General features: G+C 41.0%; 2 protein-coding genes across 4 annotated transcripts; one reads left to right on the forward strand and one right to left on the reverse strand.

Annotated features, from left to right (window-relative positions):
• Positions 1-14,896: 14,896 nt before the first annotated feature.
• On the reverse strand, positions 14,897-39,612 carry KLHL15 (kelch like family member 15). 3 transcript variants are annotated; one of them, XM_086477304.1, is made up of 5 exons: positions 39,292-39,463; positions 38,338-38,419; positions 37,218-37,314; positions 25,219-25,930; positions 14,897-16,543 (listed from the first exon to the last, which is right to left on the reverse strand). In XM_086477304.1, the coding sequence occupies exons 4-5, from the start codon at positions 25,921-25,923 to the stop codon at positions 15,434-15,436; spliced, it is 1,815 nt and encodes a 604-aa protein (XP_086333430.1). In that variant the 5' UTR covers positions 25,924-25,930; positions 37,218-37,314; positions 38,338-38,419; positions 39,292-39,463; the 3' UTR covers positions 14,897-15,433. The 3 variants fall into 3 exon arrangements, with proteins under 3 accessions (XP_086333430.1, XP_086333437.1, XP_086333446.1); XM_086477311.1 differs by lacking the exons at positions 38,338-38,419; positions 39,292-39,463 and adding an exon at positions 39,592-39,612; XM_086477320.1 differs by lacking the exons at positions 37,218-37,314; positions 38,338-38,419; positions 39,292-39,463 and adding an exon at positions 35,196-35,215.
• Positions 39,613-39,964: 352 nt separating this feature from the next.
• EIF2S3 (eukaryotic translation initiation factor 2 subunit gamma) lies at positions 39,965-55,373 on the forward strand. Its single transcript, XM_086468247.1, has 12 exons — positions 39,965-40,033; positions 42,338-42,401; positions 42,903-43,030; positions 43,153-43,274; positions 45,929-46,023; positions 47,241-47,399; positions 48,694-48,828; positions 49,722-49,816; positions 50,754-50,898; positions 51,329-51,498; positions 52,488-52,660; positions 54,934-55,373. The coding sequence occupies exons 1-12, from the start codon at positions 39,965-39,967 to the stop codon at positions 54,995-54,997; spliced, it is 1,419 nt and encodes a 472-aa protein (XP_086324373.1). The 3' UTR covers positions 54,998-55,373.
• Positions 55,374-69,952: the final 14,579 nt, after the last annotated feature.

The raw sequence follows: 69,952 nt of genomic DNA on the forward strand, positions 1-69,952 counted from the left end.
TTGGAAAATGTTATAATAAAAGAATTTTGCCATAAAAGGTAAAGCACCTCAAGAACACGGTAGCAAATAGTTCATCAGGAAGGGTATTGTGGAAAGACAGACAAGGTACATACCCTCTTAGAATCTTAAATTGTCTTTGTGATGATAATTTTTGTTGTTTCCTCTTAAAAGAACATTCTTACATTTCTTTATTGCAGTCTCTTTATAGACCTGATAGAACCAGCTATAGCAGGAACAAGTATTTTCCAGAATAATGGGGATGTTTAACCATCGCATTGCAGAATTGGGCGATGCTTCTCAACCAGCTGTTTGTAAAATTAGCAGACAGTCCTTCATTTGTCAGCACATTGGATTACTGTCAGGAGCAATTTGAGGTGAAATAAGAAGACTCCATGTTTGTGCCTTTTTAAAGCTTTATTGTACTTTTCTGCTGTATTTCACAGGCAGCAGCTGATGCTTGCAAGTTGATAGGATATCAGAAGTACCATGAACAAATGGTACAAGATAAGCTTCAGTACCCAAACCATAGGATAACAGTTGATTATGGTGTTTTATTATGGATTTGGTTATGGCGATTCCCTCTTAAGCAAGGAAGAGTTGTATCTAAAATGTACATAAGCGACCGATGGGTGAACAGCGCTAACAGGCCTTCTTCTCCGTTGCATTATGCTTTGCACAGTCAGTTGTATCTGTGGAAAAGAAGCAGCCAGGGTGTGGTAATTGTTTGTGGAAAACCAACTTCCCAGTATTTTATGGCAGTTTTGTGAGAGCGTGGAGTGACCAGGTAGTTTGTGAAGGAGTCGCATTTCTTGATGCATTTTATTCCTCCTCAAGGAGTCAGAAAATTTTCAGAGCTCAAACTGAGAGGAGAGATCACAAGAAGAGTGACGGCATTGAGGTGAATAATGGTGCCTGCTCTGGTTAGCTCTCAACTAAAGCTAAGTCCAAGGATGCAGGTGGGACTGACGGTTTCCCAGTTTTACAGAGGACAGACATAAGAATATTTCAAGTGCATTCTCCTTTTAAGTTTGGTACATGAACAGTAAAGAAGATTCCAATTGTTTCTGGACATACAATGGTGTCTATGTTACAAATACATATTTTTGTGATCAATTTATATTCAGTGACTACACAACAATTATTGATACAATTGTGCAACACAGATATAAAAATCTGAAGAACTGATCGTTGTTCTATACATTTTTTTTAAACCAAACAATTTTAGCAGCTCCAGCATCTTCAGTGCATTTTTTTTTCTTTAATGTGGAAGTTACGCTTTAAAGTGATTGATATGACTGATTAAAAAGAATGGGAAAACCTTGATAGAGAAGAACAATACAGATATATTAGCTTTCATGTAGGTGTACTGTTCTCTTACAGTAACCTGGATGAAAGCCCCGCGTACTTTGGTGGCAGGAATAACTGCTGGAGAAGCTCGTCTCTGCAAAATTTCCCTGGGACAAGGATAATATATGCCATAATGGATTATGCACAGTCCGAAACACTGTCAGGCTTAAAAAGGAACTGAAGTTTCTGCTGCAGAGGCCGCAGAATAAAGAGCTTTGGCATGATCAACTCCTGGCTATTTCTAATGTAAGAACCTATACTGAGTTTCAGTTTTATTTTGCATGCCAGTATTTTTCCCTTTCCTTGGTAACTGGCTTTTCCAAATATTCATGAAAGAAATATTTCCTTTAGAAAGCTGCACCTCAGAGAAGCTTGAAAATGTTGCCACGGCTCATAAACTATGTCAGCCCAGGCAGAAATACAATTTAAGAAACTTGATCTCTAATCTTTTGCCTTAGCCATTACAGTCTGAGCTTCGTAACGTTGTATTTGATTGGTTATTTACAGTTAATTTTTTTGTCAGGAAAATAAGAACAGCCCTTTATTAGCAATACAGTGACAGTTATTTGCCACACATTTATAGGTACAGTAGAAAAAAAAAAATTGATTTGTTGCACATTCCTGTTAAAATATGAGTTTGTAACATCTGCCCATTAAATACCAGTGCAGTTACCTGCTCACACTGGCTGTTTGAAAACATCCTAATTCTGAAAGGCTGGCTTATTTTGGTGTTCTCCTTCATGATAAATCTTATATATTCTTTTTTTAAAAAAACACATTTTTCCATGCACCTTTTATTCACTAAAATGAATGAGTGTTTTCATACCATGACTTGCCACCACAGTTTTTCCAGCCCATTTAGGATTTATTTTTGAGGTCTTTATAAAATAAACCGCTTTTCTGCCTCTTACAGATTTTTTTGTGTTGTGATTTAAGTTAAAAGAATGCTGTTTGGCAGACTTCTCTTCAAGTTCTTTTGAAAATATGTAGTTAATAAGTAATACACAGCCACAAGGGCTCCAATAAACTCAACTTCCAGTTGTTAAGCAGCTTCACCTAATGCCGCGAGCCTGGCTTGCTAAATGCCCCGCACAAAGCACAGCCGGAGGTGACGTGTCAGGTACACAGCTTTTCTAGGTTGGTCTCCAAAGCACACGATCCATTTCGCACGTTCCCGTCACTTTTAGCACATTTGTTAAACGGCTAATGAAACTGGCTTTTACAGGGGTGCGTGGTGATGGACCTTTCCCAGGGTCTTTATGAAGGGACTGTAGTTCGCATATTCATGAGAATACTCTTTCATACTTCCCGCTTTATTTACTGCCTAACTTGAAAAAAAAAGGGGGGGTTGAACAGATTTTTGTATTTAAGGATACTGTTTTATTCGGAGTGAAACTTACCTCGTGCTTTTGCTTTGCATACTTACAGTGGGTTGTTTTTCAACATTTGTCAGAGAAGCTATTTTGGCAGCTATGAGGACTGAAGCCATACATTCAGAAAGTAAATTCACTCTTAAGGAGAGATGCCACAGCAGAGCTCTTTGTGCTTTCCTGCTCACCTACCTTTAATTGCAGCAAAGGCATTGCTGCATTCACATCTGGGGTAAACCAGTACTTGAATTTCAGCGCATGCTGTCTCATCAGCTTTGTCACGTTCTGACAGCATCCAAAATATACTCAGTGCTTTCCAAATAAAGATCCTATATACTAAGACAGAGGACAGGTAGAAACGAGAAACAAATCATTTAAAAAACCCTGTGTAATCCAACTGCATATAGTTTCACTTTTGATACCGTCATGTTTAAACACCCAACTGTCCCTTCCCTAATTCAAATCCTTGACTTCTCACTGCATCCGTCAGTAGCTCTAGTTCTGTATATTTCAATTGCTCCTTTCCAGCATCAACAAATAGTTCTTCTGTTAACAAGCTGTTGATACTACCAACAGAGATGTCAGCTAACGTCTGGTGTGGCAATCGTCTTCTAAAGCGCAGATGTATGATCCAGATAAAGCATAGTATTGCACCTCGAATACTGTGTGCGGTTTTGGGCCCCTCACTACAAGAACGACATTGAGGTGCTGGAGCGTGTCCAGAGAAGGGCAACGAAGCTGGTGAAGGGCCTGGAGAACAGGTCTGATGAGGAGCGGCTGAGGGAACTGGGGTTGTTCAGCCTGGAGAAGAGGAGGCTGAGGGGAGACCTTATCGCTCTCTACAGTTACCTGAAAGGAGGTTGTAGTGAGGTGGGGGTTGGTCTCTTCTCCCAAGTAACAAGGGATTGGACAAGAGGAAATGGCCTCAAGTTGCGCCAGGGGAGGTTTAGATTAGACATTAGGAAAAATTTCATTACCAAAAGAGTGGTCAAGCACTGGAACAGGCTGCCCAGGGAAGTGGTGGAGTCACCATCCCTGGAGGTGTTCAAAAAACAGGTAGATGTGGCACTTCGGGACATGGTTTAGTGGGCACGGTAGTGTTGGGTTGATGGTTGGACTTGCTGATCTTAGAGGTCTTTTCCAACCTTAATGATTCTACGCTACAAGTAGCAGTGAGAACACAAACACCTTTCTGATGCTTTTAAGCACACATCACAACAAAGTCTAACTCCTTTCAAAATTTCAAAATTCAAATGCATCCAGTTGAGCTGGATAAATTTTAGAAATTAACTGGGGCTAAAAGGTAAAAGGTCTTGCATCTGTTGCCCATCTAGGTATTTAGCACATCAAATCTTTTTACCTTAAAAATTATTTTCACAGTAATCCTTCATTTCTTAGCAAGATGATGTATCTTTACCTCCTTTGCCTATAAATGTATTGACATTGTTATCTTCACAAATACATAAATATAGTACCTGAATGACAGTTTCTAGGTCTACTAGACAATTTCCAACTAAAGGCACACATTCCTTCTTTTTCTGTGCTGCCTCTTTAATAATTAACAGGGACACGCTGAGCTTGCTTACTTACTTACAACTGACTTTTAGGATGATCATTCTTGAAGGGTTGTAATTTCTATGTTACTTTCTACCAGGGCACACGATGTAGCTTTCCCATGAATGAGAAGTAGAATGTATTATATGCTTACTATATATCCATTATAATACAGTGTATTACTGAAAGTGTTCCAGTGCCTTCATTATTGCTGTTAGGAAATTGCATTTTAATGCTTCTAGCGGTATCCACACACACTTGTAAGAGTGAGAAGAGTTACAGTGAGGTCCATGGGACTTACCACTCACACACACATGCAGAGACCAGCTGGAGAATGCAGCACGTATGACCACCTGCTCTGCAACATCTTGCATGATACAAGTTACTGAGAAATAGGCAAAGATTTGTGTACTTGAGTAGCGAAGCCTATACTTACGTTGTTAGTTAACTCTTGGCTTAAGCTCTGACTTGCTTCTCCATCAAGCCCCTGGGCCGGGGCTTGAAGCCTTAAAGGATCCGAGGGACCAGAAGAGCAGCGGACCATTCTGCAGGGGTTTGTTGTGCAGCTTGAACAAGAAGGGAGATAGAGCTGAGCAGCGTCTGAAATGTCATCCGGATTTCTTCACTGATGGTGCCACCATCATTTGATGTAACAGGAGAAGAGCATAAGGGAACACCTTCATTATTCTATTCCTAGAAGGCAGAATTTGGTTTCATGGCTTTATTTATTCAGTTTAGAGTAACAATCTTTTTGAGAGGAAAAGCCTGTATTTGGCTTTTAACTATTTTGCTTTTCTAGATCTTCATTTCCTTACAATTCATCAGTCAGCTCTTTATTTTACTCTTACTGGCCCACTACAGTGTCCATGCAGCCGACATGTTGCTCTTCTCAAGCTCAACAGAAGCTAGCGAAAATGAAGAGGGCATATTTGATTGAGAGAGAATGAGAGGTATGAGGCAAAACTGGAAGCAAGATGTCCTTTTCAAGACATAATCCCATGTATCTGTGAAGAGGACTCATTAGCCAGGAAATCCTACTGCAGTTCCTTGTTTTTTGGTACCGTGGCATTTGTTCAGGCTGGTTTTGCACCTTTCCATTCTTTTGCCTCACATTCTTCAAAACCCATCACGTCTGGTACCTTCAACTATTGCTTCTGTTCTGGGAGCATTTTCTACAAAGGAGTAACATGTGACCTTACACACACTAAATCCTGAAGTGCCTTTAGGAGACCCTAGGACTTTTCAGGGGTCTTTCACAATCACTAATGAAAACTGTCATTAAGATAGTTTCCCCCAGTGATCCCTTACATGTTTAATATGCATTATCACCTACTACTTCTTGTAAGTAGTGAAGTCATTTATGCTTCTGCCCCCACACCCTATGGAGGAGGGCTATGGCTGGCATAGTTGCAGCTTACGGTGTAGGAACTGAAGAGGAACAGGGTAGTGGAGCACAGACTGACATTGTCTTTACTTTTAACTGTTTCTCTCTAGCACAGCATTTGAAACTACCTCTTCAGTCTCGTATATTAGTACAATATGGTGCTGGCAGAGGTAAAAAACAAGGCTTTAGCTTGCTTTGGCAGTTTTATAGATGAGAAAAATGTCACATTTCTCAAGTGTGATTGAAAAGGTTCTTACTCCTGTATGTGTGTAACAACGCACGGTATTATACAGGTACAGAAAATGGATGTTACAAATAGGAGCAACTTCACTGAACATCAAGGGATGGCAACTTCACAAATTGAAAGGCCTGAGGGATCAATCTATTGCTACAGAAGAACGGGAGTACGAAGCAGGTAAATTGTATGCGTGGTCCCAGGCATCACCTCTGGAGGATACTGGACGATTTCCATCCACAGCAACTTCAAAAGTTAAGGCACTGGAAAATTACTAACCCTTCTAGTCACTTTAATGCATTCTGCCCTGCTTTGAACAAGGCTGCAAATCTGAAAGCATGGCTTCCTACACTGGTTTAACAAGTTTAGCGAAACACACATTCTTGTAATTAATTTTTACCATGGGAAAAATAAAAATCTCTGCACTGCAAAGCTAGGACAAAACTAAAACTGAGCAACTGTGATCATTCTGTAAGGTTCGTAACTTCTGCAAAGTGCAGCTGGTTGATTATTTGGGTGTTAACAATTTTGTACTGAGATTTCTTTGGCTGGAGTATTTTGTTTATTTAACTTATGTAGCGGTCAGCCTCACTCCCCTTGTTTTCAGAGAACAGTACTGAGCCAAAATCCGGCTCTTTCAGAAATCAGCTAAAACACTTCTAATAAGGTTGTTAATTGGATCAGCTCCCAACTTTAAGACCATGAAAAGTCATTAAATTAAATGCTATAGTTCAGTTCATTATCATCACTTGTTTTTTTCCTGACTACATAATCCCTTTCAGTGTTTTGGATAATCTGTCAGGAGAAAGAGTGAAGGAAAAACTATTACTTGACAGTGACTCTTCCTGATTGCAGTAAATGAACTGAGAAGCGGGAAGAGAAGAAACACATATATCTATATGTGTGTGTGTGTGTGTGTAAATAAAAGGTTTTGTACTCTGAAATGTTTTCTTCTGAAACTTTATTTTTTTATTTTGGGGTTTCATTATAATAAGTAAAAATAAGTTCTTGGTATCAAATTGCCACCTGTGTTAGATAAAAATCCTTGCAGAACTACCTGTAAGAGCCAGAGGAAGAAGTGAGAGCACATGTGACATGAGGCAAATCCCATGGAACATCCTCAGCTGACCAAGGACACCCAAGTGACTAGGACTCCATCCTGGGAATAAATTACCCAAGAGGGCTTCCTGAGAGGTGCAAGATGACAGCAAAGCAATTTCTTCCTTTCCAGGAGTGAAAATGAAGGCTATCATTACACCAGCACAGATATGGTAAAGCGCTTAGGCCATGCCTTGCATTGACACCAGTGTCACTACCACAAGCACAATCCCGTGCATTCTGTATGACTTCAGCAATCTGGGAAGTAACACAAGAGGAATACACTGACCGCCTTGGAATTTCTCCCTTGAGACTATGGAAGTTCAACAGCCAGAAAGTCTCATCAGTAGTACTCGAATACATATAAACAGACCTAGAATATGCACAATTTACTGCAGGAGATAAAGATTCTCACATAAAAGAAGATTATGTGGTTGGTGTAACTTGAACTTGTGAGATGAGCCACATGATAAAAAAAAAAAAAAGGCGGCAAACAAACCAATGCTTAGAACGTACCTGAGGACTTACTGAAATGGGTGTGGGAAAGGAGGCCGCCAGTTTAGGCCAAAGACATATCTGTCTAGTAAAATTAAATGGTGCAATAAAAGCATTAACAATTAAAGTCATCTACCTCATTAGAAAACAAGTATTTTTTTCAGCACCACTTGTCGAGCAACATTTATCCATAATACAGAACTGCTACCAATGTCTCCTGATGTCACCAGGAGACACATTTGACAGACATCAGATGCATGGCAAAAAGAATATTTTTTAGTTCCTCAAGTACTACATAGCATCAATCTAGAAAGCTTGGTGCTCAGCATGTGATGCTTAATGCTGGCATTTATTCCAACGGATAGATGACTGATGAGGCACTAAGTACTTAAACAGAGACTGTGATGAGGTTTATTTTTACCTGTAAACATCGCCTAAAGCACCTGTCAGTGCAACTAAAGCACTGAATGTAAAAGTGGAAAGTGTTAATGAAAACAAGAAATTAAAGCTGTCTTTACACATACTCCCTACTGTCTCCCTTGAAAGAATGGAAATTTTGCACATACCGAGAACGTTACCTCATACAAGAAGGCACTCTGATTAAAAGGTGACATTGAAACTTCAGTAAGACTTGATAGGCTAAAGGCTGGGTGGGAGATCACATGTCCACAAGTATGTTATGAACTCAAAAGGTACAGAACTAATACAGGATCTGTGCAACACCCAAAGCAACAGTTTTCCTTTCCATATTATGAAGCTGATGGAATCAGAAAAGAAAAGAAAAAAAACACAAAACCAAAACCCCCAAAATGCAATCTGTAACAAGGGGGGAACATCTGTTGAAATTAAGAATTTCAAGCCAACAAGGGTGGATAACTTATACCAAAGAATCTGGAAGGAATTAACTGAAAAAAACCCTTTGCCAAGCTACCATTAATTTCATATCACACAAGTGAACACAGATGACTGAACACCTGCCAAAAAATAAGGCTGCATATTTCAAAAAAGTGAAGAATTTGGTATGAGCAGCCATGAACCAGTTAAAATGCAATGGCTCTCCTCAGTGAAATAATGTAACCATTACTGGAGATTCCTAATCAACTACAGAGGCGCTAACAAGTCAAGTTGGCCAGGGTAGCATTGGAAGAAACGTATTGCCAAAAATACAACCTGGCTCACAGAGAAGGGAAATTAAAAAGCTGAAAAATAACCGTAAGTAACATTTACAATGTGAAAAGATTGCTTGTTGTCTTCTCTTCCACTGTATCAGTCTAATACATTTGGTCTCCTTTTGAACCAAAACATGGAGACACATCACAATTAAAAGAGGCCCTTCTTCCCATGACACATCCCACTGGGATCAGCACAAATTCATCCACAGCATTCTCCCATTAAACAGCACTACTTAGTGTTGGATGAAGTTACCAAAGAGGGAAGGGGGGAAAAAATGTTACTTCACGCAAATAAACTTTTAGTAAACTGAAGGATTAAAATAAAATTAAAATGCTATTTTAGATTTCAACATTAAGGAAAAAAAAACCCAAATGACCACAGTTATTTTCAAACATTCTTGACAGTAGATTTTTAAACCAGGGCTTTGATCTGACAGCAAGAGATGCCAAAAAATAGTGGCAGAGAAATGAAGAGTGCCAAGGGACTGACAAGGCAGGCTTTCATCAGACTGCTTGAGAAAATAAGGCCATAACCTCCTGTTTTACCTGTTCCCCCCTCCTTCCTTGGTATTGAATGTTGTTCTAATCTTACACTTTAATCCTGAAACAAAAGTTTCCCCTTCCTGTTATGGGAAACGTTAGGCAGCACGACCTCGACTTCTGGCACTTTGAGGTCCGAGTGTGTGGTGCACGCACGTTGTCTCAGAGCCCCCAATTCCGTGTAGGTGATAGCGGGGAAGGGTCTCTTCTCCTGGCTGCTGACTAACACCGAAGGCTGGCTGCGGGTTTCAGTCTTAGAGTTTAATTTTGTGCCTCAATGCCGCGTTACAAATGTAATGGTGAAGTCAACTCCAAACACTATGTCAAGCTTGAAGTGCAGAGTAGACACGTGAATGCATTACTGCAGCTAAAACTGGGAAGACTGCAAAATACAGCTAAAGATATCAGCTTGATGCTATATAAGGACATCCAGCTCTTCTTGCGGGGATAACTTTAACACAACGTTATGAATTATACCAACATTTTTGAAAAGTTGCTTAACCAAGTACGCTCTGAAGCCCTCTGAAGTAATCCAGCTCCTCTACACTTCCAGTATTACAAAGTTGACACGAGAGTGTTTAAAGATTAAAAATATTTTATTTACACTTTTCTTTATACACATTTTATACATTTTTTCAGTTTAAAACCCGAACAGAGCGCATATGCAAGTCTGAGCATACTGTATCCATAGCTAGGGAAAATTACTTTCTGCCAAAAAAAAAAAGAAGACAGACAAGAAAAAAGGCTTTAAAACAGTTAAAAAGAGGCAATTCTTAAATTATTCAGAGAATTTTATAGCAGCTCTGCGGTAATTAAAAAGACAGTTAATCCAATGTACATATGAGGTCATATATATATATAATTTTAATTTTCTATAGGAAAAGTATTTCCAATTGCTAGACACAAACACAGTTTGAAAATAACTTTTCCTGTTAACTTATCAAATACATTCTTTCAATACAAACAATCTGATATTGTACACTGGATTCAAGTGGGATACTATAGTGGAATTGCAATCTCCAGCATATAATAATTTATTTTAAAAAGATCTACAAAAATAACAATGTATAGGGAAAAATATTTAAAATAAAAACATAGCTCACTCTTCCCTTCACCTGTTCCCAGAACTGACACAAAAGTTAGGCAGGTCCCAATGAGGTAATAAAAGCCCCCTAAGCATAGCTAACTTTACAGTCCTACGTAACACTGTATTTTCTAGACTTACAATAAGGTTTTCTACCAGAGCCATAAATAAAAACTACCATCTGCAAATAGAAGTGGTTTTCCCCTAGCTACCACCTTGATATTAATCCAAGGGTATTTGAAATTGATCTTTGAAAGTTATTTTTAAAAGACTATATAAACATTAATTGAAACCGAGGAAATGAAAATAAAAATTAATAGAGGGAAATCCAGGAAAGCTGTGCTCAAAACAAGTCCGTTTTTCTGCCACCTGCCACATACAACTATGTTTCATGAACTTTACCCACATGAATGGAAATCTTAAAAGTTACTCACCAACTTTCAAAAATAAAATACAGATGCAAAAGTAGTCTTTAGTATTCGTTTTAAGCAGGTCCAGATTGCTTTACAAATATTAAAAGCTCAAAATGTTAGCTACAGGACACCGGCAAGCTTTGTTTTAAATCGATTACACGTGCTTTCCAGTTATGTTCTTTCCCACTCTCCTTCAGTGAGCCCTGCCACATGGGATGGACCATACCCACTCAAGTAACTTCACCAGCTGTATTTTTTTGCTAATGGAAGGAGAACAGGACAGAGGTTTTCCTTGATGCCCCCAACCCTATAAGCACTTACATTTGCACTTTTATGTTGTAAATACCTTACGGTTTTCTGTTTTCTTTACATTGGGCTATTCACGTATGTGAAAGGGCCCAATTCACTACTTTTTTATTTTGTAAGGAAAAATATATTAAAAAGGCAAAATGCCTCTACAAATGCAACTATTTCTAAAAACACTTTGTCATATAAATGCTGAGACAAGCTTGAAGTTTATTTTTAAAGAGCCGTTAGCATCTCCCCATAATGCTTACCCTCCTTTTGCAAAAGAATGGACATAATGAGTTAAGCAGTGTTTTTCTTTTTAAACCGATTTCAATTTGTACCTGTTGAATTTTATCCTTTGCTTCCTGAGTGTCAAGTGAAGCTTCATCTCTGATGCAAGTAGTTATTGTATTATCAGCATGAAAAAAGGCAGCACTTGGGTTTGTAAGGCAGGAGGTCCTCAAGAAAAAATGTCTGCAAATCTCAGAAACCAGAGATATATTAAAGTCACAAACCCTCAGAGCTAGTAATAACAGGACTGCTATCATACTGCAGAAAGTAGGGCATCCACACTTCTCAAAAGCAAGCAACATAAAAGCAGGTTGCCAGGTAGCTCCTATGCTGCCACTAGTCCCTCCTGCTAGCAGTGCTGCCTGAAATACCAGGGCCTTTGTAAAGTACTGCCTTGCTCCAGCTGAATCGATGGGGAAAAAATTTCAAAAGGCTTTTTGCCACCTAATACCTCCCACATCAAAACTACGACTAACACTTTGTGGGGAAATTGAGCTATTTTTTCATTAAGCGGTACGCTGAAAAAAAGTATCTGTCCCCTCAAAACAGGTATAGCAGCATGCGGAACGGGACCGAGAGCGTCCAACCCCTGTAGAGGAGCACTAGGCTTTTTGTCCACGCTGGCTCATTTGAAATAAAAATTTCCTCCTGGAGCTAGTTGCTAAATTAAAGATATGAAGCTGATACATTTTTGCTATAAACGTGAAATAAACCCCTAGACTGTAACTCACTATGTCCACCTTTTTAAGAAAAGGCAAGTACACTTGCTGTTTAAACAGGTCATTGTTAAATTTTAAATACGTGGGCGAGATTAGATTTGCTGGTATTCCATTACGGTTGGGGCGGGAACAGAAGAAGAACACACCCCCCCCCCCAACTTACTAATTAAAGACTGTAACTTAACCTTTTCCTTGACAAATGAAAGGCATTTAAACGTTTTTAAAACCCATCTTAATCTGATCATAATAATGCTCAAAATTCGACAGTAATAGGCAATACTTACTAGCCAGCTTAGTTTTATTTTTATTTAAACACTAAATTATCTGAGGCTAAATACTGTAAGCAAACACAAACAGAAACTTTCAATTAAAAAAAAAAAAAATATCTCTGATATAAAGTAACAAAAATAACTGCCTCAAAAGTTCCACTGCAATGGAAAAGAGAATGTAAGCTGAATTTATATTTCATGTTTGAAACAATAAAATCACAGCAGAAATGTAAAGTAACAAAACATTCTCACATACCCCCAGCTTTGTAAACACAAGCAAATTCCAATCATTCCTAATGCTCAAAGGTCACAGCCAGCTTCTCAACTGACACACAACTTGAGAGAAGCTGAAACCAACAGTTCAAGTTAGAATTTCACAGAATAATCACTATTACAATCCTGAACAACATCTTCCAGAACTGGGCACCTGAACAGAAGTATGAACTTAAAAACAGAGCACCTAAAAATCATCTGGTTCTTCATGTTTCAAGTGTCAATACTCACCCATCACTTTAGTGGCAGTTGCTTAGCGCACAGAACTTGAGAAGGTGCTTAAATCCAGACTCAAAAACGTAACTTCAGACACCCGCATCCTTAGCATCGTTTTTAATAAAGTCTTGGCCATGTCTCTTTACTACACCTGAATCATTGAAGACCAGATATCCAGAACCACGTCCATTCCCGACCGGCCCTAGCTGAAACTGAAGTACTCCATATGACACGTAACATGCCCTTGAAAGCCCACTCAAGCAGGATTAGTTTTTGCTGCCCCATAAACTTACTGGGAAGTGAGCTGGTGACAAAAAGAATGGAAACAATAAAAAAAACCCTTGTTTTTTTTCTCATGTCCCGATATTCCATGAACTATGTACAGCAGAACCTTTTTACTTGCACACAGCCAGCACCTACCGGAGTCAGTTTATTTCTGCACCCGTGCAGGGTAATGTACACCCAAGTCTCACAGTGAAACTGAGGTAAGCCATGCCGGCTTTAAGTTAAGCTATCAAGAAAGTAAATTAGATTTCTAATTCAGTAAACTGAATTTTGATTTAAAAAAACAAACAAAAAAAGACTTAAATTTAACCACAAACTAGTCTGCATCAGAAGGCTGGATATCACTATTTGGTCCAGTCACTACTGGTGTAAGTAACTTATCACTACAGCTATGATGGCATACATTCTCTCTTTCTGTTAAAACATATGGAAAGAAAATACTCCATCAATAAATCTTTTTTAATTACAAAAAAAAAAAACCCAACCTGTCAACTTGCCATGTAGCTCCAAACCCAAGTATGAGGAGTTTTACTTGTCATTTTAAATTCTATCAATTGTTTCAAACTTAGTTTAGGCAAGTAGGTGTTATTTTTAACATAGGAAATTTAGGGTGATTTTGGTCCTTTTGTAAGTGCATTCTTTTGAACTCCCTGAGTACTGTACATTCCTTTTCTACAGTGATTTCTGACTGAAGTACGCTAAATGAAGTGGGTTTGCATTGCTGCATATAAAGTCAAGTCTATTGCTTGAAGTGAAACGCAGCAGCGCAAGATTTTACAAAATATGCAGGCGCACGTTTCAGCATTTTGTCCTTATGCATCCGAACCAAGCGTGAGCCTTCAACTTCTCCAAATCTCTCCTTTAGATTCAAGAAGTGGCTAATTTCACAGCATTAAAGAGTATCAGAATGTAATTACTGTTATTATTTATGTCTTGGCAGAGAATTCTTACCAATCGACTGCCAGTAATACCTGCAAGTTAGCACAATGGAGTTATTCAAAGCCCTCTTGGACCACACATCTTGATTCAGGCACTCCGAGGTCCGTAGCTAGAGTTGTGTAGGTTTTTTTGTAAAAGAAACAAATGGTACTAAGCATCCAACCACCTAACTCCACATTCTCAAAACACAGTAGTTCATAGCAGTTGATAATTAAAATAATAATAATAAAACCCCACAAAGTACTTGTATCGAAGTATGAGTACAAGCGAAGTACTGTAGTATATCCAGTTCTGAAAATAACTGTCGAAGCAGTGCTAAGCATTTGCTTATTGACATTTTCCATTTTCATAAACAAAGAAAACTGGGCAGCACATTCAAACATAAAAGAAACTCAGGTAAGATGTGTTTACTTTTTTAAAAATAATTTATAAAATAACAAATTGCCAACAGTTCATTATGTAGCATTGATATAAAGAGTTTAAAGTTACTGAATCAATCAGTACACAACTAAAGATAAGATACTTCGATACCAAATGAGGCCTCCAGTTACTTAAGAACTTTGAATTATTTAGCTCATTAAAGGATAGTACTATACCTTAAACTCAGATATGGCTGAATCTGTGCACTAGTTAAAATATAATATCATAACTGCACATAAAAAGATGTATTTATAGATAGTTTTTACAGTGTATGCATGTGTGTGTATATATTTTTTACTCACCAACAAACACAATGCAGACAATAGAAGGCAGCATAGAAATAGTGTTCTGAATATAAAAATGTTTTGTTTTCAATTTAGTAGAAAATGTGTAATTTGCATTTTGGCAGACTTACTGGTACTACTATACAAAACCAGGAAACAGGTCATGCAAAGGGGTAAAGAATATTCTTCAACATATATAAGGGAAAACAAAACTACCCAGTAGATTTGAGAATACTTTGCAATTAATGGGAAAAGCATACAAAAGACAACATAAAATACAGAAATTGTTTAGTTTTCTTATTTTATACCTGGTTGTACCCTAGTACAGATGATGAGTTTTATTTTGATGCTCAACAAAAAATGAAAATAAAGTCTTTCTTCTCTTCCTTCCACAAATATTTTGTTAAACTCAACTGATTTCACAAGCACAGTGGTATAATGGCCACCAAAAGAAAAAAAAAAAAAGGTATTATGGACATACAATGTTATCAAAAAAATAAGCACACTCAAAAATATATTTTTCTTTCCCCTACTTACAATTATGTTTGTTAAAAAAACCAAAACTTTTACAGTATCAGTCCAACTGTTGGCTTTTCTAATAAACTTAGTAAGTACACTCCCTGTACATCCCGTTTCTCCTCAGCATTTAGCAGTCATTCTTATACACAAGGTAACGTCTCTGAAGGAATTCAACTAGTTTGTATTTTTAACAGATTAGGTATAGCTCTTTGTATTTCATCGGGTTGCTCATTCGGTTTTAGCTGCAACGCCTAACATGCTCCAAAACGTATTCAGGAAAGTGCAAGCTGCAGACCTGTAAGCCATCCAGCTTGCACGGCATCCTCGGATATTCATCTTCTTTCCATTTGTTTTCCTCTGGATCAAAGGTGAGAATTGAATCACTGTAATGACCATTGTAACAAAGGCCTCCAAGAACCATTATCTGTTTGTCCAGAACAGCTACACCGTGACCACTCCTACCAATTGGCATAGAAGCCAATATAGTCCATTGATCAGTATCTGGGTCATAAACCTCTGTAGAAGGACATCCTTGAGATTCAAAGGAGGCCCTCAGGATCACACAGACACCACCAAAGACATAAAGCTTACCATTGTAAGAAATCATTTTGTGAAAGCATCTTGCGTAATTCATTTTGCATTTGTTCTCCCAACAGTTAGTGACCACTTGAGTTCTCCTTGTTCGCTGCTCTACTGTCCCTTCTTTACTGGGATCAAACACACACACTTGCTTAGAAGTTGAAGATGATGTAATTCCACCAGTGATATACAACTTGTTACCAAGCACGGTCCCTTCGTGTCCGTATTTATTGACTGGATAGGGATCCACAAATTCCCATTTATCTTCAGTAATATCATACCGTTCGGTTGAGTAAAAGGTTTCGTCCCTGGTTCTCCCAGCCACTGCGTAAACATACCTCCCAATAACTCCAACAGCAAACTCAGAACGTGGAACAGACATGTCTGCCATTCGTAACCAAGTGTTCTGTCTTGGGTCATATCTAAACACTTTGGATGAAGCATGAAACTCACCATCAGGCCCCAGTTCTTCCCCACCTAACAGGAACACAAAGTTATTCACAATGGCAAGGCAGTCTGGTCGCAAAGGTACTTGAGGACCCTCTAGTTCCCACCAGACCCTTGGTTTGTGCAAGAGAAGAATTTTACTGTTTACCATACTGTGTCCTATCATTCCTCTAAATACTGCAGTCTGGGGTTTGGCAGAACGAATTTTGTTCGATTTCATTTCCATCAAAGGCTGTTGGTGAACGCTATGAAAGTAATTCATGGCTTGGTCAACCTCATGTCGCAGCTGCCGGGAGTATCGATAAAACTCTGATGTTTTTACCTATGAATACATTTAAAAGATATTAAAATTCTGACCAAGAGAAACAAACCAGAAAACCTAAATGACTACATGTCATTAGAAGATTATCTTACTTAGTGTCATTCAGGCAATCTTGAGAGCATTGGCATTTGTGCATGGAGGCTTAAGCTAATGTGCTTTTATCCAAAATTCAGAAGGCAATTTAGTGATTAACAGCAGCGATGAACATTTTCAGCAGAATACTCACATGCAGATTTTAAGCCAGAATTGGCACAACTGAAATCCCCAAGTCTAAAAATCATTATTCCTTCTCCCCAAAAAAGCCTTTATTCATCTCTGCTTAATCCATGAAGCGACCACATTAAAGATGCACTATCTTCCTGGTTTTGAAAAACATTCTACATACCCATTCTGTATTTACCAAGCACTACCCTGGTCTAATTCTCACAACCAAACCCAAGCAGGTATTCCCAAACGCTAGGCTCTGCTCACAGAGCCATTTAACTGGGGTGGGGTGGGAAGGGAGGGTACCCAAACCCCCTCCTTCAGAACATGTCATTGCACTAACCACTCGTCATGATGGTTACCTTATGGTTTCCCCTCTGTGAGTCTCCACCTGGCAACAAACGCCACAAGAGGAAAACATCTCAACCTATAATTCTTTTGGTTGTGCATTTATTGGGTAAATTGCAGAGGTAGGGTTGAACTTCCACTTCCCAAGTGAGACTTAGAACCTCTGAATTATCACAGAGTAGTGAAGTGCTCCTTCTTGGTGCTACCTCCATTTGAAAAGAGCTATCCCTGCTCAGTTTTACTGGACGAGAGGGCGGGGAGATTGTAAGAATTTACCTTTTCAGGACGCTCCCTACTATCTAAGCCAATTTAAGTTCCTGACACTGGTCCTGAGACAATACCAAAACACATTCCCGTCTTGAACATTTTAGTAAATCTAACTCCAGGCAGCTCTTGGGTCACCATGGGATTTTCTTCAAAAAGGCTTCTCTCTTCCTGTACAGTCTGGTCTAACACAGTATTCTGAATTACACTTCTGAAACAAATAAAAACCTGCTAGATATTGCCAAATCCACAAATCTTCTATCAGATTTGATCCTAAGTCCCAGTTTCTTTCACATAAAACTGGATTGCTTTCAAACACTCTGAATGCCTTTAGTTCCTACCAGCTCTATAAAAGAGAAGCAATGCTCTGAAAAAACGTCTGGTCACTCTGAAATTTCAAAGTGACCACAAGATAACATCAGAAGCGACTATTCCTCAATGAACAAAAGCCTGTACCACCACTTACCTAAGGGGTGGTGATGTGAGTTTTCATGTGTATGAAAAGGAATTTGGAAATGAATGTTCTTTATACCTTGTGAATATGTAGTTGCTTGTTCCATAAACATGTACCATTCAAAATTTTTTAGCTTTCTATTAATAATTTCTCTTCCTTGTATAGCAATGAAGACATTCTGCTGTCAGATAAGTATTTTTAAAAATCTTTTGAACTGTTATTACTGGATATGATTCACACAGACTTTGAGGTTGTTTTACACACCAGATTTTCAAAAAACCCTGAATAATAACCTACCACTGTAAACCACTGTATAGCTCAAGAGTTACAGTGATTTGACGTTTCATTTACACTTCTTCTTTCCTCCACTTTATTTTGACAAGTCCAACTTATCTTTGCTTGGAAAAAGAGGATAAGCCAAACTCTTCTGGGGAATAACGATGTATTTTGTTATTGCAAATAAAGAATATATCATACAAACACAGGAGATCTGCTCATATGGCATTTGTTAGAATAAACCATATAGCTTGACTGACTGAAAAGACTGAACATAAATTCCAGAAAACATGCTGGTGGAGGGGTGGCAGGGAGAACAGCAGCACAGAAAAATGGTAAAATATAGAAAGCCTTAAAGGTTACAAAAAATGAAACAGCAAGTTAAAGTAACAAATAATCAAGAATGGGTTACTTCATCCTTAAAAGTAACTTTCAAATTCTAAACAGCATGACTATTTCACCCATCCCTAAACGGGAGCTATCATTTTTGGAATTAAACAAAAAGATAAACGGTTTTTGTTTCACCTATATGCATTTCAAGTTTTCTTGGATGACTATGGAAGACAACAGGATCAACATGCCTACAACGTGAAGCGTGTCAGCAAAGCCTGGCACAGATGGAAAATGTTTTCTTTCCCCCTCAACATTTACAACTCTGTCTTTATATCTAGAAACTGAAATGCCAGCCAGAAACTGGAATTAAAATAAGTCTCATCTATCCTCACCACTCTACTCCTTCACATACCCTAAATCTCACCCCATGAGAGCTTGCAAAAGGAAACAAGGAATACCTAATTCCAGAGACAGAATCTCAAGACCAGGGAATCAATCTATCAGTAGTTCACTACTACTTATCTTGACAAAGGCACTAACATCAAAGCAAAGCCTCAATCTCGTACCTTAAACCACAAAGGCATCAAGAAGCAAATGCAACTACCAGTTATGAACAACTCTTTCAGACTGAAGTTCATGAGGAAGCTACCTACAAGCACAATCTTGAAGAGATGAATATGAAAATGTAAGTGCTAGGAATTCTTACAATATTCACAAAAAAAAAAACCCACCAAAGACCACCAAAACAAACACAAAAGAAAACAGCGTGTTAGACTACAAATTCTGGTAAGAAAAGGTAGTTGGAGGCTTCCTAGACTTTCCTGTTGAGGAAACAGCAGCGTCTCTAGCCTTCCACCTTTCAGCAGCACAACCTCTGCCATACAGGAACAGTACCTCCCCTGAGGCTCAAATGACGGTGGAAGATGAATGTTAGGATACGCCTATATGAAAGTACAGACCACTCGTGCGTGCTTGATGCAAATGAAGACAAAGCAAATGTAGGTCAGTATGCCCACCTTCACATTCACACACCGTCTGCGTGAAATCTTCCAGAATTATTTTAATGTCCTACTCTGCCCACAGTCTCCAAACACCTACACTTCTGAATAATTTTACAATACTCTTAATTACTTGTGTGTATAATCAAAAAAGAGAAGCATTAAAATTCAGATGTTCAGATATTAAAACACAACTGTAAGTTGTGCATATGTTTCAGTTTTAGGAGATTAAAGAACATGGCCCTCAGCAAGCGTTTTCTGGGAACTGCTGACACCCAAAATACGCTGAAGGAAATCCCTCAGCATTCAAAAGTAGGCTTTTGCCATTACCCATAAGTAGCAACAAGTAGTTAACCAACAAATATCTAGGTGCTTACCAACAGACCGATTTTCCTGTTAAGTTCAAATGAAGAAGCTCTAGAAGGAACATGCACCTATTTACCACATACTCAATGAGAGAGAATGCTCACAAGTTTCTGCAGAACATGCAAAACAGATGGAAATGTACACTAACTGTGAGGAACCCTGAAGAAAAACAAATGTGCATTCTTAAGAATACATCATCAACTCTGAATTGATAAAAAATACAAATGCTTCACAGCATTTTCAGTTTAAAGAAAAGATTGTTCTGTTATCTTAAGTTTAACTTCCTTACCAACTTATTTTAAAAAAGGAATTTAATCCAAGTGCTAAAGCTTTGCTCATGTGATTTCTTTTTACAATCTTTCCAATACTGCTCTTCAGTTTTCTGGACAAAACCTTCTTACAGAGGATCTGCTGGGACATAGTGCTAATGTAAGAGCTCCCCAAATAGCTCTCTCATGAGAACGGTCTCATTGTATCACCTACCAGTTACAGCAGTTCACAATTGGACTTTTAACTACACAGACAGGGAACAGCATAAACAAAACCAAATGTGTCATTCCATAAAAAAAGATTAAGAAAATAATTTAAAATATCCACCTCTCTACTCACTCCCTGGGTAGTCAACACCAAAACCACCAAGGCTTCACCAAAATCACCACCATCCCTCCAGCCATAGTAAACTCGAGCTTGAACACATTTTCTCTTCTTCATTTTGAATCAGTGAAACACTCAGTAAAAACTGCTGGCTTCCCAAATTAACGCAGCTATTAATCATTGCTTATTTTTCTGCTGTATTGCAATGCATGCCTTTCTGGTTGCAGCAGCTATGCAACTTTCAGAATTTTCCATCTATATTCTATGAAAAAGTAAAGTCATTAGTTTCTAATTTGAAAAGTCATTCCCACAAAAGACCAGGTGTATCCCACGCTATATTCATCATCCCCCCCCGCCCCCTTAAAACAATTAAGCAAATTAATAAGCTGCAGGAAGAGCAGTGAAATGCAAGGCCAATGTTCTCTATCACAAGTTTGCCTTCAGTAAATAGCTTGCTTTTTTTTTTTTTTTTTCATACAATCATTTCCAGATAGCACTCTGTTTTTATTTTTGTTACTTCAGCTTCTAGGAAAAAGCTTTCAAAACCAGAAAGAAAGGCTACTTTTGAAGTGCCCAAGCCAAACATGTATTATTTGTACACCTGGTAACTAAATCTTAACATGTTATTATATGGGGTAGATCCCAGCTTCGTTCCTTCTGCAGAACTGGTAAAAAACCCAGAAAAATCTGGATGGCTCATAATGTGACTCTATCATCTCTAGCCACATAAACACAGAACTATTCCAAAGGTTATATAATTGTGCTTACTTAAGTTTTCTAAAACTGCCAATTCTGAATGGGTAAGTCAACTAGTAGGAATACAGAATCTACACTATACCTTTTCAATGCATGATGGCACCTGTATTTGACTTCTAGAGAGCAAATTCTTCCTTTGACCTCCAAAAAATGGTATTTTACTAGAGATTAAGCTGAATCAAAACTAAAGATCTGTCAATCCTACTAACTAGGATCCTTATTATTTTCATATCTACTTATCTCTGGCCATATTCTAAGCACAACTACAAGCCTGTCAATAAACATTACCAAACACTTATTCCAAATCAAAATTTAGTCAAATAGAAAAAGTCACATATATATCTCTAAAACAGCAGCAACCAAATTCACTTTGCAACCAAACATCAGTATACATAGCATCGGACAAGCTGCTGTACTTCCTTTCCCTTTTTCTAGCATGGGTCATTACTTAGTTACACCCCATGGCCAGTACGAAACCTGGTCAGTACCAGTAAGGGCTTCAAAGGGCTATTCTGCAAGCACTACAAATCACTTGCTGTTTTTCAGCCTAACCATAGAAAGAGAAGTCAACATAGCCTCTGTGCAGCAAGCACAATGCCCTCAAATTGAGTATTTTGCCGTTCCTGTTTAGAAACTAGCAAGAGAAATTATCACAATCAAGCTGGAATCTAACTCAAATCTAGTATCTCAAATCAGAGTGGAGCCAACAACCCATGTGCTAAAATTGAGATGCTCAGCATGTAACAAATACTGCTAGCAAATATGTTCAAGTCAGTAATAACCTTTAGACATAACAACATCATGTGCAGCAGCTATTTAAGGTAAGAGGGGCCACTAACCACATCCACTAACCTCATACACTAGACACTTAATTCTAAACTTCACCACATGAAGCTGTAGAAGTAGACACACATGAATTACCAGACACGGAGGGAAAATAGGGGGAAAAAAAATTAAACACATTTATCAAAGGTAAAGTCATAATGACAGAAAATTACAATGACATCTTCTCAAAAGCTACTACTTTCTAGACACAGGAAAGCACATACTCAGTGTGATATTCATCCCACCTCTAAAGCAGAAGCTGATGCACCTAGTGATTATGAAGCTCCTGATTTAAGCTGGGAATTCATAAATCAGTATGGGCTAGTCATAACAAACCCTACAGACTGGACATCCAAAAAAACCTTTCGATTTTAGGGACAGAAACAACATTTCAATCAGAGTAGTACACCAAAACTAAAGGGAGCTTAAACATGTATATGAAGTATATGAAGTGAAAATCACGACAAGATGGGGTCACTTCCAATAACAGAGATGAACTTAACGATCTAGAAGAAATGCCCCCTAACTTTTACCTCCAACCTTTCTCAGAGTCATGGATATGTTTCAAGCAAAGGAAAGTGCAATATGGATAGAACTCATCCTTCTCCCCATACACTTTGCCTGTATTTTCTAACTATTCCCCAAATCCTTACTTCGTTTATCTTTCCATTTTCCCTCATACATCTACACGTATTTTAAGGGCTGAGGAACAGAAGGAGTATCTATTCATACTTCAGGAGCAGTTTTTCCAGGACAGTATAGAGTAAGCAAACAGGCTGCACCTCCACTTTTGCGCACTCCAAATGCACGTCAGCCTCAAAGTGTAAATCTTGAGTCGCTCATCATTTCATTTTTTAAAGGACAAGCCATCCCACTCAGATTGTAAATCTCTTCCAAAAAATGATGTAAGAAATAGAGTGGCTTAAGAGGTCAAAAGTATCCTTACTGTGAGTTGCAAAGTTAAGTTATGTAAGTTATTTATATACTACAATGACAGGCATCTCAGAAACGTGCATTGCATTTCTACACACAAAGATTACATAAGAGTACACAGGACAAGCCAGCCAGCGTATAGCGAATACAGAGTTCGCTGAACCGTAAGAGTCAACCTCAGATTGTATTTGGTACATTCACGCAGACATGGAGTATGTGCTGCCTTCACTAAAAGGATGAATTCTGTTTGTGGATCTCCAAAAAAAAAAAAAACAACCCAAACCAAACAGTTTTACCAGTAGATTCCCCCTTGTACACACGGAAGACAAATCTCTGGTTACTTCCAGAACAGTTAACAAACATGTCTTTTTATTAAAAAAAAAAAAAAGCAAGCGTAGCCTATATTTTGTTTAGCTCCAACTGCAGTTGTCCTTTGTCACTTGCCATGCTGGATCACTCAATGCTCTCTAGCCAAGGCAAAACACAAACACATTCCTAGCTGCAGCAATAAATGACATACTTATTTAGCTGTGCTTCCCTCTGCTGAGCCGTTCCACTCCAGAACCTGCACTGGCAAAAGGTATTCACAGATAAAGCTTTTACATGTGGGCATATAAAATGGGGCGCTGAAAATTACTTCTCTCCTTAAGTTGTACCTATCTGGCCATTTGGTAGCTGCCAAGACAAAACATGAGAAGCACTGTATGCAGGATTTATACCATTGATACCAACACCAGCTCCAGAAGCTATACCTAAATATAATGCTGAAGACCAACATATACTTTTCACTTGTGCTTTCAGAAATTTAACTGCAGACAGCAGTTATCCCAAAAACTCAAAGAGCTGAAGCAGACTCTTTCAGACAGACAAATTCTACCCTATTAGATTGACCTTAAGAATAGTCTGTGAATCCTATCAGGTTTCCTACTGAAAGGTTTAAACGATGGAATAATAAGGTAAAAGCATTATTAAAAACAAGACACTACATAATATCTTGCAGAGTTCAGCTCTTACTAGTTGGAAATGTTTTAACCCAATATAAACATTGCATTACTGTTCTAAAATACGTTTATGTATTTATTTTGTTTGTGTCTATAGGCTAACATAGGACCATAAATATACTTGATGTATTATTACTTCCTCTACTCAATTCACACACACACAAAATCCAAAATATAAAAACTCACTAGTCTCTGAAGTAATTAATAGCTTTTATAATTTAAAATACAAATAAGCATAAGCATTACTGCTTAAATGATCCAGTAGCCCTTAAAACCACCAAGAACAATACAACCTTATCTGTATATTCCCTAGATACCAAAGTAAAAACTATATGGAAAATTCATTTGTAAACAGCCCAACAAAGGTCTTAACTCCTGTTAATTCACTGAAAAGTGAAAACCAAGTTAAAGTTGTATCTCATCACACAGGACTAACATTGTTAATAAAAAAAAAAGCACAGTTTAAGTGATTTCTAACCTGAACACCCTTACTGTTACTAGCCTGCGAGATGGCTGCTTACAAAGTTTTGTAATTCGCTACCATTGACAAACACTCGAGAGGTTCTCAGGAACTAGAAAACATTTTTTTTTTGTCTATTCCTCAACAAAACAGTAGGAAAAATGCAAGTTCTCTTTTAACCTCTTAATACATACAATAATCAGTTGAATTTTAGATCACCTGTTACAAAGATTCCTCTGATATTTAAAGTAAATCATTACATTTCACACCGTCAATAACTTTCGATTGCATTATGTGCCTTGTGTAGAATCAAATGGACATGTAACTTTGCAGGATCAGGGCTTACTTCCAACTGCTGTGTAACAGCACAAGCACTGAAGATTCAACACCACCACCATCCTGCAGATTTAACAGCAGATGCCAGTTTTCATTTGTAAATAAAAAAATCTGTACTTAAACCACGTAAAATCTACAGTCAGTATGTTTTGATAATATTGATAACAATTACCATGACATACTGTATGCAGCTCTAAAACCTCTGCAAAGCAAGAAGCAACCTGTGGAAAACAGGAAGAATGACTGAAATAAAATACGGTCACTGGTATCGAGTTTTAAAATGTCCTTTCCATACAAAGTCACTTAAAAACACGTATTGCAAACCTACCTGTTCTCCAGCCACTGTACATGCTATTAACTAATAATCAGATGACAATACTTTTAGATGTTTTCCTTCTAGGAGTTTATTGGAAAAATAAATACTATCTTTTTGTTCCTCCTAACAGGTTTGGGAATCTTACCTATTCAATGGCATGCTGCCCTAGCTAAATGATGAATCCTGTCTATTGCTTTTCAAATGCACCAACCTTCTCAAAAACACTGGATGGTGTCATCAAACAAAACCTGATGTTCTGAATGATGGTGTCCGTATGCCTCCAGCGTCTTCTATCATGGCGCAGCCAGGCCTGAACAGCTTCATACAGCTCTATCTCTGGAAACCTGCTCAGATGATCATTATCCAAGTACGACATGAGCTTCTCAAAGCTCAGATATGAAAGGAAGTCAGGTCTGGACATGAGTGGCACAAAATTCTCTAGCAGAAAGGAGTCCAATTTTTCCCTGACTCCTTCGATGTTTACACCAAAATCATCCAGAAGTCTCATTATTTCTGCACAGTTTTCTAAGCAGATTTTAGCCAAGAGAAAAGAGCAGCAAAATTTTACCACCTCTATAAGCTGGACATACATGGCAGCCTGAAGGATTTCATGAACAGTGTTCATACTCAGTTCAATAGTTCCATAGTACATGAATTGGAGGACATGACTGAAGCCTGTAGCTGTCAGACCTTTCAAATGTATTTTGTCCTGATCTCGTTCTCGCATATCAGCTGTGAACATAATCCTGAAGTAATCACTCTGGGTGGCAAGCAGTGCTTTATGGGCCTGAAATTGGTGGTCTTCAATGACAAGTGTGACATCAAGAAGCAATCCCTCCTCATACAGTGCTCTGAATCCAGCAGAGACACTGGTGTCATGGATGGAGGAGCTAAACCCTTCCACGTCCCCTGCCATGAATCACCTGGGGGGAAGAAAAAATAAATAAATAAAAATAAAAATAAATTGTTATTTCTAATAACATATCACAAGCCCTTCCTGACCAGATAAATCCTAACTGAGATTGCTTTTATTAAGACTTAAAAGTCTCCACCATCCTTTTCGTTCTCTCTTCAGCTGAAAAAACAACTTAAGAAACAACTTAAACCACAAACTTTAAATACTTCTCCCCCCGGAATAGTCTCACTTTAAAGAAAGGGTAATGAACAAGAATAACTATTCAAAACTGCCGAAGTGATTCCTCACTCCAGGCTGCTCAGTGGTCAGATAGTGAATGCACAATGCTAAAAAGGTTGTCATAGTTTTCTGCCTCTCCCCCCTAATCTTTCTAAAGAATTTATCTCAGAGGAGCAATGAAACACCCACTCTTGAATATCAAAGGCTGCAGAAAAGAAGCCAGACTTCCTTGACTTCAGAAACAAGCTCTAGTAGATCTGTACAAGGTACAACCTAAATAAAATTTAGTCTTTTTAAAAAGATATGTCAATTTACTCAAAAGTTATTTCTAGGAAACCAAACATTTTCAGAGATACTATTTAAGTTAGTGTGTTTCTGTAACAACATAATCTCTTTCTGGCCTTTTCTGCTTCTTACTACAGGGATTAATTAGGTGATGAGACTTACAAAGTACAAAATACTAAGGCAATAGCAAGCACTGACAAGATTAGGTCCCAATATTATTAATATTCTGTACACAGGGTTTAGCAAAGCTTAATTGCTTATTAAGCACTTGAACATTTGCAGATGCAGTGTTACTTACGTGCAAGCTATAGTCAAGCTTTGAATAAATCAAAAAGAAATTAAAGACTAGCAGGACCCTACCATGTTCAAGTAAGGAAGATAAATATTGAATAAAAATCTGTATCAAAAACCTATTCAAAACCCAGGAATTTCTCAAAAGCTTGCTCAGCTACCTTGGGTTCAGTTAGGGTGAAGTTGCACAAGGCAGCTCGAACCAGTCTAACAATTTATCACTAGTCAAAGGGCAACAGTGCACTCTATTCTCCCTCTGTGTCCTGACTGTGGGCCCTCAGCTCCTGCTGCCTACTTTGATACATTTCTGGGGCTCATCGGGCTACTCTAGAAAGCAAATTCAACTCATAAACCTGACAGAAAACTAAATCAAGGGCAGGGGGGGGAACACGACAGGGGATGGACAACTGACAACAATGACGCAAACACAACCACCCTCCAGCACACACAAAACCTCAAAACCAGAGAACTTTCTGCTTCTAGTGAGCTGACTTCCGACTTGACACTGCAGGGCTTATGGCACGAGAACCAGCCTGATGCAGAGGGCAGGACATCACACGTGAGCAGGAACAGGGAAAAAAAGAGCGACTTCTCCCTCTTTTGGCATTAATCAGCTACCAGAATTGGTTCAGCTATTTTTGTTTCACTTTATTCCACCTTAAATTACAATGCAACGTTCACTCGGTTATTTGTGTATTTAACCCTGAAATTCCTCTAACAATTAAAGTTGTTAATGTTTTGGTACTGGTAACCTACACGAAAAGCTAAGCTACACCACCACATTAAAAAAACTGATTTTCAACGTTTTAGAGCTTTTACAGCTGTATATGGACCCAGAAGTGACTCTAGGTTGGCCCAGGTTTCACAACTTCAGAGAGCAGTTATCACATTACTCCCACTTCTCAAGCACCACATCCTGACTGCTGCCATTGTAACTGGAATGTATTTTATTAGACTCCATCAACGGATAATCATCTCCCCTCCTTAATTCATCAGCACATATCCTAGAAAACAAAACTGGAAATACTCTTTTGTCTATGCAAAACTAAAATGGTGAGTGGGTGTTTGTAGCCACACCTCGTGGAATTAGCACCGCTCCCACACTGTTGAAGCCTGCTGACAGGTTCTGTGCACAATAGAGTCAATGCCAGGAGTGTTCATGACAATTAAGGCCTTATGACAAAATTCAAATTCCTGTAAGTAAGAGTGGCAGCAAGAGAACAAAGCTGGCAATCCAGTTGCTTTCTCACCAGTATCCATGATAGCACACTCCCCTCAATGTCACTGAAGACAGAAAGAAAATGCAAACTGCTCTGGAGCTTCATATTGTGAGTCCCTTATTCCTGAACACAGCACATATCTACCAAAAAGAAAAACTACCATCAAACCTTCTTAGTTGTTGCCAATTCTTACACAAGAGCAGACAAGGAGAGAATTACTTTACTCTTACCATCTCAAAAAGAAGATACAAACTGAAGTGGAAGCATAAAGCCTGACTTTATAGGATTTTGCTTTCTAATTGGATTTCTGATATAAAATAAAAAGCTAACCACTAATAGTAGCTTTTTTTCTTCTCTCACTAGAGCACTTGTACCTCCTCCCCTCCCACCCCCAGTTCTTTGATGTTTAATAATAGCTGAGCTCATACTTAAGTCTTTCCTATTTAAGAGATTTAATGGTCACTTGCCTTTAAATGGGCCACCCATTTTCATAAAATATACAGCAACTTGAAACAATTATTTCTCAGTTTTGTTTTAAATTGTCCAAGAGGTCCAAAGGTACTAGGATTCTCAGGCACTACAACTGTGTAAGTTACATTTCTTTCAGAGACCAACTAAGACACATGGCTCAGTTTCAATTCCAAGATCAATGGAAAAACCGGGACAGGACAGTTGGAATTGGCAAATGTGAGATGAGAACAGAATAACACACAATACATGGGGAAAAAAAAAAAGTCAGAAATGAAGCAATGTTCCCCAGGTGATTGAAGTAACACATATTAATCTGAAAATAATGAGATCTCCCATCACACAGGTTCATGCAGGCGGCAATCTCACAGGAGGAATTTCTTCAAAGCAGTACATACATTACTGTGTATGTGAACACAGAAAAACCATACCAGTGAGCTCTAAACACATACTAGGGTCTTTCCACTTAACTTGAGAAAGACTGGAGTGCTGTGTCCAGCCCTGGGGTCCCTGGCATAAGACAGGCATGGACCTGCTCAAGCGGGTCCAGAGGAGGGCCACAGAGATGTCCAGGGGGCTGGAGCACCTCCCCTATGAGGACAGGCTGAGAGAGTTGGGGTTGTTCAGCCTGGAGAAGAGAAGGCTCCGGGGAGACCTTAGAGCGGCCTTCCAGTGCTTAAAGGGGGCCTGCAGGAAAGGTGGGGAGGGACTCTTGATCAGGGAGGGTAGTGATGGGATGAGGGGTAATGGCTTTAAACTGAAAGAGGGGAGATTTAGGTTAGGTGTAAGGAAGAAGTTCTTCACCGTGAGGGTGATGAGGCACTGGCACAGGCTGCCCAGAGAAGCTGTGGCTGCCCCCTCCCTGGCAGTGTTCAAGGCCAGGCTGGATGGGGCTTGGAACAGCCTGGTCTGGTGGAAGCTGTCCCTGCCCATGGCAGGGGATTTGGAACTAGAGGATCTTTAAGGTCCCTTCCAACCCAAACCATTCTGTGATTCTATAATTACATTATAGGTACTCTTCAAATAAAAGGAGAGAAATTAACTTTTGCATAGGACAGCTTTAAAAGGCCTCTTCCACCACCCTCAAAGAAGTAAAAAGGAAAAGCTGGCAAGTGAAGGTAAGCAGAGACAAATGGTAGAGAGTAAATGCACTAAATCCAGAGGAACACTTCCAGTGTTCCTTTTAAGGATCAAAACAAATTAAAAAAATACACAGAACCCCAAAACCAGCATCAGTGAGAGTCCTGGACAACTGGTTCTAGGTGGCTCTGCTGAGTGGGGGGACCACATGACCTCCAGAGGTCCCTTCCAGCCTCAACTAGCCTGTGATTCTGTGATCAAGTCACTTTTACATAGAGACTGCACTGATTTTTTTGTGACAATACTTTTAATTCTGATTAAACAGAAACAAGACACATGCCAAAAAAAAAAAAAAGAAAAAAAAAATCACATATAGGCTACTGCCCTTCAAATTTTAAACCTCTTAAAAAAATCAGGTGGAAGTAATCACCAAAATACATTAAAAAAAACCCCCTGCATTTAGAAAACACGTTTTAGGGTTTCAATTTTCACATCTCCCTAAAAGTGGCTATTCCGTAAAAATATATTAAAATGAGAAGTCAGCCACAAAACTCTAGAATGGTAACAAAGTGGTCAACAGTAATATTATTATTTCAGAATATTTTTAAAATGTGGGGGTTTAAGTCACTTAATCCTTCTTTTCACATCCCTGCTTATATTATTTTTAGAAAATCTATAGTTTTCAATCTCAAAATATTTTTCCTCCCAAACATCAGACAGCATTAATAGATTATTTAAGACAAAACCAGTAAGACTTCTCCATAACACCGTCTAAAGAAGCTTCAAAATTCTATGAGTGAAAAGCAAAAGACTACTTGTCTTCCTGCATTAAATAAAAGGAGTAAATACCCTTTATTTTGGCATAAAGCCATACACACTATCAGCAGATATATTTCTGTTTACAACACAAAAATGTATCGGCCAGTGCAACCACACAAGGGAGTTAAAACAGCACAGAAACTGAGAAGCTAGACAGTTAAATGCGCATTATGATCAACTGCTAAAAATCTTCGTTTCTCTAGCTGATACCCTCAGTCAAAAGCAAATAGCAACGTGGTAGTTCAAATATTAAAAAAGCAACACAAAATACTCTCAAATGAAGTCATTTTTCTGAAGCATAGCTATGCCATTCCTCCCACACATACACTTGCAATCTTAGATGTAATTCTACGCACTATTCAAATGCTGCAGCTTATTTCCCAGAGGAGAAAAACATAATGATTTTTTCTCCATCTTTTCAATAAAAATGCAAAATTCAGAGTTAGATTTTCTGCACACATGCAAATCACAATAGCATGCTTAATCCTAAACCAGACATGTAGCCTACAGTGGTCTATAAGAAAACTGGAACAAAAAATTGCAACATATAAACAATAAAGGGAAAAAAAAATAATCTAAGTTGACGTTCTGCATTGTTCTGCACATACTAGAGCTGATCAGTATAATGCAGCACAGGAAGCAAGACTCTCTGCTGAAAAGCCAAAAGAGAAATATGCTTAACCTTATTAGCTTTTCCTGACATTTCTTCCTCTTTTAGCACATAATGCATTAGAGAGACTACTCTGCTGTGACTGTAAGAGCACTTACTTGGAACACTGATTTCTCATCTTTATTCTGCAGCTGTAATAAAAGTCTGAAAACCCTGTTCCAGACTGCTTTTTCTTGCTCTACAAGAACCTTCTTTCCTCAGGGTGTCTGAGGCTCTTAGTCACAAGCGGAAGAAATGCGGAGTCTAAATGCACAGACTACTGAGAAGGAAGTTATGGAATACCTGCTTTTGGCTCGTGCCCTGCCTGATTTAAAAATCTATCCAAAAGCAGCACTTCCCGAAAAAGTGCCCTTTAAATAAGTGTGTTTATGTAACATGTAAGCTTATGTGCACTCTCTAGGGATAGAGATCTATTGTTCTAGGAAAGTATTGGCAACACCAACTCTAGCACACCAATTGAAAGGCAGATTTCTGCTCTCCTTTACTGCTGCTGTTCCTTAATAACTCATTTGAGATGCTGAGACAGAACCAGCAAGTTCCTTTGTTTATAGTTTATGAAGTACTTGCTCATTCTACTCACCTCAGAAATTCTCAGAAAGCACTTATGTGAACACAACTGAACAACAAATTTTCACGTAATAAACCACTGTATCCATGAGTTACACGAAAAGATATTTCACCAGACAAACAGAAAAATACTTTTGTTACACAATGAACTAAAACAGAGCTTAAAATCCAATAATCTGTTCAATTTATCCCATTCCTTTCATCCAAACACATGTGTTTAAACACGAATTTTAAAGCCATTACATATGCTTTATTTAGTGAGGTGCATAGCAAAGACCGCTTTGAGCGGAATTCTTTGACACTAGTTTTGTCAAAACACTTTCCTGCACAAATAGGACGTTTCTCCATAGCCAAATGTTGTACACACGTATGAAAATACAACACACACAGGCATTTGCACATGCAAGCAAAACACTTAAGAATTGAGCCTCTGAATGCAGTGTACGGCAATGAGTGAGAATGCAATGAGTGTATAAATATACACTTGCACAGTATAAATACTTTATCCGTCAAATTAACATGGTTTAACACTAAAACCATTTAACCTTGTCTCAACCACCATTTTTCATGATAATTCCCTACTAACAGCAACAGGACTGACAAAAAAGTGAGATAGATCAATAACCAGTGGATATTGAAACTTGCCATTGCTACAACAACTGCAAATGTAGGAAACAAAAACACACACCAAGTTTTCATGTGTTTTATCTAAAATCCTTTATAATTAACATGCTAAGTTTGGGAAACAATTAATCTTAAACACATTGATAGGTTCACATTAAAGGTTTCACCGAATCCGTGCTGAGAATTACAAAAGCACTGGGTCACTTTAGAAGCAAGGAGTTAGGAGCTTACCAATCACTGCCAGTCAAGGGAACCAGACTGCCAGAACTCTAGAAATCAAAACTTGGGTACTCCTCAAAACTGTCCACACTGCATGAAGAATTTTAGGAGCACGCATCTGACCATGACAGCTCCTCTTACAAGCTCTTACCCATGTTGCTATCTCTGAGCGATCTGCATCAGTTCATTACAACAGCGGCACTTTTGTAACAACACATCAGTTGTCTCTGAGGTCATTATGGTTATGCTAGAAGCATTATCAGAACTGGTTATAACCAAACATACTAAAACTCAGCATGGATCGTGTCAGCTCAGCATGGTCACGCATCGCTCTGTAAGTATGCTAGAACCCTGCTGAGTAGTCTCTAGCTACCTCCATAGAGTACAGTACTAGGAGAGAGTGTTTTGTTCCGCTTTCTTTTTGAGAAACCTCTAACTGAAGCAGATGCGTTGGTGCTCTCAGATGCACATATCTATAACGGATCGGTTTCTCAGCTCATATTACTCTCTGTTCCTAAAAACTTATACTATAAGCCAATTTATGTCTTCCTGCACAGAAGGATCCAACCGTTACAAGTATACACACACACACACACACAAAAGACCGGAACCATTTTGTCTTAAAATACTGTTGAAGAGTACAGTTTTCACATATGTTCAATTCAGATGAATACTAATCAAACACGTCAGAAACTTCCCATTTTACACCACTAGCCATCAGAGAACAAAAATATGCTCCCCAGCTCAGCCCTTAAATCAAACTTTACAATGACTATCTAAAGGATTCTGATGAAAGTACCTGCTTGACATGCCTTTTAAGACCACCAGACATAAGCATCAGCTGTAGTGACTTGACCAGTTTAACTTCATCGAACTGAATCTAAACTCAACTTCTGTCTCATGAATTAACATCAACGAGATACATGTTTCTTACTGTATCAGTCCATTATGTGGATGGTGAAACTGCAGTTCACCAACATTAAGATCGTTTAAACCATTTGGCTAAAAGACCATTGCACCACTGCACCTGTACAGAAAAACATGCTCCCGAAAGCAGAGCAAGCTCAGCTCAATGCTCTTCCAATTACACTTACTGATATCACAAGAGATGCCCTGCATAAAATACTTTTAATGTATCAGTAAGACTGAGAATTGTCTTTAAGCAGAAAAATTTGTATCACTAATACCTAAGAGTTAAATGACGGTCGTGTTGAAAACTACAGATTTGCAACTGCTCTCAAAGTGGACAGGACTTCTCTATTCCAAGTGCCAACACTCCTTATACATATATATATATTTGTGGCTTCTGTAGTGATTAATTTTTCCAAATGTAAGAAAAAAAAATATGAATAAAGATTTTCTCATTGTGAAGATATTTATTGAGAAAACCATGATGTATTTTATACAGAAAAGTAGCAAGTTAAGTATTTCTTAGTAGCAAAAATCTAATCCTACTTTTCTGGACTCGTCACATACATTTTTAGCATAATAAAAAGGTAATAACCTACAAGCAGTATTTAAATCATATTAGTAAAAATAATTTTAATCTAAATTAAGGTAGTTGAAACACCCTTTATAATTGCCTTCTTGTTATTATCTGTATATTTATTGCCAATGCTTTTAGCATCTTCTGAGAAAATTAATGACTTTTGTTCAAGACACAGAGCTTTTGACCTCATTGCCAAATATCAACTTCATTTGTCAGAAAGACAGAAATCTCAAATATATTAAATTTCTACAAATTTCTCCCAAATTGGCAACTAGATAAATGAAAAAGGTCCGGTGTCTCCAGCACGAGCTCAACAGTTACCTGTTCTGCTTCACTTGCTGAAAGGCAAATCAACACATGTGTAGATCCCAACCAGCCATAGGGTATAATTAGGGAAAGTGAAAGGAGATGAGTGACAGTGGGAAAGTTTATAGGACATGTGGTAGAAATTAAACACGTTGGCTAGGTGTTGGAAGCAAAAAGACAGAAAGGATGTTGGCACATAGCGGTATGCTGAGGGGATCAGTGTGAACTGGGGGAATAGTGGTGAAGGAGCTGGGTTATTATCTTAGGGACGAGCATACACGACAAAGAAGTCAAGAGGAAGCCAGACTTCAGCAGTTTTGCCCTGTTATCCAGTAACAGCTTTATGGTTCCCCTATTCTTCTTCTAAAGGAAGAGGGGAAGAAAAAAAAAAAAAAACCACCAAAACCCAACAAACAAAACCTAAACCCAAGCAAAGAACAAAAAAAGCAAGAACTTTAAATTTTCAAACGGCATCTACATATCTACCAGACAGGTCAAAGCTTCAGTACCAACCCTGGGAGGTAATCTACTCGTTCAGTCCCACAGACACTTTTTTCTCTCCCAGTGTCGCTGATGGTGAAATAGCCATTTTCAGGACAGGAACCCAGATGACCTACTTCAGCTCGTCCGCCCGACGCGTTCAGCACTACTCCGCCCCGAGCAAAAGCTCACAGGCCGAGCTCCCTGACGAACGGAGTTACGGACCTGCTGCCGCAGGCGCCCAGCTCGAGGCTGCGGCCGCCCCGCAACCCCCCGCAAGGCTTTCACGGCGTCCTCCCGCCCGCCCGCCCAGCACGGCCCGGCCCGGCCCGGCCATGCCATGTCCGCCGCCCCGCTACAGCCCGCCTCCCCCCGCCGCCACCCCCGGCGCCCCTGGGCCACCGCCACCGCCTGCCTGGGCCGGCGCAGCCAGAGGAGGAGAGTCCCTGAAAGCCAAGAGGGGGCCCGGACCGCCCTCGGTAGTGACGGGCAGCGGCGGAAGGGCCCGGGGGACGCCGGCGGCGGCCTCACCTACCTCTCGGCAGCGGCGGCACTGAAGACGCGGCTCCTCCCGCTGGACCGGCGGAGAGGGGAGCTTCTGTGTAACATAAAGCCGGGGGCGGCGGAGGGAGGCGCCGGGGGGCTGAAGAGAGGGGCAATGGCTGAGGCAAAGCCGGGAAGAGGAGGAGGCGGAGGAGAAGAAGGAGGAGGAGGAGGAGGAAGGGGGGATCCTGGGCTCCCTCCTCCCCGCGGTTCGTGCTCAGGGGGAGGTGGGGAGCCGCCCCGCGCCGCCCGAGCACCGGCGCTCCCGGCCCTGCCTGGCCTGGCCTGACCCCCGGGGTCCCTGCCGCTCCCGCCCGCCCCCCGCCGCTCACACTTGTTTACCTTCTGCGCTGCCTACCGCGGCCGCAGGCGCCATCTTCCCCCGCGACAGGCACCCCGCGCCGGCCGTCACTTCCGTCGCCACCTGCGGTCCCGGCGGAGGGCGGGTGGGCGCCTACCCGGGGCGGCAAACCCTCACCGCCGCGCTCCCGCCTCGGCGCGGCCCCGCACCCGGCGGCGCGCCCTGTCCCACCGGCACCTCCCGGCCCCTCGCAGTGTCAGCCAGAGGCCGGGCCGGCCCTGCCACCGCCGGGAGACCGGGCACGCCCCCGGGAGAGGAGTCCCTTACCGGAGCCTAGCGGAGGCCTGCGGGCTGGGAAAGCGGCACCAACAATCAGCATCTGCCTCTGGCTCGGGAGGACGCTCACCCACAGGCGTCCGCGTTTGGGGGCTCGAGGTTGTGTCGTTCTCTTCCACCCCTCTGCCCCCAGGCCGGGTCCCGCCGCGAACCACGGCCCCTCTCCTCAAGGCTCCCGCCGCTCCCGGTTTGCTCGGGCAGCAGCCCTGCGGGGATGCCGTGCCTCAACCCACCCCGGGCCACGGCAACCCCTGCTAGGAGCCCGCCCCACTCCTGCCCTGACACCCGGCCAGCTGCAGGGGCTGCGGCCGATCCCAGCTCCCTTCTCACCCCAGGCAGCCCCCCCAGCCGGCCTGAGAACCAGGACACTGGGGCCCGCCGGTGGGTCGGGGACACCGGCGCTCGGCGGAGCTGCCCTTGAGCAACCACCCACACGCAGCTCGTCGGGAACAGCAGCCCAGCGTGGGGCAAATGGGGCTTCGCCTTAGCACAAACGTCACCCCCTTGCTTTCTCTATCTTGCCTTTGCCCGGCAAACTCCAGCCCTGTTGTACGAGGTGAACTACAAGGACCTTTGGTTTGCCGCCACCGCCACCCCCAAACCATTCCCTAGCTGCTACGTACCATCCTGTCACCTTCTATGTCACTCACTGCTTTAAATAGCAGGCCACACGCTGCCATCCTCTCCGTTTATTGCTGTTCCCATCCCCTTCACTGCCTATTTTCAGTCTCTCGTTACCACCCCCACACCCCAATTTATAAAACCAGAGCGCACCCCCTCTATAGCTGCCACCCTCGAGCCGCACGTCTTTCCCACCTTTCACAGCCTCACACAATGAACCAGCCCTGCCATGCGCTGCTTCACAAAAGACTTCCCACTGCTATCCCTGCTCTGCTCCGCCGCCCCCCTACTGCTCCCTCACGGCCCACCCGTTCCACGCTACCATCAACCTGCTCCCATTCACGCCGCCATCCCAACGGCCCGACCCTCTCTCTGCTCAGCAAACTCACACTATTCCACCGCTTACTCGTGCGGTAAATTTGCCCCATCTCCCCAGTCACTGTTTAAAAACCTGTTACTTGTGCGCTTACGGTGAAACCACCGATCTTTCCGTACCAACTCTGCCAAGGCAGCGACTGTTCCTGCCGCCTACGTCTCAAAGGAAAGACATTCTCTCCCTTATTCACAGGATAGGTCTCCTGCTGCACGTACCCACTCACGTCTCATGCTTCAGCAAAGAAAAACTGGAGTAGAAAGCTCCTCGTACACAGAAATGATACAAACAAAACCTCGTGCATCCTTCTGCCCTCCTCACACTTCCGACCTTCACGGGTCAGCGAGGGCAGAAAAACCTGAGCAGGATGGTTTGGGTTTTACCTGACTGTCATTTTGCTGTTGGCAGTTTGTGGCAAGCTGAGGCGTAAGATGATCTTCAGGTGTCTCCTACGCACTGCCACAGAACAGGACCTCAAACCTAGCCGAAGAAAAAACAACAAACCAACAGCTTTGACATACTTATTCTCAGCATTTAAAAGCACAACCCCCCCATCCCCTTTTCCTTTACAATTTGCCTCCACCGAAAAATCAAAATCATGTTAGTAATGCCCCAATTCTAATCTCCTAAATAAAAATGAGAGACTGTTAAATTTGGGCCCTCGACAACGACCAGCAGTATCAACGTTACCTCAGCCAATATTAATTTACACAGAGATTTGGGCTGACCCCTCTGATTCAGGCATCTGTACAAAGGCAGTTACTAAGTAGCTCCCACTGGCTTACATGAGACAATTGTAATGAATAAAATTCTGGGCATGTGTTTTTGAGTTACATTAATACACTATTTAGCATTTAATTTGAATAATTTTCAACTTTATTTAATTTGTACATGTATGTATAATATACTTGACAACTCCTAGAAATGTTTTTACTTTAATTAGACATTTGCAGTCTTTCGATTTCTCTGCTTTTTCTTCGTACTACAAATATTTCCCAATACAGCGACTCGAAGTAACAAAACCATCTCAGAACACGTAAAATGTAGAATTGCATTGTTACAACAGGAGCAACAATTTGTGTATTTTTTTTCCAGATTCCTGACAGGGTTCATAGCAAAGATTACACCCTTTCCAAAGGCTGCTGCAAATGTGACAAAAACTGTTTCCATACTGTTACACTGTATTGCATTATTGCATAATTTAAATGTCTGAGTAACTACAGAGTCTAGTATTTTCACTTTGTTTTCACAAAAGAGCGATTACACACGCCTGGACATCGAGGCAACTACAACCAAGTGTTGCATCGTGTTCCCACTGTACTTTGTGTCTCGGTCATAAGCATCTATTGTTTTTCCCAGAAGTGAGATATCTTATATCAAATTGAAAACAGCATGTGACCTGACAAAAATTAATTTTCCAGACTAACGTGCAGAATTACTGGGTCGCAAGACAAAACATTTTGTCATTGGCAACGCCACTACGCAATCTGACGTGTTCCTTACCATGTTCAGATTCATTTCTTCACAACAAGAATGACGGCAATGTACTTGCTCTAGGTACAGCCAGCAGGACGCACTCCTAACTCTTGTATGGGGAAAGAATGGAAATAGCAGTATCTGCAGCAGCGGGAGGTTACCAGCACTGTTTCACCAGGCATACCAGTTTCACACACATTTCCATCATCGCATTGCAATCACATGGCTGTCTGCACCAAACCTGTTTTTCTGACCCAAGCAGTCAGCCAGGCAAAATCTGAGAACTGCCACGTTTTCCAGCAGGCAAAGCCACTGTTGATGAATGTGCACGTATTTGACATCACCAGTTACTGACACTGAAATCTGTTTCTCTGATCATAGAAGAAATCCTATCAGTAGCAACATCCACTATGCCTTTAATAAGTCTCCATGAAGGAGAAGTCAACTTGATTTCCCATGGGGAAGGGCTGTGAATTTGGCCTTTAGTCTCTGCTGAACCTCTAAATTGGCTCTCCTCACTGATCAGGGATTTTAGTCGATTTTTTTATGGCGCTTATGCTGTACCCAACTCTGAAAACAGCATGCATTTGGAGGGGTTTATAATTGTTTGGTATAAAAGATTTAAGCTGCTCATATCGTGGGGCAGAGCCTTATATCCTAACACTAACTGTCTTCCCTAACACTAAATACTCAGCCTACAGAAGACAGTAACAAAAGAAAGGTTGAAATTCAAAATCGTATCGGGCTGATGGCCAGCAGATACGTATAGTGACTGATTTACTGTTCAAGCCAATAAGCTGATCAGACATCAGACACACTCATTCCCAGCACCCACAAGCACATCTTGTTTCAATGTTATCCCCATCTTCCTTTCTGCATCACGCCTGCTCGCTGCTCCAAATAACCCTACACTGCCGTGCCGTTACACACGTCAGACATAAAACCATAAACACAGAACGAATCTCGGGGGTTTTAGTGTACCTTTCAACCAAACTTGGTCCCCGTCCCGATCCCCCTACCGAGGCAACGCCAGTATTTACACACGGAGGACACACGGCACAAGCACAGAGCGGCCGCGGGCCCAGCCGGCCTATCGTGAAGACAAAAGACAGCAATACTCAGAAGCCCGCATTTCCCACGCATGTGTTCCTGCAGCAGCAACCGAAAGCTGCCTGACACCCCCCCGCCCCCTCCCTCCCGGCGCAGTTCCACCAGCCCCCCCCCCCCCTCCCCCGGCCTCCCCTCAGCGGCCCCGCACCGCCCTCAGCCCACGACCGTTACCCGCCGGCAGGCGCAAGGCGCAGGCGCAGGGCGCCCTCCCGCCACCGCGGCCCCGCCCCGCGCATGCGCACGGGTCGCTTCCCTGGCGGCGCCGGCGCACGCGGAGGGGCTCCCGCGGCGGGCCCGGTTGCATCACCCGGCGTGAGGGCGACGGGGGTCCTTCTTGGGGCTGCCCCGCGCCGCGCCTGAGCCGCCTCCGCCGCCCGGCGGCGGGGCTGGTGGCGGCTCCGCGCCGCCCAGCGAGGCGTGTCCCCGATCCGGGCGTCTCCCCCGCGGCCGGCGGGTGACGGGCTGCGCGCCGGCGGCGGCGGTGCCGATCGGAGCTGGGGGTCAGGCGGCTGCCGGAGCCACCTCGCTTCCTCTTCGGGCCAAGATGGCGGGGGATGAGGCGGGAGTGACTCTGGGGCAGCCGCACCTCAGCCGGCAGGACCTCGCCACGTTGGTGAGACCCGCCTGTGGGGCGCCCAGGGGACGGGGGCAGGTGGTCGCGGGCGCCTAGGAGCGGCAGATGCGGGCGGCGGGGCCGGGGCGGCCGTGCGGGCCGTGGGGCTTTGGGGGGGGGCGGCGGCGCTGGGAGGCTGAGGGGATCCGTGCCTCTCTCCAGGCCCCGCTGCGGCTCTTGGAGCCGGTGAGGTTCGAGGGGTCGCGGAAGGCGACGGTGCTTGGGGGCAGGGGGCGAGTTGCAGCACGCTGGGGCTGAGGGAAGGGTTAGATGAAGGTGGGCGAGGGGCAGAGCGGCGGCGCTGGGAGCAGGTTAGGCTGGTCGCAGCGGGTTTAGGTTGCCTGGATGAGGCGCTTCGCTTGCTGGTGAGATGAGTCGGAGGCTCGGCGGGTTGGCGTCCCGGCTATGCGAGGGAAGCTGTTGTGTGACAGTGGTGGAGACGGGCAGTTTCCTCCTTGTGAGGGCTGTTCTCATTAGTGGTATTAAAGGATCTTCCCTCCGAAGCAGAACTGTAGGCTGGCGTTCCGTTTCCCCAGCGGGTTAGGTGGATTGATTGCCAGCCCTGGCTTGGTTGATCTAGCAAGAAAATTTTCTCGACTACCAAGAAAATCTGTTGTAGTGGTCTTTTGCTGTGGTAGTCTTGCCTATTAAATGTCTTGCCTGGGCTGTCTCACTTATCACACATATACACAGATGAAAACAGTTGAAAAGCCCATTGCTGTCTCCCTTGTGTTTAGCAGATTGGAAAAGCTTATTTGTCTTTACAGTAATAATGTTTGATACTCTTGGGGTTTGAGCAGAAGAATTCTTTTTGTGTTATAGCTAAGCATGTTGATGTTCACTAGTGAAGCACGTTAGTAATTTCAAAAAGTTCCTTTACTTTGTTTCATTGTTGATCATGGCATTTGCCAGTTGGACAGAACACAGATAGGTCTAGTCGGGAGATCAGTAGGAATTAGCTTTAAGGCCTATTCTGAGCCTGGAATGCTTACAACTGACTGGAGCGTATAGCTGAACTTAATCTTATACCGGTCTTCAGTTTAAAAAAAAAAAAAAAGCATATGTGCATAATTTTGTGCACCAGGAACAAGTCTCTTGATGACAGGATTTGCATCATGCTTACGTGCTTGTCACCCTGCTAGATGGTGCCATCTGCAGGTCATGTTCCCATTATTGTCTTCAGTGCATGTAGTCATTTTAAGTTAGATATACAAGAAACATAAACTAAATTCCCTGTGTTAGCTGGAGAAAACTCGTTTTGTATTGAACGTGAACATTTTATTCATGTAATACTTGAGAACAGAATATGAGCTTATGTTTTTACACAGATGTGTTTGAGTTTGTTATGCACAGAACCTGCATGTAATGGTGTAAACGATATATGATTTAATGTAAATTAATGTGCGTGTGGCATTTACTATCTTAGCAAAATATTTATATCCCATCCTGCTTTGAGGCTTTTTTGGCATCATGAATCTTCCCTTGAACTGGGCAGCTCAGTGCAGGATGGAAATTAAACAGTTTCAAAAATACTACAGAGGAACATCTCGGTGGATTTCAGCGTTTGTCCAATATTTGGACAAACAGCTTTAAAAAACCGAAATCAGCTCTTTCAGAGTTGTCTTTTCAGCTGTCTGGAATGTATTCCTAAGTGTGTTGTTTTGCCTGGTGCTCCCAGTAGGTTCATGCAATAGGCTTTTTAGGACAGTAGAATTTTTGTCTGGTACGTGAAGTAGCAATAAGAGTATTTGACGGAAAAGTGGCCAATTAAAATAACCAAAATTAAATCCATGGAGCTAATGAAATCTCTGGACCTACTAACTCCAAAATGTGCGTTGTAATTATATATTAACTGTAATGGAACCTATACCAATTAAACAACTGTTTACTGATAAACTTTTATTTTTAAAACGTAGGTGTGTTTCACCATTTAGCTCCTGTAAAGTTAATTTGAATTTGCCTGTTATGTGTAATTTAAATTTTAGAGTAGGTAAGGGGGTTTTGTGTGTTAGAGCTTCTTTTGAGGTGTTTTGTTTTGTTTGCTTCCATCTGTAACACCTTGCAGCCCATACTGACAGTCCGTGTTTTGATTTGCAACCCACACTGATTTAAAATCAGGATTTTGTTCGCGTTTTGTCGTCCAATTTCACATACTTAAGACTGGAATGCATGTCTGGAATTCTATAATGAGCTTGGTTGGATTTTGCTGTATAGAAGTACTGGATCATTTTTAAGAAAATACGCATAGTACTCTTGAAAAATTTAGATACAAGATGAATAAATTCTAAAATTTCCCTCATACAGGATGTTACCAAGTTGACGCCTCTTTCACCAGAAGTCATCAGCAGACAAGCAACAATTAATATAGGTAAAAACAAACTTCTGAAAAAGGGGGGTGCGTCAGTGTGACTCTTTCTGGTGCTCATGCAGTAGCATATGGTTCCTATGTGAGAATGCTTTTTAAAGAAATTGTTACTGAAACAGTAATATAGATACAGTGGGTTTTTTATAAATTTTATCAAAGCACAGGAAGAGACTTGTCAAACCCTTTTAACTTGAAAAGCACCAATTTTACTTCAAGAACACTGTTGAATAAAGTGGGGAATAGTTGCTAAAGCAAAGTTTATTTTACCTTAAAATTAAGCACTGAAATGAGTTTCATGAAGGTGCAAAGATCTGCCCATTGGGAGCTCAGTTTAGGATCTTGTTTATTTGAACAAAAATGGTTGTAAAACCCATACATGCTTCTGATGGGAGCTCTGGACTTACTGGCTACAGAGAGTTGGGGGTAATTGTGTGTTGGTCATAATGGAACATTGCATAAGATTAAGCTATGGTTTATTGACAAACATTTGCTTATAAAACACAGGTACAATTGGTCATGTAGCCCATGGAAAGTCGACGGTAGTCAAAGCTATATCTGGAGTTCACACTGTCAGATTTAAAAATGAACTGGAAAGAAATATCACAATCAAGCTGGGTTACGCTAATGCAAAGGTGAGTCATTACTATAAATCTAGCAAATGTGTAGCTAATATATTTCAGGGTGGATGTAAGCTTATAGGTAACTAACCCTTGATGAGTTAGACTTTTCCTCAATTTTTAAATATTACTCACAGATTTACAAGCTGGATGACCCAAGCTGTTCCCGGCCAGAATGTTACCGATCCTGTGGAAGTAGCACCCCAGATGAGTTCCCTACAGACATTCCTGGCACCAAGGGGAACTTTAAACTAGTCAGGTAAAATGAATGATATTTACTTCCTTTTACTTAACTGAAAATAGTCAGGAACGAGCTGTAAGCTGAATGAATTGTTATGGCAGACCTCATGTTCTTACGTTCTGGGCACCCCTGATCTAATGTGTCATCTAAATGGCCTTGTTTTTATTAATTGGGATGCACAGTCCATGGTAGAGCACAACTGTGTCTTCTGTCCTCGGGTATTTGCAGGACTCTGAAGTGACAATTTTTCTGCTACTAATATAGGTACATTTTAAAGCCATTCGAATGAGAACTAATGTGGACCTCACAAACGCATCGTTAAAATTCCTTTCTGGAGGGTGACCTTTGTTAAACTTTTTCTTTCTAGTGCCGGGAAAGTTTTCAAAGTCCTTAAAATGAACATATGAAAGTCTGATGCTCAATGTGACACCAGGCCTCTGACTGGAGGCCAGGAGTTCTTTATTTACTTCATTTCTAGTTGTGGTGGTTTGACCCTGGCTGGATGCCAGGTGCCCACCAAAGTTGTTCTTATCACTCCCCTCCTCAGCTGGACGGGGAGGGAAAATATGACAACAGGCTCCTGGGTCAAGGTAAGGAGAAGAGGAGATCATTCAGCAATTGCCATCACAGGCAAAACAGATGCAGCTTGGGGAAATTAGCTTAATTTATTACCAATCAAATCAGAGTAGGATAATGAGAAATAAAATCAAATCTTAAACCACCTCCCCCCAACCCTCCCTTCTTTCTGGGCTTAACTCTGTTCCTGATTTCTCTACCTCCTCCCTGCCTCGCCTCCCCCCCGCCCCTCCCCAAGCAGCGCAGGGGGACACAGAATGGGGGTTGGGGTCAGTTCATCACTCTGTTATCTCTGCTGCTCCTTCCCCCCCAGGGGGAGGACTCCTCACACGCTTCCCCTGCTCCAATGTGGGGTCCCTCTCACAGGAGACAGTCCTCCATGACTTCTCCAGCTGAGTCCTTCCCATGGGCTGCAGTTCTTCATGAACTGCTCCAGCGTGGGTCTCCTTCATGGGGTGCAGTCCTTCAGGAACTGACTGCTCCAGCGTGGGCTTCCCCTCAGGGTCACAGCTCCTGCCAACAAACCTGCTCCAGCGTGGGCTTCCCCTCAGGGTCACATCTCCTGCCAGCAAACCTGCTCCAGCGTGGGCTTCCCCTCAGGGTCACAGCTCCTGCCAGCAAACCTGCTCCAGCGTGGGCTTCCCCTCAGGGTCACAGCTCCTGCCAGCAAACCTGCTCCAGCGTGGGCTTCTCTCTCCATGGGTCCAGAGGTCCTGCCAGGAGCCTGCTCCAGCGTGGCCTTCCCACGGGGTCACAGCCTCCTTCATGCATCCACCTGCTCTGGCATGGGGTCCTCCATGGGCTGCAGGGGAACAGCCTGCCTCACCACGGTCTTCACCACAGACCTCAGGGGAATCTCTGCTCTGGCACCTGGAGCATCTCCTCCCCCTCCTTCTTCGCTGACCTTGGTGTCTGCAGAAATGTTTCTCTCTCACATTCTCACGCCTCTCTGTCACTGCAATTGCTCTTGCACAGTAATTTTTTCCCTTTCTTAAGTGTTATCCCAGAGGCACAACCACCATCACTGATGGGCTCGGCCTTGGCCAGCGGTGGGTCCATCTTGGAGCCAGCTGGCATTGGCTCTGTTGGACATGAGGGAAGCTTCTAGCAGCTTCTCACAGAAGCCACCCCTGTAACCCTCCTGCTACCAAAACCTTGCCACGCAAAGCCGTTACACTAGTAAAGCACATTTTGCAAGCACAGTAACCACAACAGTTGTTAACACGGATCTTCACAATGATTGCTGAAATGAGAGTAGTCCCGAAGACTGTGGTACAACAGGATTCCTAGTTCATGCTTATGTGCAAAATACAGAGTGCTGTAATCAGGCATTTCCTTCCTGTCTTCAGATTCCCAGTAGAGCACTTGTTCTAGCAACAACTTCTGTTGCGGTGTGACAGTCATGCAGCCATCATTAAACTGTTGGTTAAAAGCTTTGGATTCTTTATCTTGCTGTTTATTTGCTTACGGTAGATTTTTGACACTGTCAGCGAAGCAGCAAATTAGTCCCTTTTTGGAGGCTACCAGGAAACAAGGATTCCTCACTGAATAGGTTCAGTCAAGAATGTAGTGAATTGACTGTTACGGTCTGCACAATAAAATCACAAGGTTGGAACAAAGAGCTGTAACATTGTCTCTGCAGATAAATCTTTGAAGTGCAGTTATAATTGTGTAATAATAAGATGCGTAACTTTCTAAAATTGGAGAATAGGAGACATCTTTTAAAAGACCTAAGGGAAATCCACTGTAGTGTGTTTGTTAGGGGTTTTTGTTGTTTTGTTTTTATTCTGGTGCATTTAAATCTAGTCTAATTTACAAGCAATTTTGTGAAATATTAAAGTATTACCTAATGTGGATATATAGCATTGAATCTTAGAAAAACTATTCGGTAGCTGTTCAGTAGTCTGTGTGTTCTTTTAGAACTTTCTTGAAAACACTTTTAAGGTATTACTTCTCAGCATTTGTCATGAAATGTTTATCTGTCTGTTTTAAGGATGCTTTTAACGTTTGTGTCTGCCTAGCCGCTTGCCTAAATCGGTCAGAGAAATTGCCAATGATTGGCTTTTGGACTTCTTTTTAACCTTCTTCTACAACAGGCATGTCTCTTTTGTGGATTGTCCTGGCCACGATATTTTGATGGCTACCATGTTGAACGGTGCAGCAGTAATGGATGCAGCTTTGCTGTTGATAGGTAATGATTGCTACCCGAAAGCAGAGCTCTGTTTTTTTGATACCATGAAGCAACTTTATATGGGTTTTGAAATGTAGGGGGGTGGGGTGAACGATTAAAATGAGTGAATGCTTTTGAGATGTGCTTAAGAAAATAAAGTGATGCTACAATGAAAATATACCTTAAACAAGCTGGGCTTTTTTAAACATTGCTATAGATACTCATTAGTCTGGCCCAGATGATAGATTAGTTAGGTAACGTGAAACCTTACAGTGCTATGGTACTGTAAAATTAGTGTTATTTTATGGAAACAGATTAGCTACAGGTACATTTTGAGTTTCTCTGAATTTTCGGTTTCCTTTAAATATGTATATAGCCTTTGCCATACAGGAGAGTCCACAAATGTCAGTACAAACAGTAAACCCAAATGAATACGGGCAAAATCAAGGTACAGGAGACTATCTTGGTTCAGATTTGCAACCAACAGGAAGCGAATAAAACTGATTTTTGTGTGTCTGTAGAACAATTTAGTGCTCTGCAGTGGTAAAAGTAATTACCTTACCTAGATAGGGCATGTCAACAAACAAGAAAACCAGCTTCAGATACTGTAGTTTAAATAGTCCAGGGTAGCTGATGAGCTGTCATTCCTTCTGCCTGTTTAGATCTAGAAAGCGTGATAGACCAAACTTCAGGTGAGATTAGCCACCGTAATGGCACATCAGGCCGAAGTTGCTTCTTGGATGGCTGAAATCCAAACCGTGCTGATAGCTGCCCTGTTCACATACTTGATGTATTTATTATGTGTTACAGAATTTGACATTTTTATGGCTTTAGTGATAAGAAAATGCCATAGAATTGTAAGATATTTCTTGAAAGGTGAAGTGTCTGTTATGTTACAGTCAGTACTGAGATGTCTGAAGACGTAAAGGATGGAGTAAGTCAAGTAGACACAAGTTCGCTGTCAGTATCTTTGGAAATTTTAGACGTGTGTTTCTACCAGGAGCAACTAGAATGGGGAAACCATTCTGGCAACCTCTCATCTGTCATATATTGTGTGGATGCTACAGCCAGCAGTTCTGGGGAAGAGTAGGTGCTTATTAACTTGGATTCTTCACATGTAGCTTACTGATAGGTGACTGTCTTTTTTTATAAATTTACAAAGGAAAGTAGATGTCCTAACTGTAGGAGTTTTGTCTACCTTTGTAGTTTCTATATTTTGATCACTTTTCTTCTTTCAGCTGGTAATGAGTCATGCCCTCAGCCCCAGACTTCAGAACATCTAGCTGCTATAGAAATCATGAAACTGAAACACATTTTGATTCTACAGAATAAGATTGATTTGGTGAAGGAGAGCCAGGCTAAAGAACAGTATGAACAGATTCTTGCATTTGTACAAGGTAAGTTTTCACAGCAGAAATCCAGCTAGTGGTGGAAATTCTTCAGCATTGGGACATGAACAGAGTGTTTCTATGTTTATAGAAAACCTACTCTTATTTATGAGAATATGTGCTGGTGCACATAGTCTGTTCATCTGAAAAATAGACCATTGGAGTTGTGCTTCTTACCCATTTCAGACTGCTTACGTACAATGGTGTTAGGGCTGTTGGTCGGAGCTTTCAAAGTAAAACTAACAGCGATAGCTCTTATTTAGTAGCTTTCACTGATTTTCTTTCACTGGTTACTTCTTGGTATTGTTTCTTCTTGGTTTGTTTCTTTGGTAGAGATTGTACTGGAGTGCAGGAGAGAATGAAGCAGTACTTGTTAGGGGCGCCTTGTGGGTATAAATCTGTTAGTTTCTTTCATCTAATCACAAAAGATTGGTCTTTCATCTCTCTCAGTCCAGTTCAGGCAGTGTTATCCTACTATGTCAGTAAAGTTCTGCTCAACTTTAGTCTAGTGCTTTGAGTTTCATCTTTCCCAGGAGCTTCCACTGTTTTCCCTGCTTATCTGCTTTAGTTGGGGTCCATGAAAAGCTGCAGAGCTAGATTGTCACCATGAAATGTAACCAATGGGTCTGTCTTCTTTTTTTTTTTTTTTTTTAGTTCAGAATTGTTGACTTGGATAAGCTGTTCATGAGAGCTATGTCAGTGACTAGATGTGTGAATCTGGAGTTGGAGAGCTGGAGTTATTGCAAGAAACACAGATACAATTTAAACTAATAACATTTAACAAGCCTTGATAACTAAATGCACCCTTCCATAAAATTGGGATTTTTTGAAAATGTGTGTTTGTATTGTAAAACTTGAAAAACTTGGATCATTAAATTCATAGGAATTTTAATGTCAGAATGAAATCTGACTGTAAAATTAATACCGATGAATCAGATACTGAGATATCTGATCTCTCTGAGAAAATTAGTGTAAGGGTATTTCTGATCACAGTGTAGGAAGTGAGTTTTCCCTTAGAGCAGAAGATTATCTTGCACAACATTCAGAGAGCAACTGTAAAGCTCTTCAGTGCACCGTTATCCAGAGGCAACATGAGGGTTGTTTCAGAATGCCTCGAAAAGTAGGTCTGGCTGGTTTGACCTAAAATGTTGAAGGGAAGGGTAAATGCTCTGACACTTTACTGCTTTGGGAAATGCACATTAAATGTGCCTTGAAATTCATTAGTATTTTTAACAGTCACAGAAGACTTGGTCACATTGCTGTAAGTGCTGTATTAAGGCTTGATGTGGAACTTTAATTTTAGGTACAGTTGCAGAAGGAGCTCCGATAATTCCAATCTCAGCACAGCTGAAGTACAACATTGAGGTAGTTTGCGAGTATATAGTGAAGAAAATCCCAGTCCCTTTGCGAGACTTCACGTCTGAACCAAGGCTTATTGGTATGTAAATGCTTAGGTCTGGGCTTTTGCAGCTAACCATTTACTGCTTGTATCTACACTTAGAATAGCATGTTGCTGAATGCTCTAAAAAGAGGTGGGTTTAGAAGGAGCATTTAGTGCCCTTTTATTTTAAAACTTGCATATTTTCTGAGAGCTGTATTGTTCGTTCATAGTTAATTGCTGTAGTTGAATCTGTTTGTGGTAATTGCTGGATTTTGTGTATATTCTGTGTGTACGTCAGCACTAAAATGCAATAAAGATGAGAAATTTATCTGTGTCTTAAAAATATTCCTCTAGTTGCTATGAATTTAAATTTGATTTAACAAAGTACTGACAAACTTGAATTTGGAAATTAAATTATTTTCATGAAAATCTGGTAGGTAGCCTGGTTACATTTTCTGTATTCTGGATATTGCCAAAGTCTCGGTTCTTGTACACTATATTATGAAATTCAGTTCCACTCCGATGAATCCATTTGTTTGTCCTTCTTTCCACATAAAATATGGGAGACCTACAAAACACATTCAGAACACATAAAAATTGACCACATTAAAACAAAGTTCCAGTGTTCACAATTGACATTATTACAGAGACCCTTCAATATTCACATAGTTGATCGTTGCTTTCTTTTTCAGATACTGATCTTTAAAAAGCATTTATATATATGAGCAGCTTAAGTGATTTTGAGAACAAAATCAACTATATAATTAAAAATTCCGAATAAAATATTAATCATACTTCAATGTTCTTCCTGAATTACATTTTTGTAGTATTTATAAATATGTGCACACCTTCGTAAGAATAGGGAAGCAGTCAAAGTTGCTGAAGAAAGACACTAATTCTTTAAAAACCTGATCTTAAATAAAAACCTGGTTATGGTCTATTCTTTTCAGTAATTAGATCTTTTGATGTCAACAAGCCTGGCTGTGAAGTTGATGACCTCAAGGGAGGTGTAGCTGGTGGCAGCATTCTAAAGGGTGTTTTAAAGGTAACCTTTCCGCTTTCTTGTCTGGAGATTTGTAATGGTAGTAATGAGTAGAGTTTTTCCATGCTTGGTACAAAATGGATCTGTATAATTGTATTTTTTTTAAACTAGAATACAGTCAGATGGCGCTGACCCTTTCTGTCTGTGCCTCATTTTTACTTTCCTGTTTTAAAATACCAGAACACTGATTTTTATTTTTTAAATATATTTTTGTTACTGCAGTCTTAACTTTTGCTAATAGTGATACTGATTTCATTGCTTACAAAAATTGAAGGAGCTATTTTTTACTGTCCTACCACTTTTACTTGCTGAATTATTGGTGGGAAGAGGGGAGCAAAAGAACTTTAAAACTACCTTGGAAGCGTGTGTGGATTCCCACAGGTCCCACTTCCCCATTTAAGTATTCTGTATATTTTGGTTTTGTTTTTTTTTTTTTATTTTGCTTGTGGGTTACTGTCAATAGATAGAAACTTTAAAAGTTGCTCTGCTAGACTGGAAAGCAAACTAGATCTTTGAACATTTATAAAGCCTGTGTTTTCTTTGTCTTGTGGTTTATTGATGCCGATCAGTTACACCGATTGAAGTAACTCAATTTTTCTCAGTGCTGTGACATTTCTCAATGAAATGTCTTTTTAAAAACTAAAACCGAAATTTAGATGTTGGAATTATTGATGATAAAGATCCTTTGCTAAAGCAGTTTTACAAATTATGATGAAAAGAAAATCAATGGTTACATTGGCTATGAGATACAGAGCTTACAGTATTGTTCAGCCTGCAGTAAGCAGGGCAACGGAAGTCCTAGAAGTTCTACAGTAGCCCAGAACCAAGGACTTGTATAAATAGTAGGTCTTGGGATAAGTAGGTCTTATCTGTGACTGGTAGTTAGACTTTACGTTCCTGTGGACCACCCAGTGAATCACTTTTTCACTTTGGTAATTAGGTGGGCCAGGAAATTGAGGTCCGGCCTGGTATTGTCTCCAAGGACAGTGAAGGAAAACTCATGTGCAAGCCAATCTTTTCCAAAATTGTGTCACTGTTTGCTGAACACAATGATCTACAGTATGCTGCTCCAGGAGGTCTTATAGGTAAGAATATTCTCTTATGGAAAGATGTATTTATTCATGCTTATTGAAAACACTTGGTTTTATTCAACAATGAATTGCAGTGTAGTAAAGAAAAAGGCTATAAGCAGTTTCAAATAACTCATGTATGCAGAGAGAGACAACAGGGGTGTGAAAATTAGATATTTGATAAATAAATAGTTTCCTGAATGTCACTGGCCAGCGCAGATCAACTTGCACTGTTAATTTTACTGGCTTTAACAGTAGCATGTTTCTTCATCTGTTCAGACAGAGCTCACAGTCTTGCTGACATTCTGAAAGTGCTGTCCAGCTAATAGGGATTTCCCAGTACATTCTCAGTTTGTGGATTTTAGATGTCCTTCAAATATTTTAGTATGTAAATGTGACAGCCTCCTTTGGGTTATTCCTTATGACTTTCCTTGTTGTGTTGTAGGTGTTGGGACTAAGATTGATCCAACTTTGTGTCGGGCTGACCGAATGGTAGGCCAAGTTCTTGGTGCAGTTGGAGCACTGCCAGAAATATTTACAGAGCTAGAAATATCCTATTTCTTGCTGAGACGACTGTTAGGTGTGCGCACTGAAGGAGACAAGAAAGCTGCAAAGGTGTGTACCTCTTTTTTCCTTTTTCCTGATTTCTCTTGTGCTAGGTTTTATTAGTATATACCTTTTTTTGATCTTTTGTAGTAGTTTTGTCTCCCTTTTCATATATGCTTGTCACTAAACTTACCTGCTTATTTAATATTATAGAGGAATGCTTTTCCGAGGAGTAGGAGTTTGTTTCGGAGTAGTTTAAAATAGCATAAAGTACTTGTGCGTCCTGAAGTTAGGTATTCTTCTAAACATACTGGTCGTTGTTTTTCTTTGCTATCAGCCTATTCATTTGTGCAATTAGTTTTATACGTGTCCTGATGTACTTCCTACTTACACGCTTTTTGTAGATTCTCTCCCTGAAGAACTTCTTAAAGCTAAGCACTTTTGAATAACTGTAGCTGAAAAGAAACTGAACTTGATGCACAGCACAGTCTTGTGTTCATTGGTCCATTTTAAGCAAATCAAACTGAAAGGTTGTAGTTTTCCTTGTTAGTGTTAAAATCTGTAAACTGCTTCATGCAACAGAAAGTTAAGCTCTTCAGCACCCTCTTTATTCTGTGAAATGAATTATTTTTTGAGAAATCCCTTTGATGTATGTAGGCATAAGGGAAATGAGAATATCCAGATTATTTAAAAGAATGGTGTAACATTCCAGTTTGTAACAATATCTGAGACTGGTTACGCTTTTAATACAGTATGTGCAATCAGTATGTTTTATAGAAAATGTAGAGAAATCCCAAGAACATATATCATACCAAGAACCTGCAGTACTACATGCACAACGTATTTACACATTTGTCCTTTCATGTGCAAACTTTATCCACTGACAGTTGTGCATGGTTTGGGGGCGGGGGGGGATTTTTATAGTTTTTGCATTTCTCAGCTATATCTTTTTTTTTTTTGTGGCAGGTGGGTAACCAGCTGATGCTCAGTATTGTCTGTGGTATTTTTTTTTTAAATACTAAAGCTAATGTTTCAGAGTTTTGTATGTCTGTCTTCAGGTGCAAAAATTATCAAAGAATGAAGTTTTAATGGTAAACATAGGATCCTTATCTACTGGAGGGAGAGTTAGTGCAGTAAAGGCTGATCTGGGGAAGATTGTGCTAACTAACCCAGTATGCACGGAAGTGGGAGAAAAAATAGCCCTGAGTCGAAGAGTTGAGAAACACTGGCGGTAAGTTGGTGCTAAATTGGTAGAGTACCTGGTTCGTCGTTGTATTGTTAATGAGAAAAATACACGGATCTGATTTTGTTCTAGCATAGTTAAGTGTATGTCTGTGTTAGGAGAATCCAGAGGAATTTTTAACATGTTGACACCATTATTGTGGAATGCTTGATTTCATTACTAGCCTCTTTTTTTAAAGCAGCATTATAGTTGGGGAGATACCTATTAGTTAACAGACAAGGAAACACCCGACGTTTATGGTTTGTTGCCAAAACTTCCATGCTGTAAAATGAAGTAAGAGTAGGCGGTCTCGGCAGAGCGGTTTGGAAGTTCTGGTAATGTTAAGCCAAAGCCTGTCTTTCTACACACCTAAGTCAGTGGTGTTCTGCCCGTGGTTCCAGCTGTATGTGATTTCTAGTGCAACCTTGAAGTAGTAGCAGGGGAATGGAGGAGGGACATGCTAAGGTTCTAGTGCGTTCTGTACTATGAGTTGAGAGGAAAGAAAAAAGTATCAACTGGATTGACCCGTTCAAATTACAAATACAAAATGTCTGAAGTCACAGAAGCATCTGGAGGCTGAAAATGGTGAGCAGAATTGGTTGAGGATTCATTTTAATCTTAATGCCATACTTCTTTTTAGATGGCTCTGCGGGCTGTACCTGTTATGTGTTCCATAAGAGCACATGAATATCGTAAGAACATAAGAGTGTTTCGAGTCGTTGACCTTGCACAGCTCTTGTAGTATAAAGGAACACGGCCACTTTTACAAGAAGTCTGTACTGTATGAAAAAGACCCAGGCTTTAAATATCCATGGATGCATGTTTCTTTTTCAGATCAACAGGAAAGCATAGACAGGGAGTTAGTGCTTGCTGTCTCAGAGCTAGCTGACAAATTAGAGAAGAAATTATTCCCTGAAAAAAAAAAACAAGGGAAAAGATAACATGTATTGAACAGCGGGGGGAAAAAAAAAAAGACAGGACACAGATTAAGTCAGGGAGGGCAGAAGGAAGAGGAGAAACCATTTATATTGGAAATGATGCCTTTTTGAGCTACAGACTGATAGCCTTTGAAAACTTCAATGTGAGTTTTGTTGCTTCTGTAGATTACTTCCCACTTGAAAAAACATGACGAAATTTTGCCAAAAAGCCCGCTTGTCTCTGGGCTATGGAGTGGGCAAATAGTGGCAGGCTGCTATAAAGATCCTGTTATTAACAAGTTGCCTTCTGTGCTGTGTTAAAAGGACAAAGAGGCAATGTAAGGCAACTGAAAGTTGAGAGAAGGGAAAGGAGGCAAACGGGGGAAAGCAGCATAATAAAATCCAGTTGGAGTAAAGATGATGTATGGTTGGTGCTGTGAAAAGGAACTTGGAGCCTGAGGCAATGGAGTGCTGAATAGATGGAAGAAAATGAGAAAGCAAGAGACAAAAAGGGGTTATGAAATAGGAAGTAAATATGTGGAGGCATAGAGGTTAAACACCAAATGGCCAAGAAAACAGGATACACTGGTGATTCCAAGGAACAGTGAACTCGAATACAGCTGATGCATATGGTCCTAAAAAGTGGGAAGTGCTGGGCTAATATACTTCAGTTCCTGTTCTGGTGTCCAGAGACAAGCTCTACTGCTTGGCAAATTGAGATGCACGTGTGATTTCTGTGTATCTCCTTGCCTGAAATTAGGAATGTTAGAGAGACTGTTGTATGAATAACATCAACTGCCTGCTGACTGTCAAAATGGACATAATTGTAATTTCTTTTAAAAGTGTATTTTTCTGAGGCAACAGTGGCCTATAAAAGGGACCTTAATTCTACTGAATATAAATAGTAGAACGTACCTGAGAGTTGAGTTTCCTTTGTAGGTTACATGTTCATTGAGAGTTACAGCTCTGTTGATAATCTACTGTCCTCTTGTCAGAATTTTCACATTTTCGTTTCTATTTGAAAGTAATGCAGCACTTCAGGCACAGGTGAAAGATCAAGCTGTGACTAGATTTACAGTCCACCAGTACAGCATAAGTTACAGTATTTTCAGATTTTTAGTTTACTGTTCAAAGGTACCTTCTTAGCTGATGACAAATGTATAAATATTCTCTGTCCCTCGCCCTTTTTTATTCAGTGTTTCCACTAACCAGTCTTAGATCTTGTTGGATGTTTTGGTTGGGAGACAAGTGGAGAGAATTCAAAATGTGGGAACTGGAGGCATAAGAATGACAGAAGGGTGTTGATTTATCCAGGGTATTTCTGATTGCTATTAGAAGTAATATAAGCTGTTTTTCTTTTTGCAGTTTAATTGGCTGGGGTCAGATCAGAAGAGGAGTGACCATCAAGCCAACTGTTGATGATGACTGAAGAACAAAAGAGTGCTTCATTTTCAAAGATGAAGTGCCTATTTCTATTTTGGAGGGGGTATATTTTCACAGTGGAATTGGAAGCTGTGCAAACAGTATCTTTGAGTTGTATGGCTGTCCCTTTACATTTTATTGAATTTTACCCTCTTATTAAAATACTAGTCACTATCACCATTAAAAGTGTAAAAGAATTGGCGTAGAAGTGGGTTTAATTATCCACATTTTAGTAGAAATTAATTGTACATGTCTCACGGCATGTCTAACTTATGTTATTTTGTGTTTCAGACATATCTGTTTAATATCAGTCAAGCCAGCCCCAGTGTAACACACAAACCATAAATCTGGTATTGAAATAAAATATCGCTTATTTTCATTAATTCATACATTTTTTTCTGAGTAACAAAAGACTACAGTGATTGTTCAAACAGTACAAGAGTTAAAAACAAAAAAACAAACTCTTCTTTAAGACTAGTACCCTTTCTGCACAACATCTTGTTTTTAGACAGCCGTTTACAGCAAAAACTTACTTTCTTTGTATGTTTCTGACTTTGGGATTCTAGCTCCATCTCACTTTGTAATTAGGATGGCAACATTGACTGACTTAAGATTTGTCACTTCTGATACGACAATGAGTTTTGGTTAAACCCTCAAGGAAAAACTACAAGTAAACTGGATCTGAACTGGCAGTACTGTTTTTGACCTTATTTTAGAGTGGATTTATGAAAAGAATATGATTAATTTGAAACATAGCTGTTTGTTGTCCTGGAACTCTGTGTGGGTTACCTGGGAGCTCTGTCCAGTAGGAGTAAACTGCTTATTTCAGAGTTATATTGAGCAAGTATTAGCAGTGATCTTGAACTATAAAATATCTGGAAAAGGCTGTAGAAGGGAACCACAGAACAGCAGGGGTTGGAAGGGACCTCTGGAGATACCTATTCCAACCCCGCTGCTAAAGCGGGTTCGCCTAGATCTGGTTGCACAGGACTGTGGGGAATTCAGAATGAGATGAGGAAAAAGGTATTAAACCACTTTTGCTTATCTACCCTGAATCACACTCCTTGGGAGAACACATAAATGTGGTCAACGTACTGTGGGGTGCCAATACTTAAATCCGTTTAACTTACTCGTTTGTACTGATGTACATAGTTCTTGGTATTTTATATACTAGACTATTTACCAAGTCTTGTTACTTTTTATACAAAGTACTGTGTTCGTTTTCGAAGCCTGGTTTCCGTTGTATTTAATATCTTCAAGGGCTTCCTAAAGGTGATAACCATTTCACTCATCAAAATGGACTCGATGAAGCAGCTTGAGTTTTGTTCCTGGTTTTGCATTGTATTTTGTGTTCTCTCGTTCTGTCTACATTACTGTGCTCAGTTTCTCCATTTGTAAACTACTTCTACCTCGCATGGTCTTGAGAGTAAATCATTAATTTTTGTGTAGTGCTTCTCCTCCTTACAAGAGAGAGGGTCAGCTATAGTTCTTCCTGAGTCTCCTAGTACTTGACCAGTATACGGTCTTAAAAGGGTCTCTTTCAAAGACTGTGTCATCCATGCTTTGGAAGCTCATTTCTATAACTGAATTCTAGAAACTTGGATAAATTTATGTCGTAGCTTGTTTGGGAGCATGAGGGTGAGCACAAATGAGAAAGTAAGCTACTGCAGAGTGCTAGGATGACACCACACCAGGGTGAAATCTAGCCCAAAGAGTTCTTTCTAAATGCACTGAATGTGTGGGTCTAATGATACAGAAATGCCTCTGGGAAATCAGTGAAGCACCCGTAGGCATTTTTAGGCATCCAGATATTTTGGAGATTGGGCCTTAATCTCTTGATGTGCAATTTGAAAACTAGAAGTGCCGTAATCTTTCCGAAACGCTTCATGTGCTCTTTCACTTGCGTAGGTAATAAATGCCGAGTACTAGAGTTGTCCCAGTGCTCGGACTAGTAGCCAGCCTGACGTCTCTCCAGCCAAATAGCCGTAGGTCATTACTTAATTTAGGTCCAAAACGTGATACTGCTGTAGTTGATACCAGATTTATTAGGTAGGTGTATGTTACCAGTAACGTTGAGAAACGCTTTATGGAAGTGTCTTGTTCTGTCCTGTCCCACAGGGGAACGTGATCTTTTAAAATACTCTGTGCAGTAGTCTGGAATAATAGCAATTATTCCAGAGGCTCGTTTTAAATCAAATTTACTTGCAATGCAAAAGAATTCTCCCAAACAAAAAAAACCAACAGCTTTGGCAAGAGAGTTCTCCCAAGCAAAACAACAACTTCAGCAAAAGGGAGTTCTCCCGAACCAAACACCAACAACTTCAGCAAAACGTTTGATAGTGTCCAAGAGTAAAAGGAGAGAGAGTGAGAGTGGAAAAGAGAGAGAGGTGCGTCACCATTCCAGGTGCTGGTGGTGCCGGTGGAGGTGATGCGCAGCACGATTTGGGTGGATGGGCGCTAATTTTTGCTAACATACGCGAAGGGCCCTTCATCAGGTACGAGGGTCCTGAGAACAAAACAAGCTGGGCCGGAGCAGAACCGCCCCGTGTCCACAGGGCTTCCTTCTCCAGCCACATCCTTTGCACATGAGATAAGCAAAAGCAAATGTTGGCCTTATCAGTTGTTGAGTACAAGGCCTGCATTATCCCGATTCCACATCATCCCCCCCATGACTAATTTTTGTTTTCCGGGTGCTTTGCAAGTGTTTGGGACATGCTAAGGGGAAGGCTGGGAGGGCATTTGCCCCTCCTTCTGCTTCTTCCATCAATCCATGTTTGTTTCAGGGAGGTAGAAGTTGGCTCCTACATGTACCCTCTGAAATATTAAGTAATACTTTGTTTTTCTGGTGGTGTGCATGGAACTGCAGAGAGAACGGAGGCAGTGAAGTGCCAGGGTGGTGGATTTTTCTTCTGACCTGTTCTTGTTTCAGCCTGCTTTCACAATGGCTCTTCCAGGCTGGGCTAGGGCATTTTTAGCAGCTGCAGCCCTCTCCCAAGGCAGTTTCTTATATTCTGAACTTCCTATACTATTCTCCACTTCCTTCTGATGGTGGACTTAGGTTCGTTATTTGTGCATGTATGCTGCATCGTGCAGAAAAGAGTTGCCTGGGGGCAGGATGGTTGTTACAGAATCATGTGTTTGGCCCAAAGTCTGTTCCTGATCCTTCCCAACAGAAGAAGTGAGCTCAGGAGCATGTGTAGGTGTCTGCTACACACCTCAGTCTGAGGTGTCTGCTATGATTTACATATGAAACAGTGTGCTATATATCCTGTTGCACTAGGGGTAGGGGGCAAGTAAAGTGCGAAGTTCTGGGTTTGCCACCAAGATGTTCCATTTCGTGTAACTGGAAAGCTTTGACTCTGCTGGTGTGAGTAAAGAATAATGGGAACTGTTTTAGACTTCGATGAACACGTGAAGCAGCTGACTGCAGCATCGGAGAGCCAAGTACAAACAGCCTAAGTGTAAATACATTATGTGCTGACGTGTCTGGATCCACCCACTCTGCATACACTGAAGTGTGATCCTGAGATGTAGATGAATGACAGGAGAAAGGGACAGCACGTAAAACTAAGGAAGTTGAAAAATTACTTGGATTTTCTTGGCCCGGGTGAAAATAGTAACAGATGACTAGTGAGCTCTCTCACTTTATCAAAGATTTGTTTCAGAGTGATGATTTTCTTTTATTTTTTTACCCGTTGTAGGTCAGATTTAGCTACCTGAACATAGATGTGTATTTCAAATGGGTTGGCTAGCCAGGGCACGCATGTGGAATTGGCAGCTCTCACGCTGGCCACATTGTGGACCTGTAGCTGGACAGAGCAGGGCATCTCGGATGGCACCTACGCTTGGGTAACTGAATCTCTTCCAATAATGTGTCAGACCTCTGTAACTGGGTTTAGGAGGGTGTTAGTACAGTGGTACTTCTCCACGATGGGGAGGAAAGTAAATCACGTCAGTAAATACTTTGCAAAAGACATCTGGTATCTGAGAAGCCTGTCAGACCAGTGTAAGTTAACTGAACTACTGCCTGTTTTGTTTTGATCAACCTGTGACTGATTCTCTGTTAAAACTAGTAAGAGACGCTGGCTGGCTGTCATACCAAGGAGCTTTTCCTGGTTAGCTCAAAGTAAACAAGCTACTTAAGAAACCGAGTTCTCTGTTATATTTATCTGTATCCCAAATACCATACTGCCCTGCAAACCACTCGCAGTTAAAATCCAGGTTGGTTACCTAGTTTAAGAAATTAGATTTTTAAAGAATCGAAGCTGGACAAGACTGCAAGTAGTTCTTCACTGTACCTTTTTGTCAATGCCAGTGGGGTGACTGCTGCTTCACTCGATTTTATGCATGGAAATGAGGTTACTCTTAATAAAAGCGGATGGTAGTTTCCTATTGTTTCTGACAGAACCGAGGTCAGGTTGAAAACTGAATGGGAACTGGGAGGACAGTGGTTGCTCTCCAAGGTCTGCATGCAGCCCCTGGCCTAGAGTAGCTCTCCTTTGTGGCTAGAGATTATTGTCCAAAAGCAGATCTTGCATTGAAGATAGTCCTCTGGGATTTTTTTCTAATGTTTCTGTTTCCCATCCAGAGGAGTGTGAAAACATCATTAATGGAGCAAAACATTTTTTTTTTTTTTGAGAGAGCGCAGAAACGCGCTATTCCAGGTATCAAGAGTCACACATCTCGTTTGCAGCAAGGACTTGCACCTCTCTTCCACATCAGGGTAGAATGCTGAAGTCCTTGTCACTTGGTACCGTGGGCAGATTTTAATCCTCTGTATGAATGCTTGTCATGGCACAGGACTTGCAACAACTGTCAGGACACTACGGGGTCAGTAGGTCAGTGTTCAGAATTGTGATTCTGATTTAATCTAGGTGGAAACTCAACTTCAAAGTGGAATAAACACACACAAGAGAGCTTGTTCAGTTCATCCCTCTTTCTGTTCTCCCTATCCTTTCTCCCACCAGTTCTCCCCATGAAAATGAAAGGTAAAAGTGATCACTTTACTGCCGATCCCTATTTGTAGAGAAGGTCTGCTTATCTTATAGACTAGCATCCAGTTACTGACAGTGCAAAAAGACAGAAGTGTCTTCCCAAATTCTCTTCAGGGAGAGAACAGGCAAGAAAATCACCCACTACCTTAAATTTGCCATAAAGAAAAATGCAGGGGAAAATGCATTTACTGGAATCTTTAAAATGAAGGACATCTACCTTAGTAACTTCTGCAGAACCTGCTGAAATAGGTAAATGTCAGGTTAATGACAACTGTGGCCATATAGCTGCTTTAAAGGAGCAGAAGGCTGGGTTGCTGTTGGAAGCTTGGACCTATCCCACTCCTGAATGCTTGCTCCCCATACCTGTTGTATCAGCTGCAGTGCTTGTACAGATGTGCAGTGGATCGGATGAGGGAACAGGTTTGAAAATCTTAATGTTTTATTTATTTATTTATTTAGAAATGAAATGAGAGATGCAGATGAGAGACTGTCTTTTCTGTTGGCAGCTTGGTTTTTAAATGATGTTTCTGTCATAAGGTTTCAGGTGACAGGGAATATGGGAAATTCTATTTTGCTTTCCCCAGGTAGAAAAAAACCTTTGTGTTTCCTCAGACACCTAACATAACTTAGGACTTTATATGTATGACTTTGTGCTCTATCTCCATTAAACTAATACTACATCCCAGCCTGTGTGCATGTATCAGTTCTATAGATCTATTAATTCATGCTGATAACGCAGTTCAAGCCAGGATATTATAACTGTAATATTGCAATTCCAAGTAATGCAAATGAATGATGGACGAAATAACCCCGAAACATCTCTATTTTTCCTTCCTCAAAATTCTGGCAGTTTCCCCCGCTTCATTATTTTTAGGAATTGTTCTGGTCAGATTAAAGAAAGGAGGCACAGATGGTAGTATATATGGAGTCTGCATTTTGGTTATATGAAGAAAACATTTCCCAGAGTTGTGGTGGTGGTGCTACTGCTAACACCTTAGGTTGGCTTTCAAAGCCCTGATTTCATAAAAACGTGGGGAGAAAGAGTCATTATCTTAATTTCATATCGAAATTTTCTCTAAGGCATTACTACATATATACTTATGTAACTTATACTGTTGCGTATAAATAACGCTACCTCACTAGAAACACATCAGTGAATGGCTGTGCAGAGGTTAAACAGCGTAATTCTGTGATGCAGACGAGATAAAGCAAAGAGCTTATACTTCTGCATGATGCTTATTGAGGTTCATCGAGGTCACTGAGAAAGATACAAAGTCTCAAAAAGATGGGTAGGCTTAGACTCAACGAAAACAGGATGATGTTTTATTTTGTTGCATTGTACACCTTAAAAAGAAGATAGTTTAGGAAAAGTTGATTTGTAATCATACCTGTAAAGGCAAAAAGACATTGCTGCTTTAACCACCTTGGCTCTAACATGCAGGACTAGTTCCTAAAAGTAAAAGTTTAATCTCTACATAATCACCAGAGCCCTGTGGGTACATACCAGTATTGAGTTTTTTGTTGTGAGAGTTAAATATAGCTAACAGTGGAGCAAGGAGCTATTTGGGTGAGAGGCCGGTTTCGTAGTTAATTTTTCAAAGAAGAGTGCTCTCCCAGTGTCTTACGGGGAACTCCTTTAAACTAGCCAAAATAAAATGTGGTGGGGGAAAAAATGAGGGTGATTAGTGGTTCTGCTAGTTTAACAGTCGTTGCATCAGCTTCTGTCTTACCCTGTTTTCCTGGCTGAGGCGCTGAGTGGTTTTGAGCAGCGCAACAGGGAAGGAGGTTTGACCCATCGTACAGTATTTTGTATTGGCTCAAGTTGAACTACAGCATTGTTAAAGGATACAATGCTGACTGAAGACATTGCTGTGCCAGGCTGCATTACTTCAATATTTAAGAAGGCAGCATGACGTAATACATCATGCTTCTTTAATACAAATAAGTAGATATCTTGTGCAACGCTACAAAGTTAAGGTGCTGTGTCAGTAATTATTTCTGAGGCTTCACTATGCTCTTGGGAAATGCCATTTCCAGCCAAATCTCAGATTTTGTTCTGAAGGGGTGAAGCATCAATTTTCAATTAATACCTTTACTGATTTTGTTCTAGTATACACAGAATCCAAAAGCATTTTAAAACTATGTTTTTGTTGCATTAGATTTGTAGCACTTTCAAAAGTTCCTTCTAGCTCACTGATGGAAAAGGGAGTTTCTACAGCTTTTCCATGCTGAGTCATCTTGGCAGCGGCCTCAGCGTTGCCTACGGGAAAGATTTCAACTTCTGCCCCCATCCCCTTCGCATGCTGGTTTCCCGTCAGTGCTTCCACCAGCGCAATGCCCCAGCTACGCACCCCTGCCATTCTGGGTCACTTCTTGCTGCAAGGCTGGGGCTAAACATTTACGAAGCTTCAAACAGCTGCCCTCCCTTAATAATAATAATAACAACAACAATAACACTTCACCAACTGCTGGTTTCCGGACCCTGTCACGTCCTGACCATACGATGGCGCTTGTGGATGCACAATATATTCGGTTGTCTTTTTACTGCAGTCCCCAGACCCTGTGTGTGCTCTATGTCATTCATCAGTTCTTCCATTGCCATAACTATTTTGACACCGCTGCCTTAACAGCTGATGTTCACTTACCGTGATGCTAAAATGACAAATGTGCTCTGGCTTCGTGTTGCCGCTCTTGTTTCTGCAAAGCTACATCTATTTGTGCGCATCTAATTTTCTATATGACTCCAGTCCATCTTACTGGCACAGTAAAAGTGCTTGTTTCACATCCCAGATAGAATAAATATTTTTTGAGAGCTTTTGGTACGCAGTGAGTAATATTTCAGCCATGACAGTCCAAAACTCTATGTAAGTGATATAAGTATGTAAATAAGTTCTCTTCCTTTCTTACCTTGAAAGGATGAAAACCCAAACACACAGGCCTCCTAACATGGGCAGTGTGCCATGAAGAAGGAGTAGGCAAGAGAATTTTGGTACCAAGGAACCGGCACCTTGTTGAAGGAATTACCTCAGACATGTAAATAATGTTCTTCAACGCCTTTTAGAAATGCAAGGAACTAGAACACCATGCTCAAGCATGGATGAAAATTGTTGAAATAACGTCAATACATATGATATTTACTTGTGTTGAGGAAGGCTTCATTAAGAAATTGTATGATATGCATTGGTAAAATACTAGTTCAGGCAGTTGCTTTCTAAAGCCTAGTAGTCTTTTTCTAATATTTCAGTACATTTGCAAAAAGAAATAATTGAGTCATAAATTAACTCTCGTGTTCCACAAGGATTCAAATGAATTGGGGCACCAGCTCTCCTTTATTGTGTCTTTGTGGACATTTGTAAAGGAATCTAACATACTAGGCAGGATTCATTATGTTATTTAGAAAGCCTCTTCCCCTGCCAAACATTACACCATTCTATGTTTAGTTATTTCAGTGTATTTAGTTTATGATGAAGACCTGAAAAACATTTTCTCCTGCAAATACACCTTAAGGTTCTCTGATTTTTCTTCCCGTTTTTGCTTAATCTATTTAACTCTGTAATCTATTATGAATCTTAAAATATTTCCTTTGCAATGTTGCCCTAACTACTGCACATACAGAACTAATAGTCTCAGCTTTTGCAAGTTTTCATTCAAGAAGCTGTTTTTACCTCGGTGACTAGCATTGGGCATACAGAAGCAGAATGCTTTTTCTTTTGTACTTTTTTTCTGGCTACAGCCAAAATGCTGTCGATAACATAAAGTTTAGCAACAAATATTTTTCTTTCTTTAAATTGTCTCCCATTTATTCCTTTGGCAGTAATTGTATAAACTTAATCCTTTATAAATCTAACATGGAGCCATACTTTTCACCAAAAAATGGTATGAGGGTGTAATTAGTCCCGCCACAGCATTCGCATATTCTCCGTATCGTTTTGGCTTCTTGCCTAGTTGTCTGGTAACACGTGTGTTAAACGTGCTGAGCCGGCGAACATCGTCACAGCCCTGCAAACCATGTACCCGTACACTGTAGGCACACAAATCGTCCTGTTAACACCAGTGGGACTGTTATGCACTTAAAGGTAAGCTTGTTCTTTAAGTGTTTTGGAAACTGTGATCTTAAATTACTTCCATTTTCCTGAAGGTCTAATTCTTCCTTTACATCACTTGCTACTTCTCACTGTTGCTATTCTACCAATTTGTGTGTTCACGCTGGGAATTTATTTTTGCAGTTAAAACTTCACCTTTGTCTTTGAAAGGATTTTGAGCTTCATGGGAAGGTGTCTATTTTGACACGTAATGTCACAGAGAAGTGGACTCTCAGTACTTACCAGCTTACAGACTGTTGGAAAGCTGCTCTGTGCATAAGCAGATCACAAACTCCTACCAGTTTGAGTGCAGACACCACACCTCAAGTCAGGTGAGAACAGGGAGAAATGAGGGGTTTTTTCAGATAATTCTGTACTTTTAGAAGTTTAAATTTGATTTGTGCTTTGCTTCTTACTTTTGCTCCATTCTTAATTTGAGTCCCATTGGTCCAATCCTGTATGACATGTATTTTAATGTAAAGATTAGAAAAGAGATTGCTCATATCTGTGCCGGAGGAACTCACTTTTCAGTTTTATGTAGGATCTTTCACCGGAGGGTTTCAAAGTAGCCTCGTGACTCACCCAGAGCACAGTTAATGTAGCTACAGAAGAGTTTTACTGGAAAGAGAGCAAACAACACAGCTTTGAACTCACAAATACAACCCCCAAAATCAGTGTTGTCTTTACTGCTTCTCTAGCATAAATTTTGTTCCTATTAAAGTCTCACTGAAAAAAGGGTTTGTCCCTCAATGTAATGGTTTGTTTTGTAATGCCCTGGTGTCTTGTTAAACTATTTATTAGAAAAAGAGGGAGAGGCTGACACAGTCCTATTTCAAAATACAGTGCTTATGCAGTCAGTGAAGCAGACAGCCCTCAGGGCCATCTACAACTTTATTAGCCGAGAAGAGAAAATAGAAATTCCTTTTAACTCTTTGAATCTTCTCTAGATTTTCTTTTTCAAGGTCTGTCAGTGCTGACTTCCAGCAACGTATTGGGTTGAATATTTACTAGTCTTTTTACCTTTATTACATGTATTCACCAGCAACTCTGAAGGCAATATCTTTGATTCATGGATGAAAAAGGCAAATGAAATGTTAACATACAGAATTATAGGGTAAACCTTGGGGATTTGTTTTGGTTTGGTTTTGGGTTTTTTTATGTTTCCCCCCTAAAACAATGGGAGTTTAAACTAAGAGGATGTTATTTGAAATTGTAGAATAAATAATTAACCTCTCTACTCAATTAAAAATTCCTTTAAGCTTGCACAGCACTTAAAATGGAAGTTCTAGAAAAAAAATTGCCTGTGAAACCCTACCTTTAACAACTAAGTATTAAGAAGTCTACAGAATATTTGTAAACCAAGACATTTCAAAGATATTAATGCAGACAAAGCTTGTCAGTTCTCCAGAGGATGCCAGGGACCACACAAGGACCACCCTGCTGTTTAAATGTAAGATCTTTTTTCAAAATATTTTCGTTATTTAGCTTTTGAATTAAAAACCCCCTTTTTTCTTTTTTTTCCCCTTTCTTTTCTTTTCTTTTTTTTTTTTTTTTTTTTTTTTTTTTTTTTTTTTTTAACAAGGGCAAATAATCTGCATTTTGATCTCAGGCAGCTGAAAAAACTGTGTCTGGAAACTTCCCAAAAAAATTCAGTTTGAGGCCAACACCCCTCGTGGAAAATTTAATTCTTGTGAAAGAGTGGTTAGGCATTGGAACAGGCTGCCCAGGGAGATGGAGGAGTCACCATCCCTGGAAGTGTTCAAAAGACATATAGATGTGGTGCTTAGGGACATGGTGTACTGGTGGGCTTGGTAGTGTTAGGATAATGGTTGGACTCGATCTTAAAGGTCTTTTCCAACCAAAATGATTCTGTGACTCTATGATTGGAAAAAGGAAAACATTGCACCCACTTTTAAAAAGGGTAGAAAGGAGGACCCTGGGAACTACTGAGCTGTCATCCTCAGCTGGATGGAAGATCATGGAGCAGATCCTCCTAGAAGCTATGCTAAGGCACATGGAGGACAGGGAGGTGATTTGAGACAGCCAGCATGGCTTCACCAAGGGCAAGTCTTGCCTGATCAACCTTGTGGCCCTTTCTGATGGAGTGACTACATCAGCAGACAATTGAAGAGCCACAGATGTCATCTATCTGGACTTCTGTAAGGCCTTTGACATGGTCGCCCACAACATCCTTCTCTATAAATTGGAGGGATATGGATTTGATGGGTGGACTGTTCGGTGGATGAGGAATTGGTTGGATGGTCACATCCAGAGGGTAGTGTTCAACAGCTGGATGTGATGGTCCAGATGGAGATCGGTGACAAGTCGTGTTCCTCAGCAGTCCGTGCTGGGACCAGTAATGTTTAATATATTTGACAGTGACATAGTGGGATCGAGCACACCCTGAGCAAGTTTGCAGATGACACCAAGCTGAGTGGTATGGTTGACACACCTGAGGGACAGGATGCCATGCAAAGAGACCTGGACAAGCTTCAGAAGTGGGCCCATATGAACCTCATGAGGTTCATCAAGGCCAAGTGCAAGGTCCTGCACCTGGGTCAGGGCAATCCTCAGTATCAATACAGGCTGGGGGATGAAGGGATTGAGAGCAGCCCTGCCGAGAAGGACTTGGGGGTGCTGGTGGATGAAAAGCTGGACATCAGCCAGCAATGTGTGCTCACAGCCCAGAAGGCCAAACCGTATCCTGGGCTGCATCAAAAGAAGTGGGACTAGCAGGTCGAGGGAGGTGATGCTGACACTCTACTCTGCTGTGTTGAGACCCCACCTGCAGTGCTGCGTTCAGCTCTGGGGCCCCCAGCACAGGAAAGATATGGATTTGTTGGAGCAGGTCCAGAGGAGGGGGGGCTGGAGCACCTCCCCTGTGAGGACAGGCTGAGAGAGTTGGGGTTGTTCAGCCTGAAGAGAAGGCTCCAAAAAGACCATATAGCAGCCTTCCAGTGCTTAAAGGGGGCCTACAGAAGAGATGGGGACACACTTTTTAATGGCCTGTTGCGATAGGACAAGGGGTAATGATTTAAAACTAAAAGAGGGCAAGTTCAGACTAGATACAAGGAAGAAATTTTTTACAGTGAGGGTAGTGAAACACCGGCACAGGCTGCCCAGAGAGGTGGTAGAAGCCCCATCCCTGGAAACATTCAAGGTCAGGCTGGACAGGGCTCTGGGCAACCTGACCCAGCTAAAGGTGTCCCTGCTCACTGCAGGGGGGTTGGACTAGACGGCCTCTAAAGGTCCCTTCCAACCCAAACTATTCTGTGATTCTAAACAGAGTGGTTATCTGAGAGAGATACACAGCTGTAGAGGTTTCATATTGGCCTTACAACATTTTCACTGATTTAAACCTATTAGGTCAGTTCAAACCTATTGACTTTGTATAATACCACCATAAGACAGACTGTAAATATCTGGACCCTCTTCCGATCTTTCTCTACAACTATCTTGTGTAGCACAGCACAGGTAGACCAAACACAAGCCCTTTGCCTTCCTCTTCTGGGTCCAAACAGCCAGGGGTTTCTTTACATTGCACACAGTTCTCTAAAATGTGTGATAACATTTGAATAAAAAAAAAAGCCTCAGTCAGTTGTCAGCCTGGTATCTCTGAACACATTTTTTCATTACTCTTGTTTTATAAGTAGGGACCATTAGGAGGTCTGTCTAAATCTGAATAATTTTTTCAGACCCCAAGCAATACTGACAAATAAGAGATTCTCAGATCACGTTTCACTGTTCAGCCTGCGTATTTCCCACTCCTTTGCTATTCAATATCCCTTACCATGATGAACTTCCTCCAAATGAACATGTTGCCATGCTTCTTTCATAGATTTTCCTCTGATACCTTATTTTTCAGCACTGCACAGATCCCAGCAATATCTACGTTGGGAGTTGGGAAAATTACGTTTTATAATGCCATGGAAACCTTCCTCAAAAGACTTTTGGTTTATTTGATAAGCATTTTTAATGGCAATTTCTTCAAAAGAATTTTGTGTACTAATACACGATTGTTCAGCTCAATCTTTGTTTCATCACTTCATTCATTGCAGCTAGTTTTCTCATCAAAAGAGAGAATTACTTGGAGCTTCATTCATCTTTCTTTGCACTCAAGCCTTTGGCTCCCAAGCATTTTGGCTGCCTGTATGCACTGGCAGTTCAGTGAGCACCACAACTTTGGTTGTCTAAATTTGTCCCAGATTTGGAGGCTGATAGACATACTCAAATTCAAGCACACTGCTGAATAAAACAGGGGGGTATTTCTGTTTTTAGTGGTGGTTATTGAGCTATACCATGGGGTAGCTCAGTATCCCGGAATGTGCATGGCACTTCTGTCCCTAAGCTCCATGGGCTGAATTGAACAGGTGGCTTTGGGCTGCATGTGCTGGTATGGGCTGTAATGTGCCTGTCGCAGTGGCTGAGACATTTGTTCTGACAAACATCAGGCCAGATGCTACCTGAAACCCAGGCACTGGGCACCTTTCCAGTCCAGGTTGTGCCTTCCAAGCTTTGTTTCCCAGAATCTATGTGAAGCTTCCCACCAACACCATGCCAGTTCTCTCTTCAGGTCTCTCAGGGAGCATCGTGAAGACCAGCGGTGCCTGGAAAAGTGCAGACGGATGAGTCAAAGCCCTTTCACAGCCTCCCAGGGGAGGGTGACAGGCAGCACACCAAGCTGCAGCACTTGGCTGGCGCTTGAGCTCCGTGATGAGGATACTGCCTGGTGGGAGCAGGTCACGCAGCAAACCTTGGAGGAATGCTAGTGGCTGAAGCTAGGGGATATGGCAGGTGACCACCCTGGAGTTCTGTGCCGATTTCATCCTGTCTTTAATGAGACAGATAACTAACAGAGCCAGCTGGAGAACAGGGAAGCCTCTACTTGTGAGCAGCCAGTGACCAATTCAGGGTCAAACAGAGTCAAACCATTTGAACTGTGCCCTGGGAGAGGAACGCAAAGTTACAAAGCACTTGCCCTTTGTTGCCTATGGATCACATACACGTAATGAGACCTGGGCAGTTTTACAGGCTTGTGATCTCCTACCCACAAGAAAGATTAATCATATACACCTCCCATTCCCCTGACCAGCAGGAATGCCAAGCCCTGACACCTCATCACATCGCTTCGCACCTTGGGAGCAGCTTGTGTCCTTTTTGTCTGACTGCATCTGTCCTATGCTGTGATTTTGCTGAATTTGATGATGTTTTGATGATTATATTCTTCTAGATACCTGTACTTACTTCCACTTTGGGAAGGGCAGGGCAGAATTGCCATAGATGGCCTAATATTAACCTCTCTATGGTGTAAGCTATTAAATTTCACTCACTCCTTTGTGAAACAAAGGACTTTGACTTGGGCAAGAATGCCAGAAAGCCATCTCATCTCGACCCGAAGACATCAAGGGAAGGAGAACCCATCTTGTCCCTTATGTTTTGCTTGTGGTTGATCACCTTTCACCATTTAGAAAGTCAAGTCTGTTTTTAAATTGAATCCATCTCATTTAAAATTCCAGCTATCAATTTCAGTTATGCCTTTCTCTAGACTGAAGTAACTTCCATTACCAGGAAAGCACTATATAATTGATGTATCTCTATTTTTTGCTCCTATTGTTATTAAACAGCTAAAGACTTTGTAAACCTCTGGGTCCTTTTATGATTCTTTGTGGCCTCTCCAGTTTTCCTCTCCAGTCCCCCTTTAAAGAAAGGGACCCAGCAGATACAAACCCACCTTATTTCTACTATCTACTCCACTGTTAGCATCCACAAACAGCACTAGCCCTTTTTGTCTCATGTGTACACTAGACTCCTTTTGAGGTGTCTTGTGATCGCACCCCTTTAATCTTTTCTAAACTTTCTGCTTTCCAGGACTCTGTAATATCTTCT

The sequence above is a fragment of the Leptosomus discolor genome, chromosome 1, assembly GCF_034619465.1.
Source record: "Leptosomus discolor isolate bLepDis1 chromosome 1, bLepDis1.hap2, whole genome shotgun sequence".
Taxonomy (NCBI): Eukaryota; Metazoa; Chordata; class Aves; order Leptosomiformes; family Leptosomidae; genus Leptosomus; species Leptosomus discolor.

Bases quoted from the DNA above. Each gene is read 5' to 3' on its own strand.
- EIF2S3 (XM_086468247.1), top strand. From the start codon at position 39,965: ATGGCGGGGGATGAGGCGGGAGTGACTCTGGGGCAGCCGCACCTCAGC. The intron at 47,400-48,693 runs GTAAGTTTTCAC...CTTTAATTTTAG, and splicing joins GATTCTTGCATTTGTACAAG to GTACAGTTGCAGAAGGAGCT. The intron at 48,829-49,721 runs GTATGTAAATGC...TATTCTTTTCAG, and splicing joins GTCTGAACCAAGGCTTATTG to TAATTAGATCTTTTGATGTC.
- KLHL15 (XM_086477311.1), bottom strand. From the start codon at position 25,923: ATGGCAGGGGACGTGGAAGGGTTTAGCTCCTCCATCCATGACACCAGT. The intron at 16,544-25,218 runs GTTGGTGCATTT...ATGTATTCATAG, and splicing joins CATCCAGTGTTTTTGAGAAG to GTAAAAACATCAGAGTTTTA.